This window comes from Pinus tabuliformis, chromosome 5_2, assembly GCF_031772625.1.
Source record: "Pinus tabuliformis cultivar Carrire ecotype Pingquan chromosome 5_2, CPIR1, whole genome shotgun sequence".
NCBI classification, from domain to species: Eukaryota; Viridiplantae; Streptophyta; class Pinopsida; order Pinales; family Pinaceae; genus Pinus; species Pinus tabuliformis.
Window position 1 is genome coordinate 590639808 of NC_142306.1, and position 72089 is coordinate 590711896.

Sequence of the window (72089 nt, forward strand, 5' to 3'; positions counted from 1 at the left end):
CCCCCATAGATCTCAGACATGCTCAATTTATATAGTTTATTTAAATTACATATCTGGCTATGAGAACTGAAGTCAATCGTACACAGGGAAAAATAGAAACAAATCACAACAATTTTCCAACTAAAGAGATTTGGTCCACTGCGTGAGGGTTTATGTTGCTTCTTCTTCAATTTGAGTTTGATCGCAGAAGGTAGGCATGCTTCTATCCTTCAATCTCACTCCTTAGGGTCTCTTCACGAATTTCCAAGATTGTCAGTTGGCCACTAGCCCAAATGGTTAACTCATTAACCAACGATCTTTGACTAGTTCAAGCAACCCACAACTTAGGATAAATTAGAGCATAAATCCTTCAGAGTGTAGGAATTCGATACATGTTATAAGAGTGTGAGTGCAGGATCAAGGTTGTTCGTCATGCATCGATCAATCACATATATAAAGATAATTTAACCACATTCTAGACCCGAAGACGCACATATGCATCATTAATAACAATTTTAGAGTTAAATCTTGTTGAAACAAGGGAGATGTGTTAGTTAGTAAATAGTTGATTTACAATGCATAAAAAATGATGGTAACCATAAAAATCATGAGGACTTTCAAAGTAAAAGGTGATGTAAAATAAAAAAAAATGGAGGCCTAACAGTTGGCATGAAGATCTCACACTTGTTGGAGCCACTCGATAATGTATGGCTATGTGTGTGTTGTTGTCGGTAGGCCCAATTGCTTAACAATATTTGCTGAGATGAGGTTATTTTTACTCCTACTATTGATAATGAAATGAAGTGGAGAACCCTTCACCCACATCTATGAGTGAAAAAGGTGCTCACCTTCCTCTGGATCCTTGGGCTCATTTTGTTAGACCTTGGTGGTGGTAATGATGGCACTAGGTTTTGTATCAATGATCTATGTCCCCTTATCAAGGTTTGGTTCAAATTCATAACATGTACGTGACTCTAGTCTTTTAGCTTGGCCACTAATGACTACCATTCACGACATTCATTGGTGTCATGAGAGGAGATCTTAGGAAATTCACACCATTTTCCCATGTCTTTCTTCATCTTTGCATTATAATTTTTTGTTTACAACTTAGATGGGTGGTCCTATGGTGGTCCAATCTAGATCTATCCCATGTTCTATGATTTTGGGATTCCCTTGTTGTGCTTCTACTGTGAGGGATTCACGGATCCAAAGTCTCACTTCTTTTGTTTAAATTTTTTCTCAATTTTGGAAGCATATTGGTATGTTGCACCAAGTGAGGATATTTGAAGGAACTCAATTTCTATCTGGATGTATATGTGAAGATAAACATTAGTTCTTGAGCCTTAGATATTTCTCAGAGTCTTTGATACCCAACTTGGTGCACAAGGTATGAAAGACATTTTTGAACACTAGCACTACTTAGTCCCTCTCCTACCATATCGTGGTCAATCTACATACTAGTATTTGTAGCTTCAAATAAGCTAATATTCTTGCTTAATAACATACCTAAAATGAGTCTGTTAAAATGAGAGAGAGGTATAGATGGGACCATGTTTATTCACGGGGTAATTTTGGAGACCAAAGTAATCTACACGATGAATCAATATTCCATGAAGAACCAAGACCATAAACAGAAGAGTTAACCAAGGTAGAGAAGTTGGAATTCTACCAGTGTGTCGCCAAATGTTGTTGCTTCTATACACCCTCCAAATTTTTTGCCTACACTCAATTTCAGAGCCTTCCTTGGTCTTGTATATTGTTGTCACAAACATTGAAACTCATTCCATCTATTTTCTTGAGGATTTTTTGTCCCCTTTGCAAGATACAAAAAATGTCGTCTTTTCACATGTTAGTTGTCACATCATTTATAATAGTATTTTCTAGTGGTTTCAAAAGGTCACCTTTGTGTAAATGAGTTTTTCTAACCTTGTAAACATTCTTCGCACTCATTTCCAAAGTTTTAAGCACTGTCGCACAAGTGTCATCACAGTCGTCGCAAAGTGTATCTTAAGTGTCACACTTGTCGTAAGTTGTCGCACGAAGGGAAATGCATTGTCATGTGTCCTGGATGATATATGTTGTTATGTCATCAAGTAGTCCAAGTGTTTGATCACAGTCGAAGTCTTATCATTTTTCACATCAGTGTCACTGATTCGACACTTAGTCATTTTTTGAAAAATCTTCCCGACCAAGCCACCTAGCATCACCCAACCTCCTTGAACTACGCACTGCACAATCTTAGTCCTCTAGCTATGAAATTTTCTCTTGGAATTGCAAAATGCACAATTCTTGCCTCCCAAGACTACTGCAATGCATAGTTTCAGTGCTCAAACTCTGACCTTAACTCCCAGAGTTGCACAATTCCTTCTCCCAGCTTGGCCCTACCTATGCATTCCGCAGCCTCTAGCCTCAAAATCATCCTTGAGCTCCTAAATTATGCAACTGTGCAACAACCAAGCCCCCCTTGTCTCCCATAACTGTGCCATGTGCTCTCCCAGTGCTCATCTCCTCAGCCTGTCACACTGATCTCCATAATTTCACAATTTTCTCCCTCGGCCCAGTCTGAACTATGCACTTGTTGGGTAGCGGATCCCCCGCGTAATAGTTTTGGGGCTTAAAGTCCACAATTTTGGGTAAAAGTATGGTAAAAGGGTCTGCAAAGTGCACGAATTGTAATAGGTCAAGTCAAAGGGTTGTCCACCCGAAAATAATGTAAGAAAATAGAAAGTGAGTCGGCCATGGCTCTATGGTTAGAAGGAAGTTTTGGTATTGATCTTGAATGTTACGGGTTTATGAAGGCAATATTTTCTGCGTTTGTAAGTCCGAGTTGAAGGTGTTAGTAGATAGATAGAGGCTCTGCAGCTATGTGCGCAGAGGCCTGGTAGAGTCCGTAGCTGTGTGCATGGACCCCTACAGCTGAGTGCCCAGGGCGGATCTGGTTGTACTGAACAGGAGATAAATAAAGATAAGGGTTTTGGAATTATTGTGAGTTTATCACGAATATATCTATTTGCTTATGTTATGAATTTATGCATATGTATGGTTGCGTGCACTGGTTATTACTGTTAAATGTTTGCTTAAAGGCCCTAAGAAGTAGATCGGATCTATAATAAACACATATAATAATAAGAATCTAGGAAGCCCCCATCGCGGATCTATGTGAAGGACAGACGGCTGCGCAGCGCAACGTGAAGGCATAGATCGGTTCACGATCCTTCTAAGTTCTCATGATCCCTAGGGATGTCTTGATGAGAACTTAGAAGGATCGCGAACCGATCTATGCCTTCACGCTACTCTGTGCGGCCGTCCGTCCTTCGCGTAGATCCACGATGGGGGGTTCCTAGATTCTTATTATTATATGTGTTTATTATAGATCTGATCTACTTCTTAGGGCCTTTAAGTAAACATTTAACAGTAATAACCAGTGTGCGCAACCATACATATGCATAAATTCAGAACATAGGAAAACAGATAGATTTGTGATAAACTCACAATAATTAAGAAACCATTATCTTTATTTATCTCCTGTTCAGTACAACCAGATCTTCCCTGTGCACTCAACTACAGGGGTCTGTGAACACAGCTGCGGACTCTACTAGGCCTCTGTGCACATAGCTACAGAGCCTCTATCTATCTACTAACACCTTCGACTCGGACTTACAGATGCAGAAAATATTGCCTTCATAGACCCATAACATTCAAGATAAATACCAAAATTTCCTTCTAACTATAGAGCCATGCTCTATTTATACATTCCCATGGTTCGCGGACCATGGGCAGGCTGACTCACTTTCTATTTTCTTACATTATTTTCGGGCGGAAAACCATTTGACTTGACTTATTACAATTCGTGCTTCGCGCACTTCGCGGACCCTTTTACCATACTTTTACCCAAAATTGTGGACTTGAAGCCCCAAAACTGTTACGCAGGGGATTTGATACCCAATAGCACTACGTAGTCTCAAGGCTCAAGGCTCCCCTTGACTTCCTAAACTTCATAGATGCATAGTCACTAAGCCCCTTTCCTTGCTTTCCATTCGGTTCCAGCTCAGGAAATGGATCAATATGCATAATCTTAGACTGGGGGGTTTCAGATTGATGTCATCTCGTCATCAGTGAATTGTAGAAACATGTACCTTATCAAGCCATGGAGAGATGATGAAGAAGGAGATGAAGGAGTGAAACATTCTAAAAGACATTCTTGTAGATGAGTATGGAATTTGATCAATCAAGAGAAAGCAAAGGGACAGTAGTTTTCGATCACCACTTAAGACTTGAGATAATTGAAGATCCCTTATCATGAAGCCATGCAGAGGTGAAAAGAAAAGTGTTCTCAAGAAGACCTGCAACATGTAGTAGCAGAAGTGGCTTGGAATTTCCACATCAACAATCAATCTATGTCATGAGTTGTGACATGCCACACCATTTTGGTCAATGATGTAAATTATGTTTCGAAAATGTATTGTAAAGTGGAAGTCCAAAGGACATGTATGGAATATGAAGAGTCATGTAAAGCTGAAAAGTCATAGGAAGTCAAATAGTCATGAGGGTGTATGAAGAGTCATAAGTAAGGTTAAGCATCACTTCCTCATTGTTATATATACACACTCATTGTAAGAGGAAAGGACTTTTCACCTTGGCTCCTCCTGCAAGGCATTAAAGAGATAAGCTAGTTATTTTGAGGAGCAAGGAGTGGCTCAAATGCTCCACTATTGGAGCTAGTGATGTTCATTGTATACATGTGTCTTGGTTCTTTTACTTAATATAAGAATCCCTATGGGCTAGCACGTTCCTCATGCATGGATTATGGATATTTGTAAGACTATTCTATGGATGTTTGTATTTCATGTTTTCTTTCATCTATGCCAAAGTAGTTGAACTATTTCGGTTATTTTAGTACTTATCTTACTAATAATGTGTTGTAATGGTTGTTATTGTTGTCCCATCACTGTGGACTATTCCGGCGGATGCTAGACAAATCTTTGTCATTGATTGGTTGTAATGAACATCATATCTTTTGCGGACTATTCCACTAGATGCTATACGGATCCCTCTGGTTTGCATGTGTCTCTTCTAGGGTGATACTATTACCTCTCTCTTAGATGCTCACTTTACTATTTCCCTCCAAAGTAGAATAACTTTGACACACCTACAACAGAACAATCACTAGGCACACCTTCTTGCTTTTCCGAAAGCACCACATTCCTCTCTTGTTGATAGTTAGAGCCAAGGAAAATCTATAAGAATACATGACAACCAGGCTGATATTCTGGATGGGGCTCATACTCAAAATGATATGAGGTCTAAATGGGAATTCACATTGGGGATACCCCTTGGTTGATGGAATTCCAGCACCATAAACATTGGTGCTAGAAGGAGGTCTAGATGACAAGTTGTGTTCGTTGAGTCTGTGTTGAACTTCTTATCTCAAATTGATCATCCTCAAATATTACTCCCAAGGTGTTTCTCTAATTTACCCATTTATCAATTTTCAATCCATAATGATCCTATCTATCACTTATCTAAGCTAATGTTTGATGGTGAGGGTGGAACATCCATAACTGCGCACATTTATGATCTTATGAATTTTTCCGAATCTTACAAAATCGATGATGAAGAGTTTTCTTGTGTGCTTGTCTTCCTCACCCTTGAAGGTCATGTTAATAAATGGTATCGCACCTTACCACCCACCTCCATCCATTCTTTGCATCATTTCCTCAAGGAGATTTATCAAGCCTTTGATAGGTATGATTACTGATATGTTTATTGTAAAATCAATCAGTTAAGAATGAATCCTGGTGAACCAGTTGAGGATTTCTCTAATCGATTCCTTTACCTTTGTTATGAATTTGTTGAAGAAGATGCAGATTGGGATTTCTTTAAACAAAATTTTTAGCATTTGGTTCATGTCTCTTTGCACGGTGAACCTGAATCCCCTGATTTTTCTACTTCCCAAACTCTTGCAAATCATGAGACACCTCTAATTTCAGAGGAGGAATTTACCGCTCCCTTTGTTATTTATCCCCCTCCTTTTCCAGTTCTGATGAGTGTGCCTCCGTGCAATGATAATAAAGTTGGGAAATCTACAAATCAAGTTCCTAATCCGTCTTCTCATTCTTCTTCTATTTTTCATGACTTAGATTCAATGGAGGAAATCCCAGAATGACTCATGTAGCCCATGGTGAAGGCTAACTCCTACATTCTATAAGATGATGTTACTATTCATAACAATAGTCTCGAATATGATCCGGATTTTTGTTATCCTCTATCATCTACATTCCATGACTCTTTGTACCATGATCCACTCGATCAACCTGCCCCACCAGCTAGTTTTTCACACTCTCTCAATTTTCTAGTTGTTGGTTCAAATTTCCATCAGATACAAGGCAGTCAGATTACATGGGTAGGCAAACAGGAAGGTGAAGATGCTTTCAATATTTTTTCCCTTTTCCAAAATCCTCCATGTGAATGTGATGCACTTCCATTCTTGGATGATTTTCAATATACTAATCTCGGTAGGGGATCAAATGCAATCAATTCTTTCAATAAATCCATAGCCTTGGAAAATAATTATTCTCATGATGATGAATCTATTGATGTATGCAATCATGAATGCCCAGGTGCATCATCCGTTCTTTTAGTTTCTCACAAAGAATTTTCTTTAAATCTAGAATCTAATTCGATCAAAGAAGATATCCTTATCGAAACTTCCTCTTCATCTCACTATCCCTTGTGCTATATCATTTGTGATGCATCTACTTGTGACGAAGATACTCCATGCTCTTCAAATTCTTCATCCGATTAGTTAAGTTCTCAATTAACACAAGGTGGTCAGATAATCCATGATGAAAATCAAAACAATGAAATCATTGCATACTCTTTCCATCATCCATCATCTCTTATCTTGCATGAAGATAAATCTCCAAACCAATCTACTCATCGAATTTATTTGATTCATACATATTTAGATTTGCAATCATATGAATATTTCAACTTGAGTAATTTGGTTTTGAAGTTGAAAAATCTGGTCAAGTCAGTCACAAAGATGGTTGCCATTCATTGAGAAATGGTGTTATTGAAACGAGTGGTAGTATTTGTCCTCACGCCATGCACGATATGATTCAATCTTCATGATGTGATTTTACAATCCTTGAAAGTTTCGGGACTTGTCGAGAAGTCAAGGCACTTGAAATTCCGTTGATGGTTATTTCAAGATCTCACGACTTTAGTAAGCCCCCCAAATTAAGTCAGATATGTTTTCCCTCCCATAATCCTTCTCTTTGCATGGTTTCTATTGATATAAATCTATTTTTGAAAGATTTTTAGTATCTTGGATGTGATATTTTGAACTTTTGAGATTTGGTTTATGATTGGATTCAAGAATCCTCTTCAGTTGATCCATCTTCATGCAAATCTCTTGCATCAAACGCGGGATTAGAAAGTGTATCTCTCATAGAGTCATGGAATTGTGAAGTTGATCATCTTTGGCCGAAGGGATCATGCCTATCGAATTCAATTCTTAATAGTCATGTTATGAAACCAGCTCACAAAAAGATAGAAAAGATAGATCAACAACTTCAAAATCAGCCTCTTCGAGGGGGCAACCTCCTTTACATTACACAAATGAAAAATTCTTGGATGATACAAATGACAAGACCTCCTTTCTATATATAGGAGTCTAAGGGGTCTCAATACAATCAGAGCCTACATAACAATAATATTGTAGGGGCACAACAATAAAAATAGTGGGCTTCTATGGAGCACAATAATAATAACATGGGGACTATATGGGCACAATAATACAATAAGGGAGTTGCACTAATAACAATAAGGGGTTACACTAGAAGTATAGGGACCTAACATGTCGCTCTCCTTCAAAAAGTATTGTCCTCAACGCTTGAGTAGTTTTGGATGCTTCTGTATAAAATTCTCATCCTCCCATGTGGAATCTTCAATGGGTAAGTTCTTCCACTTGATGAGATACTCTGAAATTGATCGATTCCATAGCTGTCGATTTCTTGTTTCTGTGATTGCTTTAGGTTTCAATATGATTTTTCGTTCCTCGTCAAGTTTTGGAAATATTATTTGAACTGGGATCTTCTGCAACTTTTGAATGAATGACTGCACTTCTTCGTCATTCTTCCATTCATCCCTTGCTTCATTTATCCAATCTAGTTGGATAATAGAAATGGCACAAAACAATGCTTCCACATCCTCATCCTTTCTTGAGAGTGCATCTGCAACAACATTTTGCCTCCCTTTTTTATAGATGATTTTAAATTGATAACCCAACATATTTGTGACCCACTTTTGTTGTTCTTCTGAAGATAATCTTTGTTCTAAAAATTATTTAAGACTATCATGATCCGTTTTTACCTTGAAGTGTCTTCCCATTAGGTAAGGTCACCATTTATTAAGTGCATGTAGTATTTCCAAAATTTCATTCTCGTAAATAGCTTTGTGTAAATACTTTCCTTTGATTGGAAAAATTTCGAAAGCAATGGGTCATTCTTCTAGCATTAAAACAACACCAATTCCATTTCCCGAGGCATCACATTCCATAATAAAGGTTTTTGTGAAGTATGGCGTAGCTAAGACTGGTGCTTGGCACATTTCCTCTTTAAGATGTTCAAAGGCCTTCGTTGCTTCTGGAGTCCAAGAAAATGCATCTTTCTTTAGTAATGTTGTTAGAGATGTTGCTATTCTCCCATAATTCTTAACACACATGCGATAATACCCTATCAACCCGAGAAATCCTGGCAAATGGTTTATGTATGTGGGAATTTTCCATACCTTAATGGATTTATTTTTTATAGGGTCTACCTTAACACCTTCATGAGATACAATATGACCCAAATATTCCACCTCTTGTACTCCAAAGAAACATTTAGAGTTTTTTTGCATATAATTGTTTCTCCTCCAATATTTTGAGCACCCTGTCAACATGTTGAACATGATCCTTCCAAGACTTGTTGTAGATTATTATATCATTAAAAAATACTAACACAAATTTTCTAAGGAAGGGTTTGAAAATGGAAGTCATCAAACCTTGAAATGTAGAAGGTGCATTGGTAAGGTCAAAAGGCATGACCAAAAATTCATAATGACCCTCATGAGCTCTAAATGTTGTTTTTGGAATGTCTTCAGTCTTCATTCTAATTTGATGATATCCTGAACGAAGATCCAACTCAGTGAAGTAAATTTCTCCATGTAAGTCATCCAATAATTCATCAATGACGAGAATGGGAAATTTATCTTTAATAGTAAGCTTGTTGAGCTCCTTATAATCCAGACACGTGCACCATGATTCATTCTTCTTGTGCACCAATACCACTGGAGCAGAGAAAGAACTTTGACTAGGTTGAATTATACCAACCTCTAGCATTTCTGCAACCATATGTCTAGTTTCACTCTTTTGGGCATATGGATATCTTTAAGGCCTGATGTTTGGGGGAACACTTCTTGGAATCAAATGAATAGCATGATCATGATCGTGAATAGGTGGGAGGCCTTTGGGAGTCTCAAATACCTTGGAATGATTGTCCAAATATTTTTGGAGATTTGGAGAAATAGTTGTTTTTGATGTGGGAACGTCTAGTGAACATACTTGTGCAACTATGCCCCATTTTTCTTTCTTTAGAAGATTTGTCATGCTGTTAAAGCTGATTATCTTTCCCAGTTTCCCTACGATACCCCTTAATTTGACTTCCTTTCCTTCCCAAAAAAATTTAAAGAAAATTTCTTGAAAATTAAAAGCTATTATACCCAAAGATTGTATCCATTGGACTCCTAGTACAACATCAACATCGCCCATTGGAATGGAAAGCATTGGACTATTCAATACATATTCTCCCATGGATAGCTTGATATTATGGCACTTTCCAGATAAATTTATGGTTCCTCCATTTACAACCATTACTTGACACTCTGGTGTTGGATATAGGAATCAAATAACAGGCAGGCTCAACAAGTATATAATTGGAAACCACCTGCCCAACCACAACCCCATCCACATCCATCTCAAATATACACCCCCACTAAACTTCCCGTCCCACCATTTCCAAACCCGCACATTGGAGTAGCTCAACCCAATTACAATGCTGAGGCACAACATGTCCAAACAACTCCTCTTGAGCTCAATGATATTCACCATAGCTCAGGAAGAGTATTGCAAGAAAGAGATTATATTGATATCATTGAAGGACCATGTCTAGCAGAAGAAGATGCAAAAGAAAAGATCAAAGAACCATGGGTTACACTTGATAAAGAAAAGACAACAGAATTAGAGATTGAGAGAGCTCCCTCATGATTACCATCAAATTCTCCATGTATTCAAGAGAAAAATCAACAAAAAGAGGAAGATATGAAGATCATGGTAGAAGAAGACATGAAGAATGATCCAGATTAGCAAAAGGACAAAGGACATCATAGTTATATTGAGTTATGGTTCCAGAGGGTCACTAAGTTGCAGCAATACTCTCTTCCTCAACTATGTTTGATCCCTTCAAAGTCAAATCATTTGGTCTTTGAAATTCGGATACCTATCAAAGCATGTATTTCAAGCCTCCACATCATTTTGTCTATCATTTCAATGTGCACATGGCTCCATTCGAAGTATTCTTATACTTGAAAATGATTTTTTTTCAAGTAGGGTAGGGTAAAAGAAAGAGAGAGAGAGAGAGAGAGAGAGAAATGAAAAAATGAAAAATAAGAGAAAAAATAAAAATATAAGGTGAAAACCTCCTCGGAGGCGCCTTAGATTGGATCATTGATTGAAAACCTCCATGAGGTGGTCAATGGGTTAGAAAGAAGAGAAAATAAAAAGGGAATAAGATCCCTAGGTGAAAACCTCCCTTGAAGGTAGCCAAGGCAGGCAATTGGGGTGAAAACCTCCTTGAGGTGCCCTAGTTGTTTTCAAAAAAAAGAGAAAAATAAAAAAATGAATTTCCAGTTGTATTGCAGGTTTGCAGGAGGACTTCAAGAATCCGCAGTAGGTGCCAAGAAAGATCTGAAACCAATAACAACACCTATCCTACCTTCCCTCACCCTTCTCCATCATTTTTGACATTCTTTCCACCTCATTATGCTTCTTTTCTGAAAACTGTGTTTTCTACAGCAGGATCCTGTAGAAATTATAGAGAGCTAGAAATGGAGTTCAAAAGTAGTTTGGGGAACATGAAAGCTTCATAAAGGGTTTATAAATCCCCTGCAATTTTCAAACCTCTCTCCCATCAATTCCAAGTCTGCATTACAGCCCAAGATAATTTTTTCTTACTGTGCAAAAACTACAGAATGTTCTAATATAAAAATACATAGAGCAGAATTTTTTTTTTCCATAACTTGAAAACCATGCATCCATTTAAAAAATTGTTTCATGGGGAGTTGTATAGGGATGATGGCAACATGCCCAAGCAATTTCAGCCAATTCCAGTGCACAGTTTCCAAGAAATCAGCCTCCATCACCTTCAACCATTTTTGCATTTTCTCCATATCCATCCATCCATTTAAAAACCTGTTTCATGGGGAGATGCATATGGGTGATAGTAACCTACCCAAGCAATTTTAGCCAATTCTAGTGCACGGTTTCCAAGAAATTGACCTTTGTCACCTTTAGCCATTTTCAGTTTTTCTTGAAATCTGTGCATCCATTGACCACAATTTTTCTATGGGAGGTGCATAATGATGATAGAAACATGCTCAAAATTTTTTAGGTCAATCTAGTCTATTGTTTGGGAGCTATGGACAAAACAAGTCGCTGTCCTGCAAAAATCTAGCATCAGCAGCATGAGGGTGCAAATCTGAAGGTTGAAACAGACTCCTGCAGCTTAGATCCAGCCAGAGGATACCTGCACAAGAAAAATAGCCACACATTAGATAGCAAAAATCATATAGCAGAAGGGATATATGCATGCAACAATTGAATATGAGCATGCAATAGCAAAAGAACCAAGTAGCACACACATTTCGACTTACAAGTAAGTGTCTAAACCAGTTCCTCTATTTGCATCTGTATGATTCAAAATTTCATAAATGAATGAAATGGTTAGATTAAGCCAGAAAGGTGGCCAGTTAACTGGACACCCTCAGCTGGTTCAATTGCACTCATCCGGAGATCACATAGCACACATGTATCGTCAACTCACGGGAAATTTAAAAATTAAGTAGTGGCAGATGTTTTGAACTCCAGCGCAACTGATGTCAAGTGATTAACAGGAAGAAAACATGAAGTTTCATAATAGCACTGTAGTGGGGACCAACGGTCTACATGGGGCCAACGTAAACTTGGCCAACTCACCCTCCATCACCGGAAGTCTCCATAGATAGCTATAAGAACTCATCTTTGAAACACTCTCACCACCTTTGTTTCCATTTTATCATCATTCCCGCAGCTACAACATGATCTATACTACCTCCATAGCAGCGAACCAGTCGTTTTCTGCCAATTTTCAAAACCCTCATGTTTATCGGGTTCTACAGGAATGGCAAACACAGTCTACAGGAGCCAAAAGATTTCTACAAGAAAATTTCTACAGGAAGGGTAGAGAACAACTCTATAGAAGGAAAACCTGCGATTTTTGTCAAAATTCGAGCTGGAAACAAGGTAGTCTCGGGAAACCTCTTTGCATTTGACTTATTTGAATAAGGTGGTGGATTAAAAACATAGCAGTGGATTGAAAAAAAAGAGAGTGAAGCTTAGAAGTCTCCCTGCATATTTTCCCTGAGTTCTACACAGTTCTCTATTTTCTTCTCTGCATTCGAAGTCTGTCTCCTTCTTTCTCAAATTCTACTGTAAAAAAAACATACATGAAACCATAGAAGCTAACCTGTGTGAAAAAAAAAAAACGAATTTGCATATCTGCCTACTCTCTGAAAAGAACTTGTGTATTTATCCTTTGTTTTGTCAAAAAAAAAATTCTTTTCAAAAGCAGAAAGTCAAATTCAAGATAACAATAGTTTAAAACAGGGGAATTATTGTAATTTGATGTTGTAAGGAGAAGCACAAGGGAAATCCATTTTTTGGTTTCAGGAAAAGACAGAATTCAACTATCCTCCATTTCAGTTTTTCTTGCTTTTCTCAATTGAGCATTTTGTTTAAAAATAAAAAGAACGCTCAACACCACATGGAGGACAAGCTAAAGGATCTAAGAGGAGAGTTGGCCATGGTAAGGCACATAGAGAGCAGTAAAAGAGCCGAGCTACAGGAAGAAAATGAACTGCTGGAAAAGCAGTTACAGCAGCAGGAAATTCATAAGGGAGATAGGTTGTCCATCATGGGAGGGCAGCAATAGCAAGAAGGTCCCCTAACAGACAATGTAGCAACAGAGAAACAACAATAAGAGGGAGAGCCACAAGCTGATGTTGAAATGATAATGAAACTGCTGCAAGAAAAAGAGTCTCAGGCAGCAGATGAAGTGTAGATTTTAAAACAGCAGTTACAGGAAAAAGAAGCCCAAATGTCTTGCATGGCTAGCTGGGTAATAGAAGCCTTGCAATGTAGAAGCAAACCAACAGTGAAAAGGAGGAGAAAACCGAAGAACTTGAGAAGAATAGTAATGAGGAAGCACCAGACATTAAAATAGAAGGAAAAATAGAGAAGAGAAAAAGGCAGGCCTCCATGTATTTCAAGGCCAGGAAAAGCACAAGAATTCAAACAAGCAGAATAGGAGGAGCAGTGGAAGGAAATGGACAAGATGGAAGAATTTTATGGAACACATGAGTAGACCACATCGGAAGCTTGGGATGATAGGGAGGCCATGAGGGCCATCAAAGATGAAGAGATAGATTAGTTGCTCAGAAGATGAGCAACACCTTCAGTAGGGGGTGATGATGAGCCCCATAAATGGGTAATTATATGGGCTCATTTTTCCTCTTAATTCGACTTAATCCACAATTCTCATTAGTTTATTGCATTTTTTTAATTATATTTATGCTAATAGAGTGAATTGAGTTAGTCATTATGCCAAAAAGTCTAATGTGTGCTTTATGCAGATTTTTGGTCAATTTTGAGACAAAATCAAAGGTTTAATGAGTATTTGGCAGCCAAATTCGTGGAAGAACAAGGGAGAGGATTTGTAGGAGGGTGTCCCCTTCATTTATGAGCCCTTACCTCAAATTCTCCATCAAAAACTTGGAGCACAAAGCCAAGGGGTAGCCAAGTAAGTCAAGTAGGACTGTTGTTATCTTTAGTTCTAGGAAGCCGAGCTCCTTGATTTTAGGAGGACTGTTGGAGGTCCCCATTTGTATAAATAAGAAGGCTTAGGGCCTCATTTTTGTTAGTCAAATTTTAGTTAGATTTTATCTATTGAAAAGTTTATTTTTGCACATTAGTGCAGCTCTGCATTCAGCTCATTTTCAAGCTCTTTCTGTAAACAGTTTTGTGACATGACTATTATTTTTTATTAATAAAGATGAATCTCACTTTGCACCAAGTCTGAGCTTTCTTAGGAGGCTGTAGCTCTTGGGGTTGGGCCCAACCCAAGTGCCAGTACCTCCTTTGTGTACTTTTATGTGTTTTTACTGCACTCATAGGATAATTTTTGTTATATAAGGTAAATCTTGCTTTGTTACTTAGGTTGTTTTTAATGATTAAGATATTTTTTCATGCTTCAGGTTGATTCGATAGTTTGGTAACATAAAAGATCCACAAAAAGGCTATCATGAAATCCTTGATCTCATTTCTCCCTCCTTGGGACCATGAACTGAGACTAAGGCACACTTGTTACCACAAAAACACTATTTTTGCCTTCCAATGCAATTGCTAGTGTTAGATTATAAGTTGGAAAAGTTGATATCAGTTGTGTTTTCATGTTTAGATTTGTTATTTCTTATTTTCCATAGCTATCTTGCATGATTTCCTGTCTATAAACTTCTGTTCATCATGTTTCTGGTTTTTAGGTCAGATTAGGTCAACATAGATAAATCTCTGTTTTTCTAGTCTTTGCTTGGATCAGTTTTGGAAAGTAGTGTGCAAAAGACATGTAAGACACTCCAACCCATCCTTCCTCCATCATACAACTTGCTCCAGTCTCTCTCTCAATATTTCCTTCACCCATTCGCCATACTTTCCCAACTTGCCCTAATTTCTACATTTTTGTGCAACATTGCTTCCTTCATCTTTGAACAGATCCAACCATCTTCATCACTCCTGAGCTTCATCTACCGGGTCCTAGACCCCTTAAAATCCTTATCCATCCTTCATTCCCACTTTCCCACCATTTTTCCACCATCAACCCTCTAAAATCCACTTTCGGCCTGTTCCTGTAGAACTTCTTGTAGATCCCTTGCAGACTTCCTGTAGAAGTTCACGCGAGTAGTTTTTCGAGATCTGATCACTGTGGAATTCTCTAGAAGGGTGCTAGGGACCCCTTAGGTCCTCTTCTCACCTTCCCAACCTCCTGCAAACTCCCACTCCATTTTCTTTCGCCAATAAACCTCTGCACAGTAAAAAATAGTTAAAACACATGCATAATAATTCTGCATAAAATTACTCAAAAATACAAAAAGATGCTTTTTCCATATTTTACTTTAGAAGTAGCTTAAATACATGAATTTTACCTTTTCAAGAGTCAATGGCATCCTATTTAGCAGCTTTCATCTCTTTTCTTGCACAAGTAGGGTTAGTCAGTAAAACTAGGGTTTGCTAGGGTTTGCATTTCCTTTCAGCTTTCATCTTCTTTCTGCAAGTAGACTAGCCTCTTTTGAGTTAGCTTTCATCCATCATAGTTAAAAGCTTCTTCTAAGAACTCATAGAAGTTGGCTTAACCTCCTAGCGAACTAGTGCCAGCGGATCAAGTGACAGCCTACAGTAAGAGCTAGTACTTGTGCATATAGCACCATCGCTTCCAAGTTTGTTACGAACTACCTGGTTGATAAAAGTAAAGAAGGGAGTCCCAGGATTTGTAGCATCATTGCTGTAATACTAGAGCTCACCACCCATAGAATCCCTCTATTGTTATTTTTGTGGCTTTATATTATTATTGTTAGGTCGGCTAGGTTATATTGTGACTCCTTAGACTCCTATATATAGAAAGGAGGTTTTGTCATTTTTATCATCCAAGAATTGCTCATTTATATAATGTAAAGGAGGTTTCCCTCTCGAAGAGGCTGAATTCTAAGGCATTGATCTATCTTTTCTATCTTTTTGTGAGCTGGTTTCATAACAGTACCACTTGCATATAAGGAACATTAAGGGTTTTCAGATGGTTTGTAGTCAAATCAGACCAATGAACAAAAGCTAGTCAATAGTCACAATGTTTCCATTGTGAGGGAAAGACATCACTTGAAAGAGTGTGGACATGACAACTTTCATGGCATAGACATAGTCTCACCCAAGGAGTAAATTGACATCCAAGGGGCCTTGGACTACCATAAGATCAATATAGACATTTTTTCCCTCCAGAGTAATAGGTAACTTAGGAAGGATCCCTAAAGGATTGCTAATGGTTTTTTTAAAAGTTAACAGATTTTGTGTAATAGGCACAAGTTGAGGGGAACCCAAATCTTGCAAGGCAGTTGAGGATAAAATATTGATAGAAGCATCTTCATTGATGTTTGTGTGATGCACATTCTCACCATATTCTTTCACAATGATTTGGAAAGTGGTGGAAGAAGGAAGGCAAGGCTCTGTTAATCTACTCCAATCAAAGGAAATAGCCTCATTACTTGGAGGGGTCCAATAGAAACAGGTGAAATACCCCCATGTGTAGAAGAATCTGAGGTAACAAAAAGAAACTTAACGGTATTAATTTCACTCTTTAAAGGTAGAATGGGATCAAATGAATGTGGAATCAAGTGGACCACTTGATCAACCAATGGTTCATCAACCTGAGTGATATGCATTTCACTCTCCAATGGAAGAGTGGGGTTGAATATACTTGGAATTAGATCAATCACTTCATCAATTGATGGTAGGTTGGGAGAAATTTTATGGTAACTAGTTGGAAGTTGTTGCTGTGAAACAATAAGTTTTTCCAAAAAAATTGAGGCTTCATCCATATGAGGGCAAAGGTGACTATGAGGAATCCATTTGCATAGCCTACAAGGAAACCTAACTTTACCCTTTTTCACATGAACGTGACAATCACTAGTCAATAGATCAATAATAAGTTGATAATAATTTTTATACCACACTTATAACACCTTTGGAATACTGGGACAATAAATAAGAAGGTGGTCACCCTTACAAAGTTTGCAAGGGAATTTGAGCTTATGGTTTCTATTGGATGGTTCCTCAACATTTTCCATACTCAAATCTGGCTGGTTGACTTCTTTCTTACCTTTCTTCTTTTCCTTCTTGTTCCCTTTCTTCTTATTCTTAGCCACTTGGTTACTAGCATCAAGGCTTTTAGCAAGCGAAGAAGAAGAAAGGGAGGAAGACATTCTGGGTGAAGAAAGTAAATGGTTAACCAATGTTTAGTGTTGTTGAGATAGAGAACTTGGTTGCGGTGGAACAGTTCGTGTATTTGGGATTAAAGAAGTTGAAAAAAACCACATTGGTAAACCTATCATGAATCTGGGAAGTGAGACCATAGCCATATATGGAGGACCGTCATTTGCAAATTTAGGAAAAGGAATAGGATTCCCTTTAAAAGGGGTTTCTTTATCGGTAACTTCCGACATTTTTGCCATTAGATTAAACTTAGAAAAATTTATTACCAACTTAAATAATATTCACAATCCACATAGAAGTTCTATAAAAAGTAAAAACAAGCAAATAACATACACTAGTAAATCTAAGGAGTCAAACCATGCAAACAAATGTTTCCCAACGAAATCACTAGATGGCGATGAAATCCAACATCACAAATATTAATGTGAAAAGTGGATAAAGATAGAGCAGGTGGAACCAGTTACGCTGACAACTTGCTTAATGTACATGATCTGGTGCAAGTAAATTCACTTAAGCCATATCAAGTGAAGAATACCATCCAGAAAGGTCAACGTGATTCCAGCCAATGTTTGTTCTAGGTACAATAGATACTTCCCCTTCATCACCACCTTAGGTAATAGCCCTATTAAGATTATGGTCTCTAAGGTTACCACTTAAGACATTTTAACGTGGGGGGACAGTCACAGATTAGATGTACATGCAAGAGCAGAGTATCAAAGCTCAATCCCCTTGAAAGTTCCTCAACATGGTTAATCTAAGGTTTACTTCCAAGTTACTCCCAAGTACCTTTCAACACCATTTTTAATACGTGAAAATCACTCTACCGTAACCAATGAAGTGGGGTCAATCACTCCACTGGGTTCGATATGATCTCGTGCTTAACTCCTTTGTAAGGGGAGATTCCCAAATCCAAAATGTAATAAATGGATTTACTCCTTATCGCAAGATTCTAGTGTTTGTTTGCATTTTTAGAAAGTTAACCCACTTTCCTATTCAAAGCCCTACAACCTAATCTAATGTATGTGGAAAGAGCCCTAAAATAATAAAAATTCTAAATTGGTTTTATTACCGCTATTTTTTGAAGTTGTTACTTAGTGGGTAAATGGATGTGAAAATGATGGTTTTATGACATGACCCAAAACCCTAATGCAATCGAATATGATATTGTGATATTTTCATTTCGATGAATTCTAGCTAATGTAAGGGGAGAGGTTCGTCTTTAAAATATTAACTCTAAAAAGAACCACTTCTAATTTTCCAATGCAATTCAAATCCCTAAGTGCCAAACCATGCAATGTAATCTTGCACAATTTGCTTGAAAACTATGCAAATGTAATCTTTGCAAGAGCATTCTTCAAAACAAACACAAGATGATTCCAAATCAGTGAAAGAACAACAAAACTATTTTTGTTCACCAATGTAGCTAAAGAACCAATCTAGTGTAAGTAAACTAAATTGGGTGAAAATTTCAAAGATCAAAAGTGATGACACTCAAAGGTGATTAATACTTAGACATAATTTAACCCCCCCCGGACAATTGAGCGGGGATTTTTTTTACGAAAATGAAAGAAAAAAAATCAACCTCTAAGTAATGACCAAAGAAAATAAAATTAAGAATTTCTAAAAAATAAAATTCAAAACACCTAATAAAATTGATAGAGACTCTTTGAAGGTGTAAACAAGTGTAATCAAGCATAAGAAAAAAGTTCCTGGACTTAGTGAAAGGAAAAATCAAATTTTCAAAAAATTTAGGTATGTGTGTAGGCAAAAGTTTAATATTGTGCACATATGCACTGTTGCTAAAGGCTTAGTGCACAAATATACACTCTATGGCTAAAGATAAAGTGTGCACTTCAGGAAAAAAAAAAAAACCAAACAAGCCATAAAATCCAAACTCTTGATATATTTTAGACGCTCAGACAGGGCTATGAGAAAAGGTTCAAAAGTCAAAACAAGGAGATGATGAAGAGCGAGACATTCCCCAGTATGGTCGCAAATTTATTAGACGGACAAATGTTTCTTGCAGACAAGATGGATCTCCCTAGATTTCCAACAAAACCTAGTAACAAACATGAAAAGAATTGCTACCTTTCCTTAGCTTATGACTGATTGAAACATGTAATATGTGAAGAATCACTTACCTATTTATTGAAGTTCCTATTGAAGTCCTTTAAGTGCTTTCCATAGCCAAGTTTTACTCAATTCCTTAGAGGCTTTCAAAATGCTTTCCAAAACTTATCCATGATGCTCCAAAAGAGATCTGCATAGACAAAAACATTCAAAAGGATCAAAGCATCTTGAATATAAAATAAAAGGTTAATGAAGTTCTTAACTTAGCATACATCAGAATTTGAATCAATAATCAGTTATAAACCATGTGAGTGATCAAGGAATATCATAAATAACATCAGAGGAGACATACTTAGGAAAGAAAAATACATTTATATTGAATTCAAAGGAGAACAAGCTTACAACCTAGTTTCCTTGATGTCACAAGCTTCTTACCATGATATCCCACCTTCTCCTTGGATGATAAGCCTTTTAGCCCTATTTCAGCAGCATAAGCCTACCTTGCGTGGTTCTCCCCAACCCTATGGCCTGTGTTTGATTTATAGGCCAAGAGGAGGAGGTTTGAGATTCTCTTCCTATGGGATGAGATCCTCAAATGGTGGGATAGGGGATCCACAAAGAGAGGGAATTAGCTCCATGATGAGAGGGATCAAGATTGAGTAAGCATCAGCTCGAAGCTTTTTGTTGGGAAATTATCACCCAACAAATATTCTAGATTTTAATTTTAATTTTTTACTTGCATTGAGTCATGTGCGCAGTACATAGTGTATTATAGAGCACATTTTTGTGTTGAATTTAATGGTTAAGTCTACGTATGTGTAGAAACTAGCTAGGGAACTGCATAGGCAATGAAACATAGGTTTTTGGGCCTTGTAATCCATATATTTCATTCTCTCTGGGATTGTTTAGGTTCTAGCCTTGCAAGGGGATGCTTTGGAACACTTTGATGGATAATAAAAGATCCAGACTGATGGACATTTGCCTAATTGCGGAAAAATGACGTGTAACAACACTAAAAAATATACACTACAACAGTTCAAAATAAAACCTCGATAACTAACACAATGGAACACCTTTCATCTCACTTATAGAATAGAAAGAGGAGAGAGAGTACAATGAATATGGACACATTCAAAATCCTATCTGGTTGGACTTTGTCAAATCATATCCCTAACTTGATCACCTAGTGCACCAGAGTTGCATGGTAACAGTGCCAAGTAAGTGTGTCTTTGTCAGAAGATGAACTAGAGCATGCAAGCATGCATCCCTTCCTCGAGATCTATGTCCTCTACCTAAGATAGGAAGTTCTCATTCGTAAGCATTCTAATTGACTAATGATCCAAATCTTTTACTTCACGAATGCATACATAGTTTCATTTAAAAGAGCATGTAACCAAGTAACATAAACAAATCAAAGAAGCAGAAATCAAAAGAAACCTTGAGTTCAAAGGAACAAGACAATTTGATGATGGAGTTCACCCAATGTGGTCTATGTCTCCAGGCCCTGTTCAATGTGGGGAAGCCTCTTTCATTAAATGGAAGCAGAATTAAATTACAATCAATTACATAAATAACCCTTATACCTCCATTTTCTAGAATGGTCTAAAAATGTAAAGCTCAACTGTAGAGATAGACATCACCATTGAATTTGTGGCACGAAATAGTGTCAAACGATTGTAAACTTGACCCCTTTTTGACACCATCAAAATCTAGACCCTCGGGAATATTGAAGATTCACCAAACAATTTCTTATCACTGGTTGGATGGAGTTCTGCTGCTCAAATGAAAATTCTGAGTTCTCCACTATGCTCCTTGTGAAATTATGAGAAAAATGACTATAAAGTTAGCATCATTTCGCCTTTGTACAAAATTAGCCTCCAAGGGAATATAAAGATTCATCAAGCATCAAGAATATTCTTGTAAGATTCGGTCTCACAAAATGTGCTAGGCATGGTTCCACCTTGGCTACTGTGTCAAGGTTCCTCCCTCTTAGTCCTCGTGTTCGACCTTCGCTCCTCATACGTTTGATACCCCCGAGCGAATGGGTGATTTGGGCATTTATCAAAAAAAAATGGTAGACTAACCATGGAAAGTTTTGTTGGGCCTTTAGTATTTGGCTCCAATTGGCGCATGTGGCCTGGGTTCAAAACACCATTAGCTTCTTAAATTGGCACATTTTGTTATGTTTTTAATAGTATATGGGTTCGTGGTTACATATGGGTGGAGCATCGTTAGTTAGACCGTTGGTCAGTGGACCGACCACCCGAATGGTGTGGGTTCAAACCCCGCCGACCTATTTATTAACATGGTCATTGGCCATATATCAATATACATTTATATTTGATATAAATAGTGGAGTGGGGTGGGGGTGATGACTTGCCACCCCCTTTTTTAAATATTATTTTTGTTTTTTAAAAACAAATTAGAAAAAAAAAAACCCGACCAAAATTTTGGGGTCATCGGAAAAATTAATGAGGCGACAAATTCTCCCGTTCCGGTGGCCAGAATTCGTGTGCTGGTAAATGCCAAAATGTTGCTTTGTTAGTCACTACCACAAGGCCTAGTTTGACCAAAACTTTAACCGGCCATAACTTTCACATATGAACTCAGATTGAGGTGTTGTTCATGCCATTGGAAAGCTTGCATCAAGATATTCGATTTGACCCTAGTTCCACTTCAATCCAATGAATTTTATTTTTGATCTTTTCCAAAGCCACTTTTGAATTTTGAGCATTTCTAGAGCCACCAGGATCATTCCTCCCCACTAAGGAGCTTTTGGTGCTCCAAAGTCATGAACATAGTTTGCAACAATTGTGTCATTATCAAGCCACACTTTCAACATCTTCATTCCATAAAAAATTAGTACATTCTTTGCAATCACATAGAAAACCAAACATGACTCAAACAACCCCATACTTTCAAAGAGTTTATAACATACACTCTTTGGTCAAGTTTACATCATAATAGAAACCAATACCCCGACTATCAAAAAAAGACCAAAATATCATCGTTGCTTTAGTAAGCGATGAAAAACACATTATCACTTTTACAGTTATGTTGCAACACATGATTTACAAAATGTGGTCGTGAAAAGCTACCATGTCCAGTAAAACCATCTCTTACTCAACAAAGTGAATGGGGCATATCCCTGTGGCGGATTCGGTTGTTGAACATATTCACCGGCTAGTTTCTTCATAAGTACTTTCTGGGCCTGGAGTGCCTGACATGTGACTCTCAGGTGTCCAGCCTCATTGTAATAACTACAATGATTCTTTCTCCTCAAAAATTTATGGATTGTCATGTAACGATTATTCCCGGTGCACCTCTGATAAGTTCCCATGGAATCCTCACTATCATTGGGTTGGACACTAGCTGCCTTGGAGCATTCTCCAACCTCTCTTCTGACACACCCAAGTCCTACATAGTGAGGCAATTCCTCTACTTTGAAGAGATTCACAACGCCTTGGCAATTAAATCATGGTCCTACCCTTGATACCCCATCTTATTCAACAATTTTGATCCAATTCCTATAGTATGTTTCTCAAAAGCAGCGAAATCATCATCATAAAAGAACATGAAATTGAAGAATCACTTTTTACCTTAAGCTTGTTATGTTGCAAATTTTCCAAGGACTCCTCGTTGGGTTGCAAATGATGCAGCAACCTTTGTTTCTCCTTCTCTGCTTATTGTAGGAGTCTTCTTAGTTCAACATTATCCACTTTGATTCTTTGGTTGATTTCTTCGAGTTCTTGGAGCCATGCAGCATTTGGTTCCCTCCTCAATTTTTTTCACAACATCTGCTAAAATATTTGTCTCATCGCTCGAATCAGAACCCAAGTCGATAGGTCCATATTTTGCAATCGCAAGAGCTGCAATATTCATTTCATCACTTGAGTCTGATCCCAGGTTAATTGGCCCAACACCTGGAAATCATGTAGCTGTGATCTTCTCATCTTCCTTTGATTCAAATTCTTGGTATTGATGCATAGTTGCAAATTTTTTCTGCTTCTCTTTTGTATCATTCCTCTTTGGCCTCAATTTGGGATGCAATTTCCAACAATGTTCCTCATCATGCCCCTCTTTTTCACAATGAGTACAAGAGCGCTTTGCTCCCTTTCTGCTATTTGTTGTTGTCCTCTTTGGGTGGTTTTCTTTCTCATGCTTCCCCTTGCTTTCAAGATGTAAAACCTTCACACTAGCTACATCAAGAGATTTAGGTTCAAATAATAACAATGAATGACGCAAAAAAGTATGCAAAGAGCCAATATATTTCATCAATGTCCCAGGAGTGCATAATGGAACATTCAATGCTAATGCTTGTTTCCTAAAATCCTCTGTAAATTTATGAATATTTTTACCTTTACATTGTTTCAAATGTTTCCATTCCATCATGGCTTTTTGTTTGTGGCCCATAGCTAAAACTGACATCTTATAGCAGAGACAAACTTAGACCAAGATGAAAGAATTTTTCGACTATTATTACCACCTTTCTATAGTTTTCCTTCCTACCAGACGAGAATAGTGCCACTCAATCGAAGGGATGCTAGTTGGATCTTGGCTTCATCCTCTCTTATTCGGTGTATGCGACAATACACTTCAACCTATCTGATCTAATTATCTACCTTTTCTGCATTAGATTCTCCACTAAACACAAGAAAATCAAACTTTACATCCAACTTAAAAGAAGGATTTTCAGATGCATTCCTATGATTCTTCGGTTAGAATGAAGAGAAGAGGAAGAAGAAGAACTTTCACTAGAGGAAAGAGAGGGAGGAGGCTCTTCTCCTCCACCTTCATGATTTACGTGGCATGGTAATCTGGTTCTTTCTTCTCAGGCTTGATTGTCTTCTCATATTCTGCAAACAATTTGTCAACTTTCTCTGCCATGGTGAAGAAGATCTTACGACAATTTCTCTCTTATTCCATTTGAGCTTCCTCATCTACCATGTTCTGTCTTCGTGTTACACACCCCGCTTTGGGATTAAAGGATTTGAGTTTTCCTTCTCCTTTTTGGAGCGTGTTCCTAGTTAGCATTCACTCATGCAACTCGCATCAAGAAGACCTGCTCTGATACGAAACTCAATCCAGATATTTTACTTCATGGATGCATACAAGATTGCATTTAAAAGAGAATGTAACCAAGTAACATAAACACATGAAATAAGTGAAAATCAAAAGCAACCATGAGATCAAAGGTACAAGACAATTTTACAATAGATTTCACCCAATGTTGGCTACGTCTCTAGGCCCTACTCAATGTGGGGGGTCCTTTTTCATTAAATGGAAGTAGAAATAAATTACAATCAGTTACATAATAACCCTTATAATTCCATTTTCTGGAGTGGTATGAAAATACAAAGCTCAACTACAGAAATGAACATCACCTTTGAATTCGTGGCACGAAATAATGTCAAATGGCTATAAACTTGACCCCTTTTTGACATTGTCAAAATATGGATCCTTGGGAACCTTGAAGATTCCCCTAAAGATTCTTTCTCGTTGGTTGGCTAGAGGTTTGTTGCTCAGATGAAAATTTTGATTTCACCATTATGCTCCTTGCAAAATTATTAGAAAAATGAATATAAAGTTGGCATCATTCCGCCTTTGTAAAAATTTGCCTCCAAGGGAATAAAAAGATTCCTTAAGCATCAAGAATATTCCTATAAGATTTTGTCTCAAGAAATGTGCCAGGCATGGTTCCTCCTCAGCCACTGTGTTAAGGTTCAAACCTCCTAGCCATCGTGCTCGACATCCACTCCTCCTCTATTCGCCTCCCCCAAGTGAATGGGTGATTTGGGCATTTATTAAATTTTTTTGGCTGAGTAACCGATGAAAGGCTCATTGGGTCGTTGGTATCTAGCTCTAATTTGGCGCACATGGCCCGAGTTCAAAACCATGCAAGCTTCTTAACTTGGCACATTTCATTATGTTTTTTACCGCATATGGGTTGGCGGTTACATATGGGTGGAGCGATGTTTGTTAGACCATCGGTCAATGGACCAGCCACCTAACCAGTCTATTTATTAACATGGTCATTGGCCATATATCAATATACAGTTATATCTGATATAAAGGGTGGAGTGGGGTGGCAGAGGTGGTGGCCTGCCACCCCCTTTTTTAAATATTATTTTTATTTTCTTAAAAAGAAATTAGAAAAAAGAATTCGACCAAAATTTTGGGGTCACCAACAAACTTAATAAGGCGAAAAATTCACCTGTTCTGGCAGATAGAATCTGTGTGTTAGTAAATGCCAAATTGTTACCATGTTAATTGCTGCCATTGAGCCTAGTTTGACCAAAACTTTGATTGACCATGACTTTCACATATGAACTCAGATTGAGGTGTCGTTCACGTCGTTGGAAAGATTGCATTGAGATCTTTGATTTGACCCTAGTTCCACATCAATCCAAAGACTTTGCTTTTTGAGATTTTCCAAAGCCACTTTTGCATTCTGAATATTTTTGGGGTCACCTAGATCAACCAAGAATATGAACCCTTTTAGTAAGAATAGATCATGCATGGTAAAAAAAAAAAAAACACTCTAATAATGGAAAAACTCTATCCAAAATTGAAATTGCTAAATTTGAACCAACATCTAAACTGGAATTAATTGAAGGTGTGATATGCATTCCCTTAGCATGCATGCACGCTCTTCCAAACAATAGCCTATTTTACTATCTCCTATAGCATGCATGTGCCCTCTACCAGGAAATAGTTGGTATCATTGTCTCCTTCATTTTCATTCAACCTACTCATCACTAATGTAAGGAAACAATGAAGGTGCCATATCTGTTGTCTTCTCTACTGCTTCATCATTGATAGGATTAATAACTTAGCAACAGGTAACAAATATTAAAACACACATTAGACATAGATCATAGAGGTAGTATTAATGTGATGCATGTCTATTCAGGAGAAAAGGTGCTTGGGACCGGGACATGAAGTGGGAAGCAAGAGTAGAAGCGAAAATTGCGAGTGGAAGTAGGAGCGGGGAGTGATATTTCAAAAGTTCTTAGGTTGGAAGCGATTTTGGGAGTGAATTTTATATAATATATATTTTTATATATTTTGATGCATATATGTCAACAAAAGCTTGTAGAATGATGAATTTGTGATAAGAAACATAAAAACACGGATTAAACTATATAACATCATTCATCTAGTAGTTATAATATTCATCAACCATAGGTCCACAAATTACAAGTTCTCATTTATATAGCATGTAAGGTGCACATAACCAAAATAACATTGAGTGCAATCCATCTCTTAAATGAAAATACATCAACAAATAAGCTCTAGATGGCCTCTATAATTAAAAAAATCATGCTACAACAAATACCCACATATCATCAAAATCATTTTCTATCTTCGAATCTTTGTCATTAATATCACCCTCTAAGCATTAACATAATATAGAAAAAAAGTAGCATGTAAAGTCAATATTTTTTTTGAGTGACAGGTACATTTTTTGTAGGGTCATGATAAAGGAGTTTGAAAACCAATGTCACTAACATCAAGGTACATAGAGGGCTTGGTTCTCCTGATTAAATACAAGTTCCATACCCTAGTACATGACAAAATCCAATGGAAACATTGCAATTCCCCCCAATCTTGAAATATTGAAAAACTAGTAAGTCTGTTGGATTTTAAGTGAGATCTAAAATTATACTTTCTCCATATGAAGTCTTATGAAGTCGAAACCACTCTCAAACATCCTGAGTCATTTCATGGTATTGTTAAAAAATTAAGTAAAATGATGAAAATGAAAGATAAAGAAGAATGTCACTTTTACTTTAAGAATTTAACATTACCATCAATTGCATGTCAATACTAGGGCCATAGGTTTGAATATTAGGCTACTATGGAACTCATATTACCATAGTTTTTCCTTTCTCCCTCCCTCTCTCGATACTCCCACAATACTCCTAAAATTCTATTTCTCCAACCCACTTGTTTTCTGCCTCCGCGTGGCCAATGTGTTGTATAAATAATACCTCATCATACACATATTGTGATACAACCTATAAAAACCATTTACCCCCTATTATATTCTCAATATATTATTTCATTTCCTCCTCATTTTTTATGCTCCAATATGAACGCACGTGATATGGTATTGCTTTGTCAGCAAAGCCCTTGTGTCAAACAATCATGAGGGTAGATGAAGATTCATAAGGAAGGTGAAGCATAACTTCCTCATTTTTATATATACACCCTCATTGTAAGAGGAAAGTGTTATAGACATTTTTGTGCCTTACAGCTCTAAGCATGAAATTTCCATAAACCAAGAGCTCCTAAGTCCCTAAAAGTGTTGTTCTAACCCCTAAAGGAACAAGGTCAACAAATTACAGCTTCTCCCAGAAGTTCTCCACCAAAAACTGCTCAGAATAAGTCAAATCAGGATCATTTCAGCTGCTCCACTAGCTAAGTGCATTGCATAGCACCTAAATCCACTATCTAGGTGCGTTGCAACGCACCTAAATTCACTACCAGGGTGCATTGAGCGGGAAATGACAAATATCAGTGTCATTGCGCGAGGTGGAGAGACAATGGAAGCTTCCAGAATCTTCTCCTATGACACTTGCCTCACTGAATTCGACCAAGGATGAGTAAGAGGCCTTCAGTCTCCAAGTGGAAGCAAGAACTGACAGAGAGAAGCCACTAATCAAATCATAAGCTGACTCATCCTCCTTGCATACATCTATATATGGATCCCTCATCCCAGAGATCCAGAGGCTGGAATTTTGCACATTGTAAGGAATTGTTGTTGGTTTTGAGACACACATCAGAGAATTGGGTGATCTATGCTTTGTTGGAGGTGAAGAGGGGCTTCTTTGCTGGGAGGTTGATGCTTGGTCAGGAATCATCGGTTGTAACTCCTCCTGGATCTTCTTGTATATCAATAAAAACTATTTGAGTTTCTCCTCCATGCTTTTGTATCATTGATGCTTGTTACATTTGTATGGTTAACTTAAATCTGATCCTAAGTTATTTAGGAATATAAATCCATGTCTTTGTATAGTTTTCTTCTTTTGTGATCTTACAGGTACTTGGTGAAGCTAGGCAAGTAAGGGAGCAGGTAGCTGAAAGCCGTCAAAGAGGAGAGAGATTGGATCAAAGGACTAGCGCAAGACACAGGTTGGTTTGTCCTATTCCTCTTTATTTATAGTTCATAAAGGAGATACAAAAGTAGTTTTCTCTGTTTGTTTCTAAGGCAGCTGTCACACCTTAGTGGGATAGAGCAGTTCTAAATAGACACTTTTCCCGGTAACAAAATGGCGACTCCGCTGGGGATCGAGTCTAATTAGTTTGTTTGTGTATCTCTTGTTGTTTGTTTCATAAACTTATAAGTAGCAATCGAACTGCATTTGCCATAACAAATTCAAAGTAGACATCTGCTACTTCAATCCATTCACTGGATCTGTTTATGATTTGAACAGCTGATTCATAGACTATCTGATTGCCCTTGTGATAGCTCTTAGACCCTCCTTAGATCTACCCCTGATTGTGCATTACTGATTGCTTTTACTCGGCCAAAAACCAAAGACTAAACTGCAAACTGTGACCCAGAACTCGGATAGAATTCTCGTTTTTGGCCCAGCGCAGGCACTGTGAAGAGGTTCTTCATTTCAACACACTTCCCGAAGGGGCAACCTGCGCTGCAATGCAGTTTCTCTGTGTTACAGGTGCACTGATCAGCCTAGCCCTGTGCAGCTGAGGTTCTTGTGCTTCACTCTTTCCAGTTTTGTCTCTGAATTTTGCAGCCTGTGATCAGTATATGACTGTTTCAAACCCCTTTTCCTTACTGATATTCCGCCTCATTTGTACAAAAGAAATGTAGATGTTTTTGTGTGTTTGTTGAGTCGTTTACAGTTTTCCATTGCAAAAATAGAATAGTCGTACTGTCGTCCTTTGATTTAGATCTGTCGCAAGTGTCGATTTCGATCATAGGAGAAAGTTTTATTGCTGTTGATGGTCGATTACGCTTTTACTATTGCCTTTGGTTTGAATTTGTGACTTTCTAGTGTCAAAACGAGTATTTATTTCAAAATCATAAAGTGTCGTAATCATCTCTACCTTTTGATTTCGAAAAGAAGCTTGTTTGTGTTTGTCGCTTGAAAGCAAATTCAGATTTGTACATCAACTTTCTTTTTAGCATCAATACTAAGAAAGTGAAAAACAAATACATGCACGTGCATTTGCATATAGACAGTCTGTTTGGCTTGATTTAGGAAAGTGCATTTACAGTGTGCTCTTTGCTCTTTGTGAAAAGATTGTGTCTTTCTTTTCCCCTAGTAGCTAGGATTTTCATTGCTAAAAAGAGATAAAAGTTTGTTTATCATCTTTAGATTGCATTTTAGGAATTACATCTACATCTCGTGGTGAACCCAAAAGGCAAACTTCATAAGAAAGATCAACTTAAAATAAATTCAATGAACCTAACAACGCTTTGGAACTTAACGCACAACATTTAGAGGTCTAGGCTAGAGACGTATTCCGGCGTCGTAAAGCCTGGTAACTGTTGTCCTCACTGATGGTTGGGTGATTCCTCCACTTTGAGACGATAAGTGCCAGTACGGACTTGTGCTCCCACGTACCGTCGAGTATATATTGGGAGACCCCTATAGGCTTAAATCCTTTATCCATAGGAAGTCGTGTCGGCCGCCCTACTGATCGCAATGCACCGAACACAACATTCGGGAAGATTGACTGCCGTACCGTAAAAAGTATTCTGCAGTTTTGCGATTGGTTTGGTACTCCCTCTACCTAGACCTCCAGAGCAGTCCCTTTCTTTCCTTTTCAGACTCTTTAACGGAAAAGGTCCATCTGAGCACTTGTCACTTCAGGCTCATTAAAAATCGAAGGAGACTAGAGTCATCTTTTGTTTTTTCTCGACTCTTAAAAAATGAAAAAACAAGTTGTGTCAAAGCATGTTAAAATTTATTTTAAACGAAATACTCATTACCCCTTTCCTACGTTGATCTTGGGTTGAGAAAATGGAGTCTACCAACCAAGGAGTTCCCCTTGGTGGAAATCCTAGTCCCTTCTCCTCTTGGGGAGATGTTGGTGCACCCCATATGGCCACATTTTCGCTTCCAGGACTGACAATTGGTTTGCCTGTATGGCTCTTCTCATCCTCTGTCGTTCAGAACACCACTATTCCTGAACAATCGAATTAGCAATTAGACGAGTCCAGAGTTGCCCACCAGCCTTCGACTTCCTCTAGTTCTTCCTCTTCTCCTTCCTCTTCGCTTGACGGGGCTGGTAAAGCCAAAGGTCAAATTCTTAAGGAGAAGAAGGAAAAGAAGAAGAAAGATAAGAAGAAGAAGGAGCCAAAGGCGAATGGGGGAAAACGAGTGTCTTCTAACGAAAATCCACACACTGCACCGACCAGGCCTAAATCGCCATGTGTCATTTGCAAAGGAGACCACTTTCACAGAGATTGTCCTTGCATCCCACGGATATTAAGGGACTGGTCTCCTCGTTTGCACAACCCGGTGTCGTCAACCTCTGATGATCATGTTGAAAACACACCGTCAACTAGTGAAAGTGAAGCCCCAGGACAAAAAGGGAAATGTAGATTTCCTTGTAAACTGTGCGAAGGCGATCATGCTGTCCACCGTTGTCCCTTCTTAGACGAAGCTAAAAGAGTTTTGGATGATCGTCCGGTTTCACCGTTACGACTTCTTCTTGGATATAAAAAACTCTTGCCGAGTCCGTCACTAGTTGAAAATCCGGCTGACCCGCCCAGGTGGTCAGCTGAAGCACCTATCATTGAAGATAAACCATCTGGATCCATACCAGACGAAAGTCAAAAGGTCGAGGCGGCAGTTGACCCGGTCTTGCCTTCAGAGGTTTTATCTTCAGATGATACAGTCACTGAAGAGAACAAGGATGACACCATCCAAATTCTCTTCATAAACACAGACTCTGACGAACATGGGGGCAATTTACCTGTTCCTTTACCGCAGGAAGGAAGTTTGTCGGAGCCATACCCGGCTGTCTATTCGGTCCCACCTCCAAGCAACCTAGTTGTCTCCTTCGACTGGAATCAACTAGGCAGACCCCGTTTACCAGCAAGCATACCATTCCGAATTATCGTTCAAATATATAGAATGGTTATGGCTGGTACCATCATAGATGAGGGGGCTTCTGTGAGTATCCTTTCCTCAACTGCTTGGAAAGCGCTTGGTTCGCCATTTCTTTTGCCTGAGATGAGAAATCTGACAGGCTTTGATAAAGGAACCAGTCAACCTTTAGGGATCCTTCCCGATGTGCCCATAACATTGAGAAGGAAGACAGTTTGCATGAACGTAATGGTAGTTCAAGGACCCTTGGATTATAACCTACTCCTTGGACGAGACTATATTTATTGCATGGGAGCGATTGTCTCCTCACTCTTTAGAGTAATGTGTTTTCCGCACGAAGGAAGAGTGGTCATGCTCGTGGACCAGCTTTCATTTCCTGGATCATACAGAGCAAATAGTCATATACCATCCCTGAATGGTCTTTTCACGCAAGAAATGTCTCAATCTCCAGTCCGTCCTCCCGATGAGCGCGAGTAATTCAGAGGGATATGACTGAAACCCAGGGGGCATGCATCCTGGTCTGCTTCGGCAGGAAAACTTCGGGTACAGAGTAGGTTTCCGCGGGAGAATATGCCTAATCTGTACCCCCGTCCGTGATTGGAAGAGGGGGTTATTCTAGTACAGGATTCTCTTGTCAAAGTTATGTGAGTTGGCGGGCATCGTTGCTCACCTTTGTTTATCTCAGTAGACATCGCCGAAGAAGTGTTTTGTTTGCGCCGCGAATAGAACAATCTTTGGGTAACCTGTAAGAGGTAGGCCTCTCTTGGTAAAACAAATGTTTTGGCAGATAGAAGTAGAGGTAACCTTGAAACTCTGTTTTATACCTGGGGGCATGCAAACCTTTCGGAGTGCAAGCGAAGGGCGACTATTTATTTTTTAAATTTTTAGGACCTCTAACCCTTTAAACTCGTAGGATTAGTCGTCACCTAACTTGCATGAAGAAAGGATGTGGGGCAAAACTCTAAAAGTTTCCGTTTTTATATGAGACATTCTTATCATATGACTGGATTAATCGAGAAGTGTTACCGCGAGGTTCAAGCTCGTTAAAAAATAAACCCAGGCCGAGCAAATGTTTCCACCCGCATTTAAGCTCGTTAAAAAATGAACTATTCCCTGGTAAATAAGCCATTAAAGCCTTGGTCGTGTTTGCATCATCACCTCCACTTTTTCATTGGTCGATCATTCACCTCCAGTTGATTGTTTACCCATTTTGAGGAACAGCTGCGAAGAGTGATTTCACTAGCCATCCTTTTGACACTGCCGTGATTGGAAAATTCCAAGCCTTACCTGGAATCAACTGCTACCCATTTTATCACTCGTTCCTCAAAAGACGAGTCTTCTTTAAGCTCTTTTCAATTGACTCGTAAAATATGAAAAGATTGCCGAGTCCTTGGCCTTCCAGCTCGTTAAAGGGACAGGAAGTGCTATCTCTCCTCTAGATTACAATCTTTTTGGACCTGAGGGATTATTGCACAAAAAGATCGAGCGCTTGTTTTGTTCGGCTCGTTAAAGCTATCGAAAATTCATCCCTTCTGTATTATTTTATACTTTTTCGGACTTAAGGGATTAGATGACGAAAAAGGAATTTTGGAGTTACCTTTACGTACCTTTTCAGACTCTCTAAAAATGAAAAGAGCCGAGTTATCTTTGTCGTTAAACTCGTTAAAAAGTTTAATAGCGACAAACTTGTCTTTAGACGAGAACGAGTTTCACTATCGCTAGGCTCGTTAAAACATAGCGATGGGTTTGCCCGAAGGGAAAATTATAGAACAAGCATATGTTATCCTCCTCAAGATTGACAAAAATAAAGGGGTACTGGTCAGCAATGACTAGGGAAAAATTGGGAAGAAAACTCAAAGAATCTTTATTGGTAGCAAGTCGCTCTTGAACATGACACTTCCACTCCGTGCCCGAGTCGGGTTGGGTTGTTTCATTCACCGGTCACATCACCATGGTCACGCCATACCATCCACATTTGGGGTTAATGCTACCAATCCATCACATAAGTGTCGCTGACATGTTCAAGAGAAGTCATCCAGAAAGGCCACCTGTGTCCCACCCACTACCATACATTATACTTCATTCTTTCATGACCGCCACCCTGAACCATATATCATCAGATCGTTTTCACCTCCATCAAAATCATTTGCTCCGTTCCGTGTCATTGATGTGGGATTCATTAAGGCCCTCCTATGATGGATCACTTCTTTTCGACATCAGCTCATTATCCAAGAAGTTGGTCTAGGAACACCCCATTCAGTACTTTGAAGCTTGCATGCCTCAATGGCAAGTTTCTCACTTCCGGTGACAGGTTTACATCAATGACCTTCGACCGAAATATTTTGCGTGGTGTTCGACGCCAAGTCCTTTATTCACACCACGTGAATTGTACTGTAGTACCTTGAGGATCATTATCATTATCGGTGATTACTCTCGCGCTTGTTAACAGTTTACATCATTGACTAGTAATCAAGCGATGTCTTTCCATGTTCAACTTCAAAACATTTCTCACATGGATCGACTTGTACTTCGAGTGAAGATCGGACGAGATTGAAGACCCCAGATCTAGTTTCATCCATCCGGGCTGTGATATATATTCAGGAAAATAAAGACATTAAAATTTACAGCATTGCAGCACAGATAATCATCCTACCAAAAGGATGATGGCTCTATCAGAATCATCAGTCTACCATCAGACGATTGTCTGTCCTATGTACATGAAAATGAATTTATAAAGCTGAGCATGGGAATGCCCGCCTCAGCTAGATCATGAAAGCAGTATGAAGATAATGTATTGTATTGTATCTTATTACAGGTCTCCTCCCAGCATTGAAAGAAATTCGGATCCTCATAATAAAGCATTTCACCCGATAAACGGCCTCATACTTTAGGGGGCAACTGTTATAGACATTTTTGTGCCTTACAGCTCTAAGCATGAAATGTCCATAAACCAAGAGCTCCTAAGTCCCTAAAAGTGTTGTTCTAACCCCTAAAGGAACAAGGTCAACAAATTACAGCTTCTCCCAGGAGTTCTCCACCAAAAACTGCTCAGAATAAGTCAAATCAGGATCATTTCAGCTGCTCCACTAGCTAAGTGCATTGCATAGCACCTAAATCCACTAGCTAGGTGCATTGCAACGCACCTAAATGCACTACCAGGGTGCGTTGAGTGGGAAATGACAAATGGCAGTGTCATTCCGTGAGGTGGAGAGACAATGGAAGCTTCCAGAATCTTCTCCTATGACACTTGCCTCACTGAATTCGACCAAGGATGAGTAAGAGGCCTTTAGTCTCCAAGTGGAAGCAAGAACTAACAGAGAGAAGCCACTAATCAAATCATAAGCTGACTCATCCTCCTTGCATACATCTATATATGGATCCCTCATCCCAGAGATCTAGAGGCTGGAATTTTGCACATTGTAAGGAATTGCTGTTGGTTTTGAGACACACATCAGAGAATTGGGTGATCTATGCTTTGTTGGAGGTGAAGAGGGGCTTCTTTGCTGGGAGGTTGATGCTGGGTCAGGAATCATCGGTTGTAACTCCTCCTGGATCTTCTTGTATATCAATAAAAACTATTTGAGTTTCTCCTCCATGCTTTTGTATCATTGATGCTTGTTACATTTGTATGGTTAACTTAAATATGATCCTAAGTTATTTATGAATATAAATCCATGTCTTTGTATAGTTTTCTTCTTCTGTGATCTTACAGGTACTTGGTGAAGCTGGGCAAGTAAGGGAGTAGGTAGCTGAAAGCTGTCAAAGAGGAGAGAGATTGGATCAAAGGACTAGCGCAAGACACAGGTTGGTTCATCCTATTCCTCTTTATTTATAGTTCATAAAGGAGATACAAAAGTAGTTTTCTCTGTTTGTTTCTAAGGCAGCTGTCACACCTTAGTGGGATAGAGCAGTTCTAAATAGACACTTTTCCCGGTAACAGAAAGGACTTTTCACCTTGGCTCCTCCTGCAAGGCATTAGAGAGATAAGCTAGTTCTTTTGAGGAGCAAGGAGTGGCTCCAATGCTCCACTATTTGAGCTAGTGATGTTCATTGTATACATGTGTCTTGGTACTTTTACTTAATATAAGAAGCCCTATGGGTCAGCACGTTCTTAATGCATGGATTATAGATATTTGTAAGACTATTCTGCAGATGTTTGTATTTCATGTTTTCTTTCATCTGTGCTAATGTAGTTGAACTATTTCAGTTATTTTAGTACTTATCTTATTGATAATTTGTTGTAATGGTTGTTATTGTTGTCCCATCCTTGTGGAATATTCCGCAGGATGCTAAAAATATCTTTCTCATTGATTGGTTTTAATGACTGTCGCATATTTTTTGGACTATTCCACTAGACGTTAGATGGATCCCTCTGGTTTGCATGTGTCTCTTCTTGGGTGGTACTATTACCTCTCTCTTAGAGGCTCACTTTACTCTTTCCCTCCATAGTAGCAGAAATTTGACACACCTACAATCAAACACTCACTAGACACACCTTCTTTCTTCTCCGAAGGCACCATGCATTCCTCTTGGCCTGTTGACAGTTAGAGCCAAGGAAAATCTATAAGAATACATGGAAACCAGGCTGATATTCTGGATGGGGCTCCTACTCCAAATGGTTTGAGGTCTAATTGGGACTTCACATTGGGGAGACCCCTTGGAGCGGGAGTTTCCCTGGGGGATCAATACCATACCACGTGGGTTCGTATTGGGGGATATTTACTGAGGAAAAAATGACATAATATATTTTGGGATATATAGGGGTGTTGTGGCCACAAAAAACCCCCCTCCTTATATAGTATTAGCAATAACACTAGATAAGTGGGGACCCTTAGTAAAAAATTCAAAAAATTCAATTAAGGCTCATGTATTTTACTCCTTAAGAAAACATCGCATCGCGCGAAGAATGATAGGACATTTCCTATCACAGATTTTCCCCGGCTCAACATTCAAGAAAAGCTTTCCATAAACCAAGAACTAGATACGCGCTTTAATGATAATTAATGAATGATACACCAGTTGTTAATGAAAGACAGTTTTGTGTTTTTCGAAGAGTTAGTTCATGTCAGGTGGCATGTTTTGGTACATCCGTAGAGCTTGTTAGCCTCCTGTTGCAACAGGGTATCATCTTTCATGATTGACATTTTTACATGCCAAATATGTCATACTTTGCAGGCGACAGTGTTCCATATTTCCACGAGGTGCCATGAAGTATGCTTAGTCCAAATGCACTGCTGTATTCCAATTTTTGATGAGTAGTTCCAGTTTTTGAAGAGTTTTCATTTAAGGGAGGTCCAAACAGTTTAATCTTGGTCTCCCTAGGTTTCAATTTCCTGTTTTAGAATATAGAGAATGATATCTGTCCAAACAGTTTAACCTTGGCAGATTTGTAGATAGGTAGAGAATCAAAGGGACCCAACTGATTAATCTGGGCCCTGGCAGAAATAAGTGTAGATTTAGATAGGAAAAATTCAAAAGAAAATTTGTAAATCTGGGTTTGCAAGTCTAAGTGCACCCAATTCAAAAGAAGAAAAAATGTTAGGAAGGTAGGCTGGGTAGGTAGCTGTGTGGTTGCAGAAAGGCAATTTATGATCAAATTTGTGTTACAAAGTGCTTTATCTTTACAGATCACAGTGTAGGCAGTTTTCATGCAAGGGAGCTCAAAGGTGGACATAACTAACTCCCCCTTCTTCTAATTCCCCAGGTCACTTACTAACTTCCCAAAGAGGTCAAGATCTGCTTGATTCCTCTTAGTTTCATCATCATCCATATCAGTTGCCTTGGTGAAGATCTGCTTCACTCAAGGATTTAATTTCTTTTCAAACTCTTTTCCCAAAAATTAGCCTAAGGTCCCTCACCTTGGCGCCTGCTTATCATCTCCATATTAACTACTAACAAGTATTATATAACTCCCTATCAGTTTTCCCCTTTCCCCTACTAAAACTTTGTATATAAAATCCCCCATGTAAATATTCCCCCCCTGGCAATATAGCCATATTCTTTCTAAGTCAGGGAAAGAACAGTCCATCTGGGGCTGCCTTTAGCCCATCCGTGTCCAAGCAGGGATTAATCTGACACCCGGCCAGATTAATAACCTCTTCCCTATCCCTAAAAACCCTCAAAAACCCACTTTTTGCCCCCTTATCCTATGTTTCAGGCATAAATTGCTAAAACTGCGCGCAAAAACCCATGTTCTACCCCTTTTCCTAATTCCTAACTGTAGAAACATTAACCCGTGCTCGTATTAACCCCCAAACCCACTAAAACTAAGTTTCAAACCCCACCTGCGCGCGTTATTAAATTTAGAATATTATGCGCATATTCCCCGCCCGTATATCCCTGCCGACTCACCATCGCCGCCAGCCGTTGGATCATCCGCCTCGCAGATCTACGGCTGACGGGCCCTCCCATCCCAGAACCGCCCGAGCTTTAACATCCGGGAGATGGGCGGTATTACCGCCGTACTCCCGCCACGCGTCAGGCTCTGGGATGTGGCGGAGCCCCTCCCCCCAAAACCGCCCAGGCGCTAAGGTGGTGCGCCCAAACCGCTTACCGCCCTCCCCTGTGACGTAAGCCCCACGTCACCTGCCACATCACCTGCCGAGTCACCTGCCACATGCCCTCTTGCCACTGTACCCTGCCACTGTACATGCCACGTCACCGTATGTACATGATGACGTCACCCGCTGACGTCATCATGCTGACGTCATCAGCACTATTTGGCGCGAAGGGAAAAAATCGCACTTCGGAGCCTCAGAATCAGTTTCTGAGGCAGTTTTTGATGAGCGATTTGCTCATCGCTAGATTTTTTGGGCCAAAATGGGGAATCTTCAGGGAATCTTTTCATTCTTCGGCCCCCAAGAAGCCTGAAAGGCGCCGAATGAACCATTTTTCTTCGCGAAGCACTCAGAAAGGAGCAGAAAACAGTTTTGAAGAAAACAGAGGCCGAACAGTAGCCATTAAATGATGATTTAACACACAGCATGTCAGAACAACATCGATTTATTGCCAAAGAGTATCAGAGGAAGATGAAGAGCCAAAGAGTATCACGGAAGATTTTTTAGGGGCTCGAAGCACCTGAACATTGATGAGCCCCCCCAGAAAGTCAAATCAAGAGGCATAAGCCCATCCTTGCCCTCAAATCACAGTTAAAGCTTTAAATGCAGACAGACAGCAGAGATGCAGAAACCCATACACATTTCTTTCAGAAAACACTGCAGCAAGCCACCAAGGACAACATCATTTACTCAGTTTTGATACAGCGGCCCTGAGCGCAGCCCGAGATATTTCTTGCATTTATTTCTGGATAGGATTAGGTTAAGTAATCATCTTTCTGTCAGACCTGATTAGGTTAAGATGTAATAAAGGAACTCTGTAGATAGTTTTGCCTTATATATATCGCCCTCTACATTGTTACAAAGGTTGGTTGATTGAGAATTTTCACTAGAGACTCGCATTGTATACCTGAGTTTTTCTATAATCAAAGATTGTTGAAAGCTTGGAGAGCAAACTGACTGTTGTAAATGAATGTTTTTGGAGATATGAATATGGAATTCTTGTGCTGCAGCCTAAAGCAATAAGTGCATCTTACCTTTGTTTATTATTTACCACTATCTAAATAGCAGAAAGAAAGAATAGCTTAGAATTTGTTTAAATACACTCTATGCTCAATTTCTGATATTTCTTTATGTTTTCCTCTGATTGAATTGGTTATGAATATGAATTCCTCCTGGCTCATGTTTACCCCAATTCACTTGTGTTGGCCAATTATCTAGGGATTCTTCACTGCCCCTAGGTAGAACTCCGTTACCTCCATCTGTTAAGATGATTTAGAGATTCTTAACTGCCTCTCATTACTTAGCATTCTTCCCATCATTTAAACCTGAAATATTGTTTCATGCTCAGCTATCTTGCTCCATTTTACCTCTCTTGTGACCGAAGAAATGCACCAACAGTTCTCCTCCTCGACTCCACGCCCAATGGTTTGAAACTTTCAGACTATGCCTTGTCTCTCTGTCTGAAAACATAAATTTTCCCACCAAAACAAAACAAAAACCCCCTAAACTCAAAACCTAGCCTAAAATCCTTTTCAACAAAGCTAAATCATAAAGAGAGAGCCCTCTCTGATTGCAGGTTGGCTAGAACCTCCAGTCCAAAGTTGGTCTGTGGTTACCTCGGCCGTATCCTTTTCTGGAGCTTAAGGACAACCTGAGTGATAACATAATGGCGACTCCACTGGGGAATTTCCTCAGATAGTTTCACGAAGAAGGTAAGAAAGCTCCGCTAAGACCATAAATCAAACTTTCCAACTCCTGTTTATCTCTTAAAACTACAGATGAAGCCTGAATGTCAGCCAGGAAGCTTTTGAAACTGTTTTTTGCTTTGCATTAACAGGAGTAAATAAATGCTGCTTTAGTCAATCTTCATGCTAGTTTTAAGTTACAAACAAGTTGTCCCATATTTTAATTAGTCCCTTGTTGATTACAAAAACTTTCCCAGGAAAAATACCCAAAAAACAATTCGGAAGCTGGCTCCCAAGAAAAATCCACAATATACCAGATCAAATCCAGATCCTAATCCTCCAGCTATTTTTGAAAACCCTAACATAATCTCGAAAAACATTAGGAAGCAAGAAAGACAGGAAAATTTTGCTGATTTGAGCCCTGAAACAGATTACCCTAGCAGTATTCCAACTCCTGTCAAGGTTTTGTTCCGGTCAACCCCAATTTCCCTTAGTTCATCATCTACATCTCGTAGTACTCCTTCCACACCTTCATTCACTATACATACTAACACTACTGTTGTTTCCAGCATTCCAGTTACTCCTGTGATCCCCGTTACTCCAGGTGTTCCACTTATCCCCGTTGTTCCACTTATACCTACCAATATGGCTAATAGATATGCACCCCTGCAATTACCTGCTAATGCTGGGGCTTTACCTCAAGAGTACCAATCGAAAATCACATATTTTGACAGCACCGGTCCTTTCACAGCCCTTCAGCACACCAAAAAGATGTAAGACTAATTTGAAAACTACGAAATAGATGATGATAGTGTGAGAATGAGAATTTTTGTTCAGAGTTTAACAGGTGATGTAAGAACTTGGTTCAGATCACCTGCTGCAAATTCCATAACCACCCCAGATGAGCTTTACCAATCCTTTACCAATAGATGGGAGAAAAAGAAAGACCCCTTGCACATACTAGCTGAATATGATACGATCAAACGAGGTACTCAAGAAACTGTTTTGGAGTACTGTGCAAGATTCAATAATGTATATAACGCAATACCACAGAACCTAAGGCCTCCACCTGACCTTGCCTTGTACAAATTTCCCGATGGATTCGACCTGGATATGGCATACCAGTTAAAAGAAAGAGCTCCTCAAACCCTTGCGGACATGCAAAATGTTGCTGTCAGTGTAGAAGCCAATTTAATTGCCAAAAGAAATAGAGCTAGAATGGAAAGAAGAACCACCTTTAAGGAAGAACCCTCCGCTTTTGATCAAAAGCTTGATGCTATCATCAGTGGCCTGCAAAGGCTGGGAGAAAGAGTAGAAAATGTTGAGAGAAAAGCATCATGGGAAGGACAACAGTCTAATACCATAAGGAACCCAAATTTTAGAAAAACACAAAACACAAATGCTGGTAGGCCTAACCAAGACCATGATATAAGACCCCCTTTCGAAGATAATTATGTCGAAGGATCTACTTCTAGTGAACCCATAGAGGACACTCACATGAACTTAATGGATCTAAAGGGTGAGCACCAAACTATCCTGTCCCAAGAAGACCAAAATGAACCTGATTACAATCAGTTTCAGACTAAGTTTGGCGAGTCTTTTGATTTTAAACAAGGTTATGATACCGCTGTGTATGAAGTACACAAACAATATAAGCTGAGAACTAGGACCATTGACATTTCCGAACCTAGTAAAACGAAGGATAGCAAACAGCCCAACAAGATCAAAGGCAAGGCTATCATAACAGAACCAGCTGATATACGTATTCCAAACCTGCATCAAGTGACTGTAGAAGACATAACAGAAATACAACCTTCCAAAGATCAGCCTTTGCCACCTTCTTCCTCGAAAGAAAGCTCGAACAGGGTCCCAAAAAACTTTCCTGAAGTTGAGAAACCCAAGCAAAAACTTCCCATAACGCTGATAAACAAGAGCAAAATGCAGACAATTCAAATGAAACAGAAAAAAATGCCATTATCAACACCAAGACTCCACTGGAAAGCCATTTAATTTAGAAACAGAAATAGCTAAGTTAAAAATATCCATTCCCCTCTCAAAACTTGCCAAACATGATGTATATAGGCAGCAAATTCAAAGATCACTTCAATTGCTAGAGGTTAAGGATGATGTAAATGTTTTAGACGACACCCCAGAGCTCCTATTTGGCCCAGAAGTTAATGGAAAATCAACACATGGACCGGTCCCACCCTTTTATGTCAGTTTGCATATACACGACAAAGTTTTGCACAACGCTATGTTTGACTCAGGGGCATCACACAATCTTATGCCCAAAGCAGTTATGGAAAAACTGAATCTTGATGTTACAAGACCTTACAAAGATTTATATTCATTTGACTCAAGTCAAGTGAAATGTCTAGGCCTCATCAAAGACTTGTGTGTCTCCTTAGTCCAATATCCCAATAAGACCATCCTCATGGATGTAGTGGTTGCTGACATTTCGCCAAAATACGGTATGCTCCTGTCAAGATCATGGGGAGCAAAGCTCCAAGGATCCCTTCAATTAGACCTTTCCTATGCCACCATTTCAGTCTTTGGGCAACCAAAGAGACTGTATAGAGAAACACTCATGAAATATGTGGTAAGTAGTGAGAGCAAGCCTGAAAATTTTCCCATTTACTCAATCCACTCTGATATGGATTCCTTTATTTTGTTTAATGATGATACAAATGTTCCAATTGATAATGAGCCCTTCACTCTAGAGCAACAAGCACACATCAACGAAGAATCAGTTGCACACATGGACGAAACTTGCACAGCAGTTGATGCAACCAGCCTACCGAAAGAAGTTCCCCAAACAGAAATTTTAAATCTGCCCAATCCTAAAACAGCTCAATCTCTTGATACTGACCATAAGCAAGAAATCACATGGTATTTAGAGTTTGATGGCTCTGTTAACAAGTTACGAGCAGGGGCAGGTGTCTGGATTCACAACACATATAACAACCATGCAGAAGGTCATGCCTACAGACTGAATTTTAAATGCACAAACAACATGGAAGAATATGAGGCTCTGCTTTTAGGCCTTAAACTCCTCAGAGCTCTAGGAGCTGCAAAAGTGTCTATTTTAGGAGACTCTGATTTAATCATACAACAGATGAAAGGCAATTTCGTAACCAATGACAACAGAATGAGAGCCTATAGGACTGCTGCTACTAATATACTCCAGGCATTCACTGAATTAAAGCTTGACAAGATTTCCAGAAATCACAACATTCATGCACACAACCTAGCCACCTTTGCTAGTACATGCAAGCTTCCTTTTGACCCAAACCATCATTTTGGCATGTATTCGAAAACGATGCCCAGATTAATAATTTCCTCACCCTTGAGCATGAGTTTTCGAATATTAACATCGACATGGATGCTATGACAGATTCAGAAAACCAAACAACTGAAAATCAGCAAGATGTAACAGCTGCAACAGTCAAGCAAATCCTGAAACCAACTATTTTTGACAAAGACAATATAGAACAGCTGAAACAAATACACTTGGAAGATATGGCCAAAACAGAGGCAGACATCATTGACTTAAAGGATAACTTTCTGCCTGCTGGCCTAACCCCATTAGAAGACATGTTTGATGTTAATGACGTGCCAAGAAAGCCAAAACTGCAGCCTATAAACACTGATATAGAGGAACATAACATCGGGACAGCAGAAAAGCCAAAAATGATCAAACTGTCCAAAAATTTGCCACCTGATCAAAAGCCCAAGTACATTGACTTCTTCAAAGAGTTCCAAGATGTATTTGCTTGGAGCTATGAGGATCTAAAATCCTATGACACCTCGGTGATCCAACACACCATTCCTTTAAAACCAAACCAGAAACCCTTCAAACAGAAACTTAGAAGAATTAACCCTATGCTTCTTCCCCCGATTGAGAAGGAAGTAAAGAGGATGTTTGAAGCAGGCATCATAGCACCCATCAGATTTTCTGAATTGGTGTCCAATCTTGTTCCTACGAGGAAAAAGACAGGTGAAATTAGACTTTGTGTAGATTTCAGAAATTTAAATCAAGTCTCCCTAAAAGATCGTTACCCTTTGTCTAAAATGGACCACATCTTGCAAAGAGTAGTGGGATCATCTAGAATCTCTTTGCTAGATGGTTTTTCAGGTTTTAACCAAATACTTGTTCACCTGGACGACCAAGACAAAACAACTTTTACTACACCTTGGGGAACATTCAAGTATGTAAAGATGCCATTTGGTCTTAAAAACGCTGGTGCTACCTTTCAACGTGCAATGGATATTGCTTTTGCCAAAGAAATACATGACTTCCTAGTTGTCTACCTTGATGACTTAACCCCATTTTCCAAATCTGATGAAGAACACCTCAAACATCTCAGGCAAATTTTCATGACATGTAGGAAATATGGCATTTCCTTGAACCCCAAGAAATCTCTATTTGGCCTTGGAGAAGGAAAATTACTTGGCCACATCATATCAAAGGATGGGATCAGAATTGACCCTAAAAGAATACAAGCCATCCTCCAAATCCCATTTCCAAGAAACATTAAAGAGCTACAAGCATTCCTTGGGAAAATCAACTTCTTGAGAAGATTTATTCCAAATCTAGCTGAGCTGATAAGATTGTTAAGCAACATGTTAAAGAAGGATGCCAAGGTAAAATGGTCTCTTGAAACCAAGAAAGCATTTGAGAGTATCAAATCAGCCTTAACGCAAACCCCTGTCCTAACTAGCCCACAGTTTGACAAAGATTTTATCATATTTTCGTTTGCATCTGATCACACTATAGCCGTTGTCCTTTTGCAAAAGGATGAACAGGGAGCTGAAAATCCAATTTCTTTTTTCAGCCGAGCTCTAAGAGACACCCTTTTGAAGTACCCAATAATGGAAAAGCAGACCTACGCACTTGTTAAGGCCATCAAGGATTTCAGAGTGTACATTTTATATTCACACGTGATTTCCTATGTCCCACATGCTGCTGTAAAGGACATATTGACTCAAGAAGGATTAGAAGGCAAAAGAGGCAAGTGGATTGCAAATATCCTTGAATATGACATAGAAATAAAACCAACCAAGATGATAAAGGGACAAGGTTTAGCTAAACTAATGTCTGAAACAAATTTTCAAGCCTTAGAGATTAACCAGCTGGACAATGAACCAGAGCTGGCGACTCCACAGATCAGTGAAATCTTTTTACAATCCCCATGGTACGCTGATATATGCTTTGTATTGTTAAACCTGTGTGCTCCCCCAGGATTGTCCAGAACCAAGAAAAGATTTTTGAAAATGAAGGCTTTAAAGTTCTGTGTTATAGATGGTGCATTATTTTGGAGAAATCATGAAGGTATATTACTTAATTGCTTAACCATGAATGAAACTAACAATGTCATGAAAGAATTCCATGCAGGTGACTGTGGAGGACATCTATATTGGAAGTCCACTGCTGATAAAATTTTAAGGGCTGGTTTTTATTGGCCCTCTCTTTTTGCAGATGTAAAGAAGTTTGCCATGTCATGTCACAAATGCCAAATTTTTGAGGGCAAGAGAAAGCTGTTACCCCTGCCCTTCAAACCCATCTCAACTGAAAAACCTTTTCAACAATGGGGTCTTAACTTCATTGGAGAAATCCATCCCTCTTCCTCAGGGCAGCACAAATGGATCCTAACAGCCACCGACTATTTCACTAAGTGAGTTGAAGCCATTCCTTGTAGACAAGCCAATGACACCATCATTATCCAATTCCTTGAGTGTAATATCCTTTCCAGATTTGGCTGCCCTGAGAAAATCATCACTGACAACGCCGCTGCCTTTAAGTCCAAAAAGATGATCAATTTTTGCCACAGATTTCATATTACCTTGGGCCACTCCACAGCCTATTACCCTCAAGGTAATGGCTTGGCCGAATCATCTAACAAAAGCCTCATCAACATCATAAAGAAAGTGCTGGAAGAAAACAAGAAGAACTGGCACAAAAAACTGGTAAATGCCCTATTGGCAGACAAACTTTCAAGCAAAAGATCAATTGGGATGAGCCCTTATGAGCTAGTATATGGCATGGAGGCCAGATTTCCTTCATCCCTGGGCATTCCTACTATCAAGCTGTTACAAGAGATTCAAGCTGAACCAAATGAAATTCAAAGAAGAATCAATCAGACCATCCATCTGCAGCAAACCAGAGAACAAGTTTATGACAGAGCTCAAATTGTGCAAGAAAAGCTCAAAAAGATGTTTGATAAGAGAGCTAAGGCTGAGGATTTCAATGTTGGTGACAAAGTTCTAAGATGGGACTCAAGAAGGGAAGACAAGGGCAAACATGCCAAGTTTGATTTTCTATGGAGAGGTCCATTGGTTATTTCTGCTGTTCAGGGAAATAACACTTATTTTCTCATATTTGTGAAGGATTGTTATGCTGAAGAAGGCCCTATCAATGGCCGTATGCTGAAGCATTACCATGACCCCTTTTAAAGGGACACAATGCAGTTTTGTATATATCTTTGTACAGTCTTATTTGTATATATCAGTACTTTGTTTTGATTTTTATAAACAAGCCGATTGTTTAAGAAGCAGCAGTAAATCTGTGAAGATCCAACCGATTCAAGAAGTCCAGTTTTAAAGGCCCTGTCCCTGCACTAATTTCAGCACAACAGCGAAGAATAGCACACACACATCACAATATATCATGGTAAAGGCAAGATTTGCAGATTATAATCTTCAGCCAAAAGAATGTTGACAAGGAAGAAGAAATTGGTCAGTAACTATTCAGGACCAGAGTCAGAGGAGATACATCAGTTTTGGCCCATGATTTTCAGAGGCATAATGCTCAAACAATGTTGTACATAATTATCAAGCACGCAGAAGAAAGCAGGCGATGCTGTACAGTTCATAGTAATTCAGCTGAGGAGGAGGTTGTTCATAGTTCAAAGTTTATATTTTTCAGCAGCCAGAACAAAGAAATGTTTCCAGTCTACAGCAACAAATAGAAAATCAAGGCAGTCTGACCTGCTGTTCTTGGCTTTTCACAAGGAAAAGCCATCCCCAAGTGGAGCCACTGTTAGCCTCCTGTTGCAACAGGGTATCATCTTTCATGATTGATATTTTTACATGCCAAATATGTCATACTTTGTAGGCTACAGTGTTCCATATTTCCACGAGGTGCCATGAAGTATGCTTAGTCCAAATGCACTGCTGTATTCCAATTTTTGATGAGTAGTTCTAGTTTTTGAAGAGTTTTCATTTAAGGGAGGTCCAAACAGTTTAATCTTGGTCTCCCTAGGTTTCAATTTCCTGTTTTAGAATATAGAGAATGATATATGTCCAAACAGTTTAATCTTGGCAGATTTGTAGATAGGTAGAGAATCAAAGGGACCCAACTGTTTAATCTGGGCCCTGGCAGAAATAAGTGTAGATTTAGATAGGAAAAATTCAAAAGAAAATTTGTAAATCTGGGTTTGCAAGTCTAAGTGCACCCAATTCAAAAGAATAAAAAATGTTAGGAAGGTAGGCTGGGTAGGTAGCTGTGTGGTTGCAGAAAGGCAATTTATGATCAAATTTGTGTTACAAAGTTCTTTATCTTTACAGATCACAGTGTAGGCAGTTTTCATGCAAGGGAGCTCAAAGGTGGACATGACTAACTCCCCCTTCTTCTAATTCCCCAAGTCACTTACTAACTTCCCAAAGAGGTCAAGATCTGCTTGATTCCTCTTAGTTTCATCATCATCCATATCAGTTGCCTTGGTGAAGATCTGCTTCACTCAAGGATTTTATTTCTTTTCAAACTCTTTTCCCTAAAATTAGCCTAAGGTCCCTCACCTTGGCGCCTGCTTATCATCTCCATATTAACTACTAACAAGTATTATATAACTCCCTATCAGTTTTCCCCTTTCCCCTACTAAAACTTTGTATATAAAATCCCCCTATGTAAATATTCCCCTCGGCAATATAGCCATATTCTTTCTAAGTCAGGGAAAGAACAGTCCATCTGGGGCTGCCTTTAGCCCATTCGTGTTCAAGTAGGGATTAATCTGACACCTGGCCAGATTAATAACCTCTTCCCTATCCCTAAAAACCCTCAAAAACCCACTTTTTGCCCCCTTATCCTAAGTTTCGGGCATAAATTGCTAAAACCGCGCGCAAAAACCCATGTTCTACCCCTTTTCCTAAGTCCTAACTGTAAAAACATTAACTCGTGCTCGTATTAACCCCCAAACCCACTAAAACTAAGTTTCAAACCCCACCTGCGCGCGTTATTAAATTCGGAATATTCTGCGCATATTCCCCGCTCGTATATCCCTGCCAACTCACCATCGCCGCCAGCCGTTGGATCATCCACCCCGCAGATCTACGGCTAACGGGCCCTCCCATCCCAGAACCGCCTGAGCTTTAGCGTCCGGGAGATGGGCGGTATTACCGCCGTACTCCCGCCACGTGTCAGGCTCTGGGGTGTGGCGGAGCCCCTCCCCCCAAAACTGCCTAGGCGCTAAGGCGGTGCGCCCAAAACCGCTTACCGCCCTCCCCTGTGACGTAAGCCCCACATCACCTGCCACATCACCTACCGAGTTACCTGTCGAGTCACCTGCCACATGGCCTCATGCCACCGTACCCTGCCACTGTACATGCCACGTCACCGTCCGTACATGATGACGTCACCCGATGACGTCATCCCACCATGTCATCATGCTGACGTCATCAACACTTTTTGGCGCGAAGGGCAAAAATCGCACTTCGGAGCCTCGAAATCAGTTTCTGAGGCAGTTTTTGATGAGCGATTTGCTCATCGCTAGATTTTTTGGGCCAGAATGGGGAATCTTCAGGGAATATTTTCATTCTGTGGCCCCAGGAAGCCCGAAAGGCGCCGAATGAACCATTTTTCTTCGCGAAGCACTCAGAAAGGAGTAGAAAACAGTTTTGAAGAAAACAGAGGCCAAACAGTAGCCATTAAATGATGATTTAACACACAGCACGTCAGAACAACATCGGTTTATTGCCAAAGAGTATCAGAGGAAGATGAAGAGCCAAAGAGTATCAGCCGAAGATTTTTTAGGGGCTCAAAGCACCTGAACATTGATGAGCCCCCCCAGAAAGTCAAATCAAGAGGCGTAAGCCCATCCTTGCCCTCAAATCATAGTTAAAGCTTTAAATGCAGACAGACAGCAGAGATGCAGAAACCCATACACATTTATTTCAGAAAACACTACAGCAAGCCACCAAGGACAACATCATTTACTCAGTTTTGATATGGCGGCCCTGAGCGCAGCCCGAGATATTTTTTGCATTTATTTCTGGATAGGATTAGGTTAAGAAATCATCTTTATTTCAGACCTGATTAGGTCAAGATGTAATAAAGGAACTCTGTAGATAGTTTTGCCTTATATATACCACCCTCTACATTGTTACAAGGGTTGGTTGTGTTAGCGCTTGAGATTTCACCCTAGGCTGAGGAAGGTAAACCTTCAAGGCAACATCAAAACATTTCACCTCGTAGCTAGCCCTACGGGGTATGAGAAGGCTCTCTCCGGTCAAACTCGGTAGATCTTTCAATAGGATGAGCTGACCCAATTAGGAACATTGATATTAGGCTAGTAAATTGATAAGGAAGTTTGATTTTAAAGTTTTTGGGGTTTTTGGTGGCAATTGGAGGGAGTGCAATTCAGGGTGCGGGGATTGAGCTCAGTTTTTGCAGGTGGGTCTTTGGGGCAAGGTAGGAGCTTGTGATGATGCCTTTAGCTGAAATGGATGATCAAGGAAGAAAGGAGAAAAGCTAAAGAGGGAAAACAATGACTTTGAATCCTCTCTAGACAGTGGAAAACATAAACATTAAACAAATTTGAAAGCTGAGCATGGCAAGCATGAATTCAAACTTTATCACTTCATTTGTTTAATAAGCTGCAGTAAAGAAAGAGATGGAACACATAAACACACTTACAATTACAATAAGGGAACACACCATCAACACAAGAGTCCACAAGAATCCCAATGATGTCTGCAAAACCCTGGCCTTCCTTTTCCTCAAATTGCAGAGATACAAGTGAAATATACAATAGGAGATTCTCCCTCAAGAGTCCAACCATGAAAATGAGCAAGAGAAGGCATAATATAGATCATCTAACTCCTTTCCCCACCTCTAGGGGTCGAGCTCAGCTTCCTAGGAGCAGTTTGAACTAATTCTAAACTGAGCACTAGATAATAGGCAGTCAAAACAACTTGCCTCTAAAACTTAGGTAACCCATTCATGCATTTAATATTCACTATTTACATCAAGGAAACTTCTAGAAGTGTTAAAGGAGAGTAAATGTATCCATGTGCCATGAAAATTACCCAACAATCCATCATTTACATGCATTAAGAGTCAACCAAAGTAAAAACAGTGTTTTGCAGGCCGAAATAGTCAAAATGGTGAAATTTCCCTGAGTGGTCGCGCCCCTCCCTTGGAGTGGTCGCGCACATTGGAAGCTGTGTTTGAGGGCCTTCCTGGTGTCCAAATCAGGTGCAAGATAGCTTGTTGGAAAGGTATATGAGTCTACTTTCCAACCCCACTGGAATTTCTGAATTTAGAGTTGATTTGACCCCTCAAAAGTCATTTCTCCCAAGGCAGCTTTCTGCAACTCAAAAAAGGGGCAGAAAGTCAAAATTTGCATGTATTTTGAGCTTTTGGAAGTCCAAATCTCCATAAAATTTGAAGTCCATCCATAGGCAAGTGTATTTTTGCATGAAAATTCCAAAAATGTAGAGTTTTCCCCGTTCTGAGCTGTCCCCACGAGTGGTCGCGTGCATGGTGAGACCACTCCAACGGCCAAAACCTGTAAAATTCTCAAAAATGCCCAAAATGCCTCAAAACTCTCAAAATTTCTTGAGTTTGCTGCTAGGAGGAGGCTAATGAGTATCATGGTGAGTAAGAGAGGCCTCAGCCAAGATATGGAGCGGGTTGGTCTTCTTCCTCCTCTTGCGGGCCTCGGACAACTTCCTTTGGAGTATCTTCATTTTTGCCTTGCAAACATGCATTCTCGCCCAATAATGAGTTTTCATGTTCTGTAGCAGCCTTTTGTCTTGGTTGGCTTTCTCCAGCAATCTCTCCAAGCGAGCATTTGCCTGAATGAGCAAAGACTCCCAGTCAGCAGGCAATGGGTCCCCAGGCCTCCTACGGTTCAAGCCTCTATTACCACGGATCCTCCATAGCTCATCAAGTTCTTTCTCCACCTCTAATTGTCTGTTGCGCTGCTCCAGATAAGTGATGGTCCATTGGGCCATTTGGAGCTTCTGCTGCAACATGAGGTTCTCCTCCTCTCTCTGTCTGATAAGCTCATAAAAATCTGAAGAAGGAGAATGAGCATCAAGGTCAATGAAATCATGACGTGTATCGCCAGCTCTCTCATCCTCAACCATGGGCTGCTTGCCCTCCCGTACTGCCTCTGCTGATGAAGAATGCGAGGCCCCTTCCACCTGGTGTGGAGATAACACTCGCTGATCAGAAGAAGATGACGAGACCCCTTCCACCTGCTGTGGAGAAAATACTCGTCGAGCTGCTGCAAATAAGGTCCTATGACCTCTCTGATAGGTGACCCGAGGTGAAGAAGCCACATGTCTCGGAACAATAATCTCGGGCTGGTGTGATGGACCTCCCGCCTCATGAATGACCTCTGGCTGTGGCTGTGGCTGTGGTGGCACTGTAAAAACCTCATGAGAAATGAAGTCTGCCCATGGAATGCCCTGCTGACTCAACTGATGGGAAACAATGAGCTGAATGAGACCATGATGGCACAAACTCCTGTGCTGCTGAGCTGGGGACTGCCTCTGAAACACGGACACCATCCTCTGAATGTCTTGGAAGAAGTAAACCGGGATGTTCATCATCCTCACTCGGGTAAAGTGCATCAACAGGCGAATGTGACAAGCAAAGACTCGTGAAAACCTTCCCTCACATGTGAAGTAATGCATGATAAGCCGCATGATCGGAGCATACTCCTCTCGGAGGAATCTGAAAGGAAAGTTCCTTGACAAGTGATGTACGAATGCTGGCCTGACATATGGCTCAAAATAAACAAAATCCAGCCATTTGCGCTTTGGCCACACCTCACCCACATTGGGTATCCCGGTAGCCTCTGAAATCATCTCAGGAGAAAACACAAAATTCACCCCTGCAAGAGTAACCCGCCCATCATGAAGGTGCAAAACAAATAGCCGGGCCAACTCCCTGTGGTGCTGAATCTGGGCAAGCCTCTCGCAAAACTGAAAACATGACATGTACTGGAAACAAGTCACTGCCAATGGGCAAGCCTGTAATTCTGCTAAAGATGTGGGCTCTTCTCTCCTATGATGACCACCTTTGCCACCCCTACGAGGCCTCTGCTGTGCCTCAACCTTCGTAGAAGAAGACCGGTCATCACCTTGCTCATTAGTTTCAGTGGTTGACATGGTGTTATTGAGCAAGGTGGAGAAAATAGACAAAGTTGACTGCTGCGCTGCCTGCAAAATGCTGAGAAGTACGCTGTTTTCAAGGGGAAGAAATCATGAGGGAAGTGTTAGGGGAGGGACTTTTTCATAAGGAATGGGAAAATATATAAAAACAGGGAACTTTTAAGGAAAAATTCACAAAATGTCAAACATGTTATCTCATCTCTCATCATCGGGAAATCATTTGCAAAGAAATATCTTTATTAGGGAAGACATGTAATAGGGTCACCAAGGGAAAGGACAATACATTTTACAACAGGGGGTAAGGGATAGCATGTAATACAGGAGATGGGGCAGCACTGATTACTAGCATCAACAGATAGCTCTTAGATTTTGTCCTTTGACTGTACATTATTAGGCATACTCTGTTTTTCCAAGGGATTGATGTACTTTTGATGCTAAGGGGAAATAAGGAATTAATTTACATTTGTCATAAGGGGAGGAGGGCTTTACTTAACAAATTCAAAAGAGAAAGGAGATGCATTGCATCAAGGGTATTAGGGGGATAGAAGGGAAAAGGATGCCTAGGGTTAGGTTTTGGAGACACAGCAACATTCTTTTGCAAACAGTATTTCAGAGCAGCATGTCCTTTAATAAATATGTACAGCTGTATTTTCTTTGTTTTTGTTATGAATAACACAGCCTTCTTTTCACTGTATTTGTGAGGACTATGCACAGCAATAAGTTTCTTTTGTTCTTGCAATGGCTTGGCTATACATAGTAATCTTTTCCTCAGTTTTTTGTCTTTTTGTTTTATTATTTTTACCATTGCAATTGCTCTTTCCTTTTACACATCACTATTTTGATTCTTGTTGTGTTTTTATATATATATATATTTTTTAATATTGCTGTGGGGAAGGAATTAGGGTTTTAGGTATAGGGAATGGGGAATTGCTATTCATTGCAAATGTGATGAGATAGAGACACATTATGACAATTGTAAATCTAATAGGAGTAATGGAGGGAATAAAGAGGAATTAAAAACCTTGAAAGCAAACACCAACCTTAGCAAAATTGCCTACATGAACAAACAATCACTAAACCTATTTCTCTTCATATTTTTGACGGTAAAAATGCATGAACACAAGCTCATCATCCATGTTTCAAACATTCAATACATTAGAGAGGCCTACCTCGAGCAATTGGCAAACCAAAACGCAATTTTGAGTGGATTTAGGAAGGTTCTGTGAGTGGGAGCCCGAGTGGTCGCGCGCAAGCTCCGAGTGGTCGCGCACACCCCAAGTGGTCGCGTGCGTTAGAAATTTGAACTGTGGAGGAGGCGCCGAGTGGTCGCGCACCAGAAATCTCCTTAATTTTTCTGCAATTCGCCCTCTTTCTCTCTTTCCGCCCTCTTGCTCTTCTTTGCGCCCTCTTGCTCTTCTTTGCTAGCTCATAGAGGCATAATGAAGATGTTTAGAGGGAAATTTACCTCTTGTAGGTTCAATTTGAAAAAATTAATTTACAAAACCCACTCTCTAATGTTCTATTTTGACATTCACTTTTAACACTGCTTTTGGAGTTGCTTTGTCCTGAATTTAGCTTTTGAGGCGCTTTAACTTCATTCTTTTTGCAGGTTGACCATCTGATGGACTCTGGCGAGGAGACCAGGGTTATTGCCGGCATTTTGAAGACTTTTGAAATTTTCCTTATTTTTTACAAATATTACATGACCTTGGGTTTAAAAACAGGGTTTTTAAATCCAAGGTATAAATGATCTGTACCTGATGAAAAATATCAATGGAACATATTAACATACCTCCTTCCGGCTTGCTGGGGACTATTAGACCTCTGACTCATGACCTTGCAGTGATTTTCGACCAAAACCCTAGACCTAAGACTTGGGACTTCAAGACAAAAATAAAACAAGTATAACACAAGCTCATTAAATGATATGACCTGATCCAGCAAAGCCAAGAAGGGAACAAGGACCAGCTCCTCCATCAGTTTTATGGCATGCCTAACGGGATGCAAAACTGATACTGATGAGACACCTACCTATGCACATGCAAAGAGCTTTTGATCACCGATGGAGGGCTCAAGACCGACACTAACAGGTTGATTGAGAATTTTCACTAGAGACTCGCATTGTATACCTGAGTTTTTCTATAATCAAAGATTGCTGAAAGCTTGGAGAGAAAACTCACTGTTGTAAATGAATGTTTTTGGAGATATGAAGATGGAATTCTTGTGCTGCAGCTTGAAGCAATAAGTGCATCTTACCTCTGTTTATTGTTTACCACTATCTAAATAGCAGAAAGAAAGAATAACTTAGAATTTGTTTAAATACACTCTATGCTCAATTTCTGCTATTTCTTTATGTTTTCCTCTGATTGAATTGGTTATGAATATGAATTCCTCCTGGCTCATGTTTACCCCGATTCACTTGTGTTGGCCAATTATCTAGGGATTCTTCACTGCCCCTAGGTAGAGCTCCGTTACCTCCATCTGTTAAGTTGATTGAGAGATTCTTAACTGCCTCTCATTACTTAGCATTCTTCCCATCATTTAAACCTGTGATCCGGATTTAAACAGGAACGCAACAAATTACAGAGATAACCATATACACAAAGATGCAGCGGAAATAATACTTCATTTCATTAATGGAAAATACTGAAATATGCTTACAACCAGAAATGGAAATAAACCAGCTAGGGCGATGGTAGCTTATCTCTGAGAAGAGATGTGGTGGCTACATCCTCTGAATTGTGTTACAATGAGGCTCGAAGGCTATTTATTGTTGAGAAACAATGGAAAACCCTTAACATTCCAAAACCTAACCCTGGGAGATGAAACGCCAAACTGTGGGCCCCGTTTGGGGTAAATTGGTACATCAACTTCCCGGGGTCGTAACTTTGGCATACAATCTCCGTTTGACGTGTACAATAGCTCGTTAGAAAGATCTATCCGAGCACTACCATTGTTGGAACAAGAAACATCGGTCCATTCCATGGACCCATGTTGCCCCCGGATTCCCCAAAAAACGTCGTTTAGGGCCTCAAAACGGCTCCAGAAGTTCAGGACCCGAAAAACTGCTAAAAATAGTAAGTTGTGCTATAATTAAGGAAACTGAAAATGCTGAGAAAGACAATGGTGGGGGTCCAGGTGGACTTGGCAGGTGGCCACCAATATCCACCTGGATCATTCCTCCCCCCTTAGGAAGCAATGGTCCCCATTGCGTTGAGCTCCTCCATGAGATGAGGAAACTTTTGCTGAACTTGTTCCCTGGTGAGCCACTTGCCCTGCTGAAGGAGTTGGCCTGCTTTGACAACTTGATACAGTTGGATATTCTGTTGGCGAGTGTTCTTGATCTGTGTGTCCATGATCCGATCAGTTGCAGCTTGTTCCATGCAATCTGGATTTAATTCTGTGGGTTTGAGCTGTTCTGCAATGTCAGATGTGTCTAGCAATGGTGGAAAGTATGGCCGAAGGCGGTCCACATTGAACATTGGGTGCAGGCCAAGGAATGGAGGAATGCTGAGCTCAAATGCATTGTCTCCCATAGCCTTAGTAATGGTGTAAGGACCATATCGGAGTGGTCTCAATTTCTGATAGGCTCCAGTAAGGCGTTCCTTTTGCAAATGCAACCAGACTTTGTCGCCCACCTGAAACTTGTGTGGCACCCGATGTTGATCATGTCGCTGCTTGTACTTGGCATTTGATTTCTCAAGAATGTCATGGACCTGCTGGCGAATATGTTGGATGTGCTCAATGAAGCTGGTGGCCTTATCTGTTTCGGACTGGACATGAGCTGAATTTATGTGAGTAGCTGCAAGTGGCATGGCCACATCAATGGGGCATAGTGGCTGGAATCCCAAACCCACCTGAAAAGGACTATGGCCAGTGGAGCTGTGAAGAGCTCGGTTGTAGCTGTGCTGAACATAGGGGAGGCTCTCGTCCCATGTGCGTGGATGCTTTGAGTTATATATGCGCAGAATGTGCACAATCATCCTATTTACAACCTCTGTCTGGCCATCAGTTTGAGGATGGAAGGCTGTGGACTTCGTGAGTTTGGTGTCCAGCATTGACCAGAGACTGGACCAAAATGTGCTGAGAAGCCGACTGTCCCGATCTGAGATGATAGACTGTGGGATCCCAAAGTGCACCCACACTCGTTCAAAGAAGAGTTTAGCAGTGGCTTCTGCTGTGATATTCTTCTTGCAGGCCACCATAATGGCCATCTTCGAGAACCTGTCGACGACCACAAAAACACAGTCATTTCCATGCTTAGTGGAAGGAAGGCCTGACATGTAATCCATGGAGATGGATTCCCAAGGTAGACTAGGGGTAGGAAACGGGGTATAGAGGCCGTGCTTCTTAATGGTGGGTTTGGCAATGGCACAGGCAGTACATGATGTGATGTACTTCCCAACATCCTGTCGAAGATTCGGCCAATAGAAATAATTTTGCAGTACTGCCACTGTTTTCTTAACCCCGAAATGCCCAGCAGCCCGACTGTAGTGTGCTTCCCAAATCATCTTGGCACGCTCGCTTGAAGGAACACAAAGGTGACCGAGGTGGCATAATAGGGCATCCTGGAGGTGAAAATCTGGAACATGCCGACCCTCCAAGAGTGTCTGGTATGTGTGGCCGAATTCTGGGTCGCTTTTGTAGAGAAGTGGCCAATCAGAAGTCTCGTGCCCACAAGAGTTGAGCACAGTGGTTAACGCCATGATCGGTGGTCGACTGAGGCAATCTGCAACATTATTGGTGCTGCCCTTCTTATACTTGATATTCAAGTGGAACTGTTGCAGGTATGTAGACCACTTCTGATGGCGATCATTCTGCAATTTCCCTTGGGTCTGTATGAACTGCAGGGGTCGGTGGTCTATGTGGATGACCGTTTCCTTCCCCAAAATGTAATGCTTCCATTGTCGGCAGGCCTGTACAATGGAATACATCTCTTTATCATAAGTGGGGTACTTCCGGACTGTGTCTGAAAGTGTTTCACTGTGATATGCCACTGGATGTCCATGTTGAGTAAGGACTGCCCCAATAGCATAGTCAGAGGCATCTGTCTCGACCTCAAATGGTTGTTGTAAATTTGGTAACGCGAGCACTGGTGCCGTGCAGAGGCGATCCTTCAACTCCATGAATGCCTTCTGTTGAGATTCAGACCAAAAGGATTTTGCTTTTGCCTCTCCCTTGGTGACTTGACTGAAGGGCCAAGAAATATGAGAAAACCCCAACACAAACCTGCGGTAGAAGTTGGCAAGACCTAGAAAGCTGCAGAGCTCTGTTAGAGTGGTTGGAGAGGGCCAATCCCGAATGACTTGGATCTTGGCTGGATCGACATGCACCCCCTATTCATCAATGATGTATCCCAGATACTGAACCTGGGTCATGCCAAAAGTGCATTTCTCCAAATTGGCACATAGCTTGTGTTGCCACAGTGTTTGGAGAACCTGTCGGATGTGGTGGAGGTGCTCTTCCCAACTCTGGCTGAAGATCAGAATGTCATCCAAGTATACTACTACAAAGGAGTTGGTGAATGGCCGCAAGATGTCATCCATTAGTCTCATGAAGGTTGCAGGAGCATTCGTTAATCTGAAAGGCATAACCAACCATTCGAAAAGGCCCTCCTTGGATTTGAAGGCAGTCTTCCACACATCAGAGGGTTCGATTGGTACCTGGTGATATCCTGACTTCAGATCGATCTTGCTAAAATATTTCGCCCCCTTTAGTTGGTTTAGGAGGTCATCAATCCGCGGGATCGGGTACCTATTACGGACAGTGATCTTGTTCAGCGTCCGATAGTCAATACAGAGTCTCCACGTCCCATCCTTCTTCTGTACCAACACGATCGGGCTCCCACAAGGCGATGAACTCGGACGGATGTGACCTTTCTGCAGGAGCTCCTGAATCTGCCTCTTGATTTCATTGTTCTCCAGAATGGAGCGCTGATAAATTGGTCCATTGGGTAGCGGCGCACCTGGGGTCAGATCGATGGAGTGCTTGACTTGACAGTGCAGAGGAACCCCTGCAGGGGAGGTGAAGATGTCCTCGTACTCCTCCACAACCTTGTCCATCTGTAGTTGTCGTGCAGAGGGACCCCGTCTGGATGTCGCGGCCACTGTCTTCTTCTTTCCTTGAGGGCGTATCATCAGGAAAACAAATTTCCTGGTTTTGGAAATGATCTTACTGCATTGTTTTGCAGTAATCAAAGAGATGGCGGTAGGTGGTGCTACCTCTGGTATCCTGTACAACTTATTTCCCAATGTAATAATAACAGCACGGGACCTTGATTCATACACAGCATGTCGCTTCCACAAGTATGGTTGTCCTAGTAATACATCACAAACTTCAAGGGGAGCAATGTCACACAATACCTCATCCGTGAAGGGCTTGATGTTGTATGGAAGGCGACACTGCTGGCTCACGCGAAGATCTCGTCCTTGGTGAAGCCACCCAATGGTGTATGGTTGTGGATGTGCTGTGGTCGGTAAGCCCAACCGCTTCACGACCTCTGCTGAAATGAGGTTCTTTTGACTCCCGCTATCAACAATGAACTATATCGTGGAGCCCTTTACCCACATCTGGGAGTGGAAGAGATGCTCCTCCTCCTCTGGATCTTTGGGTTCATTTTTCTGGATCTTGGTGGTAGCAACAGTGGCGTTGGGATCCGCATCAATGATCTGCTTCCCTTTTTCATTCCCCTTATCGGGTTCTGACTCAGAGTCGGAATATGCATCTGATTCTGAAACCTTTAGCTCAGCCACCAGTGACTGCTTGGCCCGACACTCACTTGTGTTGTGAGTGGAGCTCTTATGGAACTCACACCATTTTCCAGTGTCCTTTCTCGGCTTCGCGGCGCTGTTCTTTGCTTGCAGCTTCGGCTGGTTGTCTTGGGCCGTCCCGCCTTGGCTTTGTCCTTTGTTCTGTGGTTTAGGGGCGCCTTTCCCCTACTTTGGATTCGCAGATCCAAAGTCTCGCTTCTTTTGTTTAAACTTCTGCTCGACCTTGACGGCATATCGGTATGCTGCGCCGAGCGAGGAGATGTTCAGGAATTGTATTTCTTCCTGGATGTACTTGTGCAGGCAGCCACGGTATTTGAGTATCAAATGTTGCTCTGAATCCTTGATACCCAACTTTGTGCGAAGGGTATGGAAAAGATTGGTGAACTCCGGCATGTCTTGGTCCCTTCCCTGTCGCAACGTGGTCCACTTTATGTATTCATCCTCATAGCTTCCAACAGGGTAGTACTGCTCCTTGATGGCATCCCGAAATGAATTCCAGGTGGGTGCGGCTGAAAATAGTGAGCCAGTACTTTCATCCTTCTGCTCGCAGTAGGTTTCCCACCAGTCCTTGACGTGGGGGGCTGCTTTGAGAAGAGCAAAAACAATCTTTTCCCGACTCGAAAATTCATGAACAGAAAAATACCCCTCTAGCAGATTTAACCATTTATCTACGGCTTATGCGTCTATCTGACCCTCAAATATGGGGATTTCAAAATTAACTTGTACCTTAAAGGGTGTGGCGTTTCCAGAGTAGCTGCTGGAAGTCGATGCATCGCTTCTGGGTAGCCGCTGAAGGATCTGGGCAAAGCTGTCCATCATCGCGTTCCATTGTCGCTCGAGGGCTTCTTCGAGCAAGATTTTGATGGGATCTCCTGCTCCCTCGTCTTTCTTCTCATTCGCCATGGGAGGCCGTCGGGATTTGCGAGGCTGGTCTTGCAAAGGTTCAACCAGTTCAAGCCCTAACTCCTTATATCCCGACCTTGTTGGGGACATGCAAAGAAAAACGGAGAAAAAGCAGACTGCTCTGATACCACTGATCCGGATTTAAACAGGAACGCAACAAATTACAGAGATAACCATATACACAAAGATGCAGCGGAAATAATACTTCATTTCATTAATGGAAAATACTGAAATATGCTTACAACCAGAAATGGAAATAAACCAGCTAGGGCGATGGTAGCTTATCTCTGAGAAGAGATGTGGTGGCTACATCCTCTGAACTATGTTACAATGAGGCTCGAAGGCCTATTTATTGTTGAGAAACAATGGAAAACCCTTAACATTCCAAAACCTAACCCTAGGAGATGAAACGCCAAACTGTGGGCCCCGTTTGGGGTAAATTGGTACATCAACTTCCCGGGGTCGTAACTTTGGCATACGATCTCCGTTTGACGCGTACAATAGCTCATTAGAAAGATCTATCCGAGCACTACCATTGTTGGAACAGGCAACATCGGTCCATTCCATGGACCCATGTTGCCCCCGGATTCCCCAAAAAACGTCGTTTAGGGCTTCAAAACAGCTCCGGAAGTTCAGGACCCGAAAAACTGCTAAAAATAGTAAGTTGTGCTATAATTAAGGAAACTGAAAATGCTGAGAAAGACAATGGTGGGGGTCCAGGTGGACTTGGCAGGTGGCCACCAATATCCACCTGGATCAACCTGAAATATTGTTTCATGCTCAGCTATCTTGCTCCATTTTACCTCTCTTGTGACCGAAGAAATGCACCAGTAGTTCTCCTCCTCGACTCCACGCCCAATGGTTTGAAACTTCCAGACTATGCCTTGCCTCTCTGTCTGAAAACATCAATTTTCCCACCAAAACAAAACAAAAACCCCCTGAACTCAAAACCTAGCCTAAAATTCTTTTCAACAAAGCTAAATCATAAAGAGAGAGCCCTCTCTGATTGCAGGTTGGCTAGAACCTGCAGTCCAAAGTTGGTCTGTGGTTACCTCGGCCGTATCCTTTTCTGGAGCTTAAGGACAACCTGAGTGATAACAGAGCTTAAAGCTTTCTTTTCGATTTTTATTATCATTACTCTCTCCTCATGTGTGAACTGCAGGAATGAAAAATAGAAGTAACATAAAGTAATGTGCAGGAAGCCATGGGGGAAAAGGGTAAAGCTCCAATGCTCAGAGATAGAGAAAAGATGCCCTCATAAGCGGATACCGCATGCAACAGAGCCGCAGATTCACGGAGCGCCGCTGAGCTATCCGTTACAGATCTTTCATTCACAGCCATGGTTGAATGAGTAGTTGAACAATGCTGATATCAACAGGCGGTTTTACGCTCAAGGTCAGAAGCTCACGAAAGCAGTATGTTTACAAATTTTGAAGCTTATACCCAGTGAAGGAAAAGGTGCTAAAGGCGAAAAACGCATCAGAGAGGCCCGGATGAAAGAACGAAGGTAGTTTAGCGCCTAGCGCTAATCACGCATCGCTGAGAAAATTGCTTAAAAAGAAAAGCCTCTAACTGCTCAGTCACTTGTAAGCCAGGAAAATGCAAAAAAGCAATGGTAAAGAACAAACTGGAAACATAAAGCTAAAAGAATAGGCAAAAGCAATTCGAGGATTAACCAAGTGGAACTTGGATTATTAATGGGCACACATAGTAAATCCACATATCCAGAGGATGACTCTCGAGTATATCATTGATTTTGTTGAAAAAATGGTGCCAGCTCTTACCATTTCTGTTTTCTTAGCTTAACCAAAAGCGGAAGACAGTCAGCCGACTTTACCCAGGCAAATATTGAATGCTCGCAACATTAAGGAGCAAATGCAGAAATAGTTAGATATTAGATTTAATTTTTAGAAATAGTTTTGCTTAGAAAAAGGGCGGTCATTTAAACCGTATCCTGAATCTGTGTAATTAAGTTATTTAGTTAGTAGTATTTAAACCCTTCTCATGCATTTAGAGAAGGGTCCAGAAATTTATCAAAAACTTGTCCTCAGAACATGCACTTTTGCACCCTCAGAGGAGGTTATGGTGAATGAATGGATCAATATTTGTTGATGTTTGCATTTGATATCTGCTATTGATGTTGCACTTCTGTACTCTTAGTGGATGTTAGAGCAAGGAGAGATAAATCATTGTCGCTTGAAGCTTATGAGTAGGACTAGTCATAAATGGTACTTTTATCTCTTGACCATTTCTGCTTATATGTTAAAGTGATATACAATTTTTAGTTGTTTATGTATTATTGCATGAATGCTTGAGTTATCATTTGGCACTTTTGTACAGTGATAGCTATTATTTATGCCTAATGTATGAATAGCTCATTATGCGATATGCTGTTCACAACTGTTTCGTCTAACTTTTTATGCGAAGTGGTTCATCTTGATTGATTTCCTTTCTTATAATTTCTGAATGATCTTTATTACCAGTTGTTATTTGAAATCTCTTTAGATCGCATAATAAAAGAATTACATCCCGGGTTAGTATAGATTTAGATGTACTATTTATTAGATTACAATAGCATAGAATTAGATTAAAAGTTTGAATTAGAATATCTTAGATAGAAACTATTAGATCAGCAACATCAAATTCTACACACACACACATAGATTGGGAAACTGGTCCCATTATCCCCAGTCAGACCCGCTATACCAAATGGATAAGGAGCTGCCAACCAAGGTACGGACCGGGTAGGTATCCCCCTTGTTGTCGACCCGATTTTCGGGGCTTCAACATATTTAGCGCTAGAAGGAGGGCTTGAACTATGAATGGCAAGTAAATCCAAATCTGAATACCATTCTCAAAGTAAATCGCCCTCATCATCTCCCCCGACTTCTCCATTACATTTAAATCCAGAGTCAGAAGTCGCTCGAGTATCAACCGCTGCTACACACCTTGATATTTCAGAACAATCTACCGTAGAACTTCCTGAAGTCGAATCCCTGATTCACAAACTTCAGCGATTTTCCATTTCTCCTCAGAGGTCTGATAAATCTCAAGGCAGCTTGACTTCGCAGTACAACCCTGCTCATCCCCTGACCAGACTAAAGAGTGAAAAGTTTGGCGTCCAGCCAACCGAATTACCTCTTCCCACCAGGAAAAGAGCGAGGAAATCACCTAAAGAGTCTGATAGTGAGACTCTTTCGTCAACATCATATATTTCAACTACTTCACCGCGAAGTCAACCATCCACACCTCCACTCTAGATCATCGTCCATCCGTCCATCGGAACCTCCACAACCCCTCTTCAATCATCTACAATTGTAGTATCCTCATCCTCCCAGCCGCAGGGATCATCTTCTGCACTTTCTTCTGTTAGCAGTTCAACAATGGCCCAGTCTCCATGGAATAACCCTGGGGCAGTCTTAATGCCTGCACCCTTGAGTCAAATACCGGCCCATCCTGAGAAATGGCTGCCTAAATTCAATCCCGAGGCAGGCATGCTAGCAGAAGAGCACATAAACAGCTCCATGCTTTCCATTAATCTCAATGGGGTTACTAATGAAGATGCTGTTGTTCGGCTTTTTCCTTATACACTGCAAGGAACAGTTGGGTCATGGTACTTTTCATTACCCTCCGGATCCATCACAAGTTGGGACATCTTCCAGGAGCAATTCCTAACCAAGTTTGGTGATGACAGGTCTACAGAAATGTTAATCAATGACCTATCTAATCTTAAAGCCGAAACTAGAGAGCCTATCAAGGATTTCAATTTACGTTTCAACAAAATTTTCAAAAAAATTCCTATTGCTTCCCAGCCTAGCGAAGAAGTACGATGTGAATGGTATATTACTGCTCTACCATCAAACATAGCAATCTTCGTGGACAGGGCCAATAAAATAACCTTAGCTGATAACATGAAAGAAGCGATAGCAGTAGAGAAACGAATAATAGCCCTGGAAAAGAGATCCGCGATAGAGGAACGTAAATCCAAAAAAGTCACCTTCAAGGAAGACTCCAAGAAGAAACAAGCAAAAGATCCATTTGATTTGGAAGGATTGCAGAAAGTTATAAAGACCATGTCCAATGAAATGGTTGACATAAAAAATCAAGTAGCAGAAACTTCTGCAAAAAAGCCCTACAGAGCTTTTAAAAGAGGTCCTTCAACGGATGCAAAGCCACCCAATGAAATTTCAAATGCTGAATCCGAGGAAGAGGAAGAGGAAATTTCCACTGAAGGGCAAACTGATGACGAAGAAGTTGTGGAATTACAACGAATGTGGGATTTCATCCTCCCACAAGAAGAGGATCAAGAAGTATTTCCAGTTAGCACACGAAACAAAAACCAGCTTGATCCTCCCCAAACTATCCCTAAGCCGAAGAGCGCAAGCTCTGCAATAAAGGATAAAGTCGCGACAAAGAAAACGATATCTAAAGCGACTCAAACCAGCCCAGCCCAAACAGATGAAACGACTCCATCTAAAACATTGATAGTGTCGGATGAAATGGAGTACAATATTATTGAAGACATGAAGAAGACTAGGGCTAACATCACCCTTTACGAATTGAGCAAGTTGAAACATCAACATAAGATAATGATGAAAGAATTACATGCCACTAGTTGCACCTTTGCCAGTCGCTCTACTTTCTCAAGCTTCCCATAACATGGGAAGACCTCCAACTAACGCGATCAATAAGATTGATCCAAATGACATCGCCCTAATTGGAGGAAGATCAAGATCTCATACTCCCCCGTTTCTCCTTACTTATGAAATATTTAATAAAAATGTGCACAATTGTTTGGTAGATTCCGGTGCTTCATCGAATATTTTACCCAAATATATATATGTGTCAAGTTAAATGTTCAACCACAGAAATCCGCAGTGCGCATAGTTCAGTTAGATCGATCTCAAGTCGAAGTGATTGGCAAACTAAATCAAGTAACCATAAGATTGTCATCTAACCCGAAGGTATGTCAGGTTATTGACATTCTAGTTGCCGATATCCCAGAATTTTATGGCTTAATTCTTAGCAAGGATTGGTCAGAAAAACTCCATGGATACTTCGCAACCGACTGGTCGCACATGTGGCTGCCCTACAATGGTAAACCGAATCAAATAAAAGTTGAACGAGAGCTACACCAGAAGTACATAGTTACGGAGTTAGAGGGAGAAAATGAACTAGTAGCATATAACAACAGTATAATTGGCAATTACTCGGTAGATTCTTTCCTTGGTAATTTCAATGCTCATGCGTCACCCTATTTAGAACACTCTGTTTTGTCCCAAGTCGAAAATTTTTCTCGAACTGATAGTTCGAAATGTATCAATTTTTTAGATAAACCTGTAAATAAATCTTTGTTTTGAAAATTATTTTTTGATGGTTCTAGATCTAACGAAGGCGCAGGAGCAGGATGCGTTCTGATTAGTCCAGAAGGAGATAAGATCATGCTCACATGTAGACTCGAATTTGATTGCACAAACAATATAGCAGAATACGAGGCTTTGGTTCAAGGCCTGTACAAAGCAATCAGGTTAGACGTCAAGTATCTTCAAGTTTTTGGAGACTCTGAGATTGTGGTTAAACAGGTACGTAACACTATACATTGCTTATCAGGTCATTTAAAACACTATCAATCCTTAGTACAAGATCTGACTGAGCATTTCATAGCGTTTAATATTTCTTCAATCCCTACGCTCCGAAACACAAGTGTATACCTTTTGGCTAACATAGCTTCTAAGCTTATTCCATCCGAAGATTTTAGTCCAGATAGATTCTCAATAGAATTAACAGTTAGACCGTCCATTCCTGACAACATCAAAAATTGGAGAGTATTCAATGACGATCCTGATATCATAAATTTCCTCACGTCTGAAGGATCCTACTCCAATCAGATAATTGAGGAAGACCAGCATGATCAACAATTGCAACAAAATAGCACTAATAATGCTATACCTAAGTCAGTGGTCAAGTTAGAAGACTTGTACGATTTGAAAGATAGGTTTAAGAGGTCTACCGATTCAAAACTCCAAAGTTCAACCTTGAACTACGAATTAGTAAACCTAGGGATCGATGCTAAACCACAAAACATTAATCAAGGCCTCGGCCTAGCCCCTGAAGAGAAACTAGCGTATATTCATCTTTTGAGACAATATAAAAATGTTTTTTCCTGGAATTATGATGAGCTGAAAACATACGACACTTCCATCATCCAACATACTATTCCCATGATCGATAATGAAAAACCTATCCAACAAAAGCTGAGAAAGATCCACCCCAATTTAGAAAATCAGATAAAAACTGAGCTCAATAAGTTATTGAAAGCCATGATAATCTTTCCCGTTAGACATTCGAAATGGGTCTCTAATATGGTACCCGTTAGAAAAAAAACGGAGATATTAGGATTTGCATTGACTTTCGGAACCTTAACAAAGCTTGTCAAAAAGATAATTTTACTCTACCACCTATGGAACAGATACTGCAGGCAATGGCGGGCTCAGAATTAATGTCTTTCTTGGATGGATTTTCAGGATACAATCAAGTGTTGGTACATCTTAATGATCAGTTGAAAATCACATTCAGAACTAAATGGGGCACATACGCATATCAGAAGATGCCATTTGGTTTGATTAATGCTGGTGCCACATTTCAGAGAGCCATGGACATCGCATTCAAAGGTTTAGTCAATAAATCTGTAGTAATTTATTTGGATGATATAACAGTGTACTCGAAGAAGCGAAGCGACCATCTCAAAGACTTGAAATTTAAGGTATGGAATTTCACTTAACCCAAAGAAATCTTTTTTCACACTAAGTGAAGGGAAACTTCTAGGATTCATAGTGTCAAAATCCAGTATTCACATTGATCCCAACAAAATCAAAGAAATTTCTAAAATATCCCTACCTCATAACAAAAAAGCCATGCAATCTTTCCTTGGTCAGATCAATTTTGTAAAGAGATTCATTCCATATTTTTCACGAATCATGTCTCCTTTGCAAACCATGATTAAAAAGAATTCAAATTTTAAATGGGGTCAAGATGAACATGAAGCATTCAACCTGATAAAATAAGCTATTATTAATGCTCCATCTTTAGCAACCCTGAATTTTCAGAGCCTTTTATTTTATACACATTTGCCTCAGATAAGTCATATGCCGCGATTCTAACTCAAGAAAATCAAGAAAAAGCGGAAGCTCCAATTGCGTTTTTTAGCTCAAATTTGCAGGGTGCTGAACTAAATTATTCAGACGTGGAGAAACAAGCTTATTATGTTTTCAAAGCGGTCAAATACTTCATACCTTTCTTACTTAAAACCCATACTAAGATCATAGTACCGTTTCCAGCGGTAAGGAATCTTCTAGTACAGAAGGATGTGGGTGAGAAAAGGGCCAATTGGGTTACTGCCTTACAGGAATATGACATTGAGATCAAACCAGCAAACATTGTAAGAGGTCAAGGCTTCTGCAAAATGCTAGCTGGAGCATCGCAAATTTTTGAAATTCCATCTGAAGAGGTACAAATGTGTGAGGTAAGCCTAAACGATGCAGAATCATTATATGCTGATATCATTTATTATCTTAAGAACGGGTATGCTCCTTCACACCTTGATCATACTAAGAAAAGAGCCCTAAGGTTGAAAGCCAAACAATATCAGCTCATAAATGATATTCTTTTTAGAAAAAATTATGATTCTGTTCTTCTTAGGTGTCTTGAGAAAGCTGAAGTTGAAAAAGTTTTGCAGGAACTCCACGATGGGCCGATAGGCGGACACTACGCTGGAGATGCTACTGCACGTAAAATCTTACATGCAGGATATTACTGGCCCACGCTGTTTAAAGACTCACACAGTTATGTGAGAAGATGTCAAGTCTGCCAAACTACTGCTGGAAGACAAAAGAAGCCGTCCCTGCCACTATAGCCGGTAAACATCGAGCAACCTTTCAGTCAGTGGGGCTTGGACATAATAGGTGAGATCGTTCATCACTCTTCTAAGCAGCATAGATACATCCTCACAACAACAGATTATTTTACTAAGTGGGTAGAAGCAGTTCCACTCAAGACGGCTAATTCTGAAAATATCATTGAGTTCATAGATCAATTTATAATCACCAGGTTTGGATTGCCATCCGCTTTAATGTTTGATAATGCATCATACTTTTCTGGATATGCAATGACTGAATTTGCACTTAAAATAGGATTCAAACTTAAATATTCAGCCAATTACTACCCACAAGGTAATGGGTTAGCTGAGTCAACAAATAAAAACCTAATCAGGATTATTAAAAGAATAGTTGACCAAAATCAAAAGAATTTGCACAAGGCTTTGATATATGCTTTATGGGCAGATCGGATAACGCAAAAAGCTTCTATCGGCACTTCTCCCTTTAATTTAGTTTATGGGAAAGAAGTGGTTCTTCCGACTCACTTAGCAATTCCCTCTTTGTCTTTAGTACAATACATTGATGAAGTACCCACTTCCTCCTTACAACTAAGACAAATGGAAATAATTAAATTAGAAGAACAACGAGAACAAGCTAGGAAAACACATGCTCATCATCAAGCACTAGTAAAATCCTCTTTTGATTCAAACATAATGACCAGAAAATATTTTCAGATGGGGGATTTAGTTTTAAAGTCGGACAAGGCTCATGAAGAAAAGGGCAAACATACAAAATTTCAAAGGATGTGGCTTGGTCCCTTTTAGATTTTAGAAGTCGTAGGTCCATCAAAATTTGTATTACAGGATTTAGCAGGTAAGAGGGATCCTTTTCCTGTTAATGGAAGAATTCTCAAAAAATATTTTCCATAGAATATTACTCTTCTACTTTTGTAGAATAGTTGTTTTTCTTTTTCATAATAAAACCAGTTGTGAGTGGTTACATTAGGCATTTACGAAAAAGACACCAATTCTCTTTCAGATTTTGAACTTTTCGCTTGTATAAGTAGCAAATCTTTTGGAAAACTGATCTTTATTATTGATAGATACAGTTAAAAAATTTAGCTTAGATATGATACTAGTTTCAACTTCAAAATTTTGATGAAAACAACATTTAGTGAAGAAATTGTTTTATCTCAGTACAATGAAAGGTATCAATAAAAAAATAAAGATTCTCTGTAGAACAGTTGTTTCCAAAAAACTCTATTATTGTTGTCCAGGGCTATCTTAAGGAAACAATGACTTCCTCCCTACTAAGGAAAATCGCAACGTTCAGAGGAATAACCCAAGGATACACTTTATCTTGAAGAATAAGAGGTCTCATCACGAGTCGGCTTATCATTGTCACATATATTATAACTTGTTGACTTTGCCAATACTATACACCAGAACAGGGCAATGACTCAAGATTGTTGCAATCAAAAGACAAGGGGTCTCATCACGAGCTAGCTTGTTCAGCAAAGTTATAAATCAAGTGAATGACTATGTCAAAATTTGGCTACCAAACCAAGACATTGTTCTTTAAGAATAAAAAGAAAATTAAAGCAATAAGTGTGGATATGGATTCTTCTTTGAAAGTTGTAGGTCACTTTAAGTAGGATATAGGATCATTGCTGGGTAACAGGTAACCCTGTCGAGGCTATAAACGCCTACTAGCAGCAGAGGCTCTACCTACGACAAATGAGCATATTTAAAACTGGTTTACAGAGGAGACTTTGTTTTATCTTTACAAGACCAAGTAATGGCTTATGTAAATACAAGGACTAGCCTGAGGAAGCAAATAGTCAAAGTAGAAAATGGTTGAAACAAAATATCATTGATGGTTTAGAGCGTAATGTACTCTATCTTTCCATAATAAAGTTTAATTTTCTGAAAAATTTTCTGTTTTGGAAGTTTGAAAAATTCAATAGAAAAACAGAGATAACTGGTTCTTCCAAGTGAATCGCCAATTGTTGTGGCCACCAACAACCCCCCTCCTTATATAGTATTAGCAATAACACTAGATAAGTGGGGACCCTTAGTAAAAAATTCAAAAAATTCAATTAAGGCTCATGTATTTTACTCCTTAAGAAAACATCGCATCGCGCGAAGAATGATAGGACATTTCCTTATGAGAAAAAATGATAAACTGTGAAAGTGCGATGCGAATTCCATCGCATCGCATGCATTAAGAAACGCTCACATTGGAAAACCTTAAAAAATCGCCGATATCCGATATGCGATATCGCATATCGCAATGTCGCATGAAAAACACATAACCATTTAACGATTGTAGCAATCCGCGATCTTGCGATAGCGCGATACTGCGATCCGCGATCTTGCGATAGCGCGATACTGCGATCCGCGATCTTGCGATAGCACGATACTGCGATCCGTGATCTTGCAATAGCGCGATCAAGCAACCCTGCGATAACACATCTTAATGAAATTTGTGGTAATGTGATAATGCGATATTGCGATGCTGCGATGCAAATCGCAGAAACGTTCCATTGCAGATTTTCCCCAGCTCAACATTCAAGAAAAGCTTTCCATAAACCAAGAACTGGATACGCACTTTAATGATAATTAATGAATGATACACCAGTTGTTAATGAAAGACAGTTTTGTGCTTTTCAAAGAGTCAGTTCATGTCAGGTGGCATGTTTTGGTACATCCGTAGAGCTTAAAGCTTTCTTGTCGATTTTTATTATCATTACTCTCTCCTCATGTGTGAACTGCAGGAATGAAAAACAGAAGTAACACAAAGCAATGTGCAGGAAGCCATGGGGGAAAAGGGTAAAGCTCCAATGCTCAGAGACAGATAAAAGATGCCCTCATAAGCGGATACCGCATGCAACAGAGCTGCAAATTCACAGAGCGCTGCTGAGCTATCCATTACAGATCTTTCATTCACAACCATGGTTGAATGAGTAGTTGAACAATGCTGATATCAACAGGCGGTTTTACGCTTAAGGTCAGAAGCTCACGAAAGAAGTATGTTTACAAATTTTGAAGCTTATACCCGGTGAAGGAAAAGGCGCTAAAGGCGAAAAACACATCAAAGAGGCCCGGATCAAAGAACGGAGGCAGTTTAGCGCCTAACGCTAATCGCGCATCACTGAGAGAATTGCTCAAAAAGCAAAGCCTCTAATTGCTCAGTCACTTGTAAGCCCGGAAAATGCAAAAAATCAATGGTAAAGAACAAACTAGAAACATAAAGCTGAAAGAAGAGGCAAAAGCAATTCAAGGATTAACCAAGTGGAACTTGGATTATTATTGGGCAAACACAGTAAATCCACATAGCTAGAGGATGACTCTCGAGCATATCATTGATTTTGCTGAAAAATTGTGCCAGCTCTTACCATTTCTGTTTGCTTAGCTCAACCAAAAGCGGAAGACAGTCAACCGACTTTACCCAGGCAAATATTGAATGCTTGCAACATTAAGGAGCAAATGCAGAAATAGTTAGATATTAGATTTAATTTTTAGAAATAGTTTTGCTTAGAAAAAGGGCGGTCATTTAAACCGTATCCTGAATCTGTGTAATTAAGTTATTTAGTTAGTAGTATTTAAACCCTCCTCATGCATTTAGAGAAGGGTCCAGAAATTTATCAAAAACTTGTCCTCAGAACATGCACTTTTGCACCCTCAGAGGAGGTTTTGGTGAATGAATGGATCAAGATTTGTTGATGTTTGCATTTGATATCTACTTTTGATGTTGCACTTCTGTACTCTTAGTGGATGTTAGAGCAAGGAGAGATAAATCATTGTTGCTTGAAGCTTATGAGTAGGACTAGTCATAAATGGTACTTTTATCTCTTGACCATTTCTTCTTATATGTTAAAGTGATATACAGTTTTTAGTTGTTTATGTATTATTGCATGAATGCTTGAGTTATCATTTGGCACTTTTGTATGGTGATAGCTATTTATTTATGCCTAATGTATGAATAGCTCATTATGCGATATGCTGTTCACAACTGTTTCATCTAACTTTTTATGCGAAGTGGTTCATCTTGATTGATTTCATTTCTTATAATTTCTGAATGATCTTTATTACCATTTGTTATTTGAAATCTCTTTAGATCACATAATAAAAGAATTACATCCCGGGTTAGTATAGATTTAGATGTGTTGTTTATTAGATTACAATAGCATAGAATTAGATTAAAAGTTTGAATTAGAATATCTTAGATAGAAACTGTTAGATCAGCAACATCAAATTCTACACACACACACATAGATTGGGAAACTGGTCCCATTATCCCCAGTCGGACCTGCTATACCAAACGGATAAGGAGCTGCCAACCAAGGTCCGGACCGGGCGGGTATCCCCCTTG